General features: G+C 40.2%; 2 protein-coding genes across 4 annotated transcripts; one reads left to right on the forward strand and one right to left on the reverse strand.

Moving 5' to 3' along the window:
• The first annotated feature begins 5,123 nt into the window (after positions 1-5,123).
• Positions 5,124-49,297, forward strand: slc7a14a (solute carrier family 7 member 14a). Of its 2 annotated transcripts, none has more exons than XM_041812929.1 (10): positions 5,124-5,170; positions 30,607-31,136; positions 31,403-31,639; positions 37,635-37,852; positions 37,953-38,099; positions 41,838-42,046; positions 42,123-42,270; positions 44,312-44,807; positions 44,893-45,129; positions 47,196-49,297. In XM_041812929.1, the coding sequence occupies exons 2-10, from the start codon at positions 30,830-30,832 to the stop codon at positions 47,492-47,494; spliced, it is 2,298 nt and encodes a 765-aa protein (XP_041668863.1). In that variant the 5' UTR covers positions 5,124-5,170; positions 30,607-30,829; the 3' UTR covers positions 47,495-49,297. The 2 variants fall into 2 exon arrangements, with proteins under 2 accessions (XP_041668863.1, XP_041668865.1); XM_041812931.1 differs by lacking the exon at positions 5,124-5,170 and adding an exon at positions 5,514-5,595.
• Positions 49,298-60,561: 11,264 nt separating this feature from the next.
• cldn11a (claudin 11a) lies at positions 60,562-68,063 on the reverse strand. 2 transcript variants are annotated; one of them, XM_041811932.1, is made up of 5 exons: positions 67,863-68,063; positions 67,581-67,669; positions 64,609-64,708; positions 64,282-64,446; positions 60,562-61,840 (listed from the first exon to the last, which is right to left on the reverse strand). In XM_041811932.1, exons 3-5 carry the CDS (start codon positions 64,703-64,705, stop codon positions 61,575-61,577), a joined length of 528 nt encoding a protein of 175 aa, XP_041667866.1. In that variant the 5' UTR covers positions 64,706-64,708; positions 67,581-67,669; positions 67,863-68,063; the 3' UTR covers positions 60,562-61,574. The 2 variants fall into 2 exon arrangements, with proteins under 2 accessions (XP_041667866.1, XP_041667865.1); XM_041811931.1 differs by lacking the exons at positions 67,581-67,669; positions 67,863-68,063 and having other exon boundaries at positions 64,609-65,090.
• Between the last annotated feature and the right edge of the window lie 4,026 nt (positions 68,064-72,089).

Below are 72,089 nucleotides of genomic sequence, written 5' to 3' on the forward strand. Positions count from 1 at the left end.
TAAAATACCTCTGATTGCATATCAAATATATTACCCAACCATTGAGATGAACTTTATTCTGTTCTCCTGGATTTCTTCACCCTCTGCAACTGCAGTTGGATAATGGCACTCTATTTTTCAAATCAAATGAATAAAACAAGAATCCCTCAAGGTCTGTTTTTGAGCTACTCTTAGCTGCCTTTTAAGATGTGGTAGGAAAAGCTACTTTGTTTCAGGGTTAGATGGATGGCTGAGTTTATCTTCTGGCATTGTTTTATAAATCAGATACTGCAGAGAAGAAGAAGAAAGAAACAGGACTGCAGTTACCTTACAGCATCTTTTGCTCTCTTTAGATCTCTTTCCATTTTAGTCTTTCTAGTGTGCTGCTTCCTACTATTATCCCATCACTTATATGGCTTATAGGTTCTCTGTTTTAGGTCTCCTTTTCCCTCACTGTGGTGCAGGGAGTGGCAGAGAGAGGAAAGTTACATCTGGAGCTTGTATTGAATAATACATGGCTGTTAGAGCAGAGCCGCGGAGGCTGACATGGATGGAGGAGAGACTATTGAGCTGGATATAGAGTTTTGATAGCGTGCAAATGTGGAGCATTTATTATAGTGAGGTATGAGCAGGCAGGGTTAGTTACAGTGGAAATATGAGAGCCAATAAATCTATAACATTCAGACATGTAGGAGGGGGAAACTGAGCAGACTATATTTAATCTAAAATGCACATACACACATCCATCAACATGTAAGCAGCCAGTGCATTGTGTTAATGCTTGAACATCCTCTCCTTGTGTGTAGTCGAGGTTTGACCTTACTCTAATCTGACATGTGAGGATGCAGAGTGTGAGTATGTTTGTGTGTCTGCTCCTGCAGGTTTAAATCTGCCAGATATGAGGGGTCACTCCTGCCCTGTAGCCCAGTGACCTCATCAAACAGTGGTGAATTATGGGTAGTGGCACATAGGTCTAACAGCTGTCTCTCTGCTTAGGGCGCAGTGATAGTGACTCATCTTTACTCGCACACACACACAGAAACTCCCACACTCACAGCAGCTGGACTGCAGGATTGCTGACATTTAGTACAGCAGAGAGTGTGAGCGGGATAAAAACAAAAGCAGCAGCCACGATGGTATTAAACGTGTCAGACTGCAGCAGAGAAGGCAAAACATAAACTTGTAATCACGAAATTCAAAAGGCCTTTCGTGTTGGTCTAGCTGGCCTGTTCACTGTTCATAGTCTGCAAGTGAACAGTCATAGGGCAAGACCCCGAAAAGAGCAGCTTGTGTGTGCAGTAAACCAGTGTAAATGAAAAGATAGCGTCCAATCCATGGAGCATGCGCAAAAGAGAAATCAACACGGACTAAATGAAGCACAAACTGCTTTTCAAAACAGACATTTATGAAAATGTTATTCAGCCTGTTATATTTGTAATGCTGTGAAGCTATGGTAGCTATAATAGCATATGCTACATTTGCTAAAGCTAACATTGCTATATTAGCTAATAAGCTAACGTCTACATAGCTAACATTGCTAAATCAGCATGAGCTATGTTTGCTAAAGCTAATTTATATATTTCAACAATATAGCAATATTATCTTCATAGCTAATGTAGTTACATTAGCATTAAGTACATTTGCTAAAGCTCACATCGCTAAAGTTTAAGCTAACTGCTACATTTACATACATCTTTTCATAATAATGTTATTCATAAACAAAGTCTGGCAGACTTGTTGATGAAATTTAATCTTATTAAACAAACAAACAAACAAAACAAAACGAACAAAAACAAAACCAAAAAAAAATGGAAATAAGTTGTCCCAGCAAATAACATCACTTCTGTCCTGACTGGCGTTTTGTAGTCGTCCTGTAGGTACAGGAGATGGTAGATTGTTTGCCTTTTAGCCTCAAAGTAATGCTTTTTTCCCTCCCTGCTGTAACAAGTAAGCTAGTTAGCCCTGTGTTTTTGTGTTTCAGGTATTCCAAAAATTACAAAAAGGTAGGCAAACCAAAATGGCTTTTTCTACTGCTCTTTTCAGACTGTTTACTGTGTTAAAGAGTCCAAATATGAAGAGAGAAGTCAGGCTATGACTAGATAACTGCTGTTCGAGGACGGAAGCTAGCGAAGACGATTGGCTGCTGCTTCAGCATTTTCAATCAAGATTTCACCTACATTGTTTCATTTTGAGATTTTCAAAAGTAGCTAATATGGTTGGCAATAACAGGTTGGTAAACAATCTCATTTTTTCTTGTCCCCATTTCTCAAGAGCAACAAATCTAAAAACAAAGATGGCTGCCACAAGCAACTGAATTTGATTTGAGATTTGACTGATTGAGACTGAACTGTGGTTGAAACATCAATGATGTTTAAATGCTAATGTAACACTCTAACTACTTTGTCCCTGGTAATACTGACTGATGTTCCACATGTATCATTAACACACAGACACATAAATAAACACACATATGATGAAGCTGAAGTAAAAAGTCTATATATGTCAATAGCATGGCTGTCCACTGAATATTTGATCAGACACCATGCAGCACAGGCTTAATAATTCAGCAGCAGGCCTTTGGAAATGAATGGTGGCTGGTTGGTGATATGCATTTCCCCACAGGTCATAAAACACCAGCGCTGTGCTCTGAGAAGACCCCCGCAGGGCATCGCATCTTTGGAAATGTCAGGAACAGAAGAGGTCCTATAGATGTCTTAATGTGACATTACAGTATATGATGGACATGGACTCTGTGACTTCTGACATTCCACCTCACACAGTTAAGAGGGATTTGTGGCTGCAGCTTCATGTGACAGTTTTACTACCTATTGATCTGCTGCAGTACTGGGAAACATTTACCAGGGAGGTTATGAGGACAGCCACACTTCTAGTGAAAGCCAGTCGTTGTCAGTCGTACACTGGGAGTGCTTCATTTTCATCTTGGCTTTCCCACATCAAAGTAATAATTTCTGAAATTAGTATTTTTTAGGATATGTCTATTGAAGTTCAAGTAATTTGCTTGAAATGTTGGGGGAATTTGCTGTGAAATATTCAGGAATTTTCATGGAAATTTTAAAGAATTCTGATATTTTGGGGAATTTGCTTGGGAATTTTGATGGTAAATTTTGGGGATATATTTGTATCTTTTAGAAGGTTTTAGTACAGATCTGAGAGGAAATCTGCTTGACTTTTATTGGCATTTTCATGGGAATTTGGAAAATCTAGTTGGATATCTGGCGAATCATGTAAATCAGTTTATATGCATTTGCATTTTTTGAAAGTTTTATTTGAATTTTGGGAGAGATTTTCTTCTTATCTCTGATATCGTTCTTGGAAAGTTGGAAATAAAAAGGAATATTTTTTGGAGAATGTGATTCGGAATTGGAGGCAGGGAGTCCTTTAAAATATACAAGGATTTTTCATTGAATTTTTAGGGATGTTTTTGGAAGGTTTCAATACAAATTTGGGAGGAAATTTGCTTTGAATTCTGTTGGCATTTTAATGGAAACCTGGGAAATGTGTTTGTTTTTTGGGGGGATTTTTATTCGAAGTTTTGGGGGTATTTCCTTTGAAAATGTAAGGTATTTTCTTGGAAGTTTGGGCTTTTTTTATTTTGGGGGAATTTAATTGGGAATGGGAGATGTGCTTTGAAATTTTCTAGAAATTTCAGTGAATTTTATTTTGATAGTTTTTTCGACAGTTTGGATAGTTTTTCCCACAAGAATTTTGGAAGATATGTATGTAGCCTTTGGACAGTCCCATTGTAAGTTTTGGGATAAATTTATTTATATTGTCTAATTTTCATGGGAATTTGGGAATTTTCACTGTATTTTTTGGGAAATTTATTTAGAAATTGTAAGTGTATTGTATGTTTTTGTATTTCATTTTTAATTTGATTTTTTTTGGGGGGGGGGTTGTTTTGAAATTTCAATGTATTCATACTGGATATTTGAAAAAAATATTTTGGGGGGAATGTTTATGGAAATTTCAGGTAATTCTTGTGGTTTTCTAGGGAATGTATTATGTCTTTGGGTTTTTTTTTTTTTTTTTTTTTTAGAAATTTTATGGGTTATTTCCTCGAGATTTATTAGGAATTTACTTGGAATTTGGGGGATTTTTTAATTCAAATGTTTAGGCTCTATGATAAAGTTTCACTGAAACATTTAGGGAATATCTGAAATCATTTGGGGGTAAAATTTGTGTGGACATGGGAAAGGAAATTTTCTAAGAAATTCAGAACATTTTAGTGGAAATGTTATTGTTAGCCTTAGCAAGTCCTGGTCCATCATCCACACAACTCAAACTCAAACTCAAATAAGCCACACCTCCCTCCATGATTGACAACATTTCTGAGTGGCTGACCCCCAACAACTGACCAACTGGCTGGCACAGAGGCTTTTGTTGACCCTGTCCCTACTTTTTTGAGCTATGTTGCTGCTATCCAATTCAAAATGAGCTAATATTTTTCATAAACTTGTAAAATGTCTCTATTTCAACATCTGACATGTTGTTCATGTTCTACTGGGTTTAAGATATTGGTTTAAGAGATTTGACAATCATGTTCTATTTTATTTACATTTTACACACCACCCCAACTTTTCAGGAATTCTGGTTGCACAAGCTGCTTTAAAGAGGCTATCTCATGCACCTTGATGACAGCAGTGAGTGAATGTATGATGAAAACTGTGACAGAAGCAGATTTCTTAGTGTTTTTTAAACAAAAGGCATCTTTTATATGCCATTTGGTACGTACGTAAATATGCTTATTGATAAATGTAAAAATTGTAAGATATTTTTGATATTACATGGATTAAGATACTGATGACCAGCATTTAGATATCAGACTATAGGGATTTTTGCAGCATACTGTTGTGATAATCCTCGTGTCACGGTTGGATCACTGTAAATCACGCGAGAGGACAATGACGTCGGGTCAGCTCAGTGTCTCCTCACAGAAAACCAAAGAAGCCGGATGAATTTATGAAAAAAAAAAAAAAAAATACGGTGTCTCGTGGTCACATGTCGTGAAGCGGACTCCTGAATGATTTAAAGCGTTTTACATCATCAGCCTCACCCTCCCTCCCTCCCTCACGCTTGATGCACCGCGCGCGCAGCCCAGAGATGCTGCTGCTGCTGCTGGCGACCGACTGCAGCATCCGAGATGGGCATCCTATAATCCGGCCGAGCCACAGTGAGTGCTTTTACCTCCACTTTTACTACCCCTCTCATCCTCTCACTACCTTCAACTCCACCTCTCTCCTATTCTAACTCCCACCACCCTCACCTTTCCTTCCCCCCTTGTGTTGTTGTCTTCCTTTGTGCCGTATTTTTTTTTGCTCGAGCGATGGCGCATAACTCTCCGGAAACCGTGTGCTCTCGTAGAGGTGATGTCTGCTGAGGAAGGAAATAGTCCCTCCACCACACCTTTGCGTCTTTGCGTGAGAAAGAAAGGAAGGAGGAGAGAGTTTTAGGGCGGGTGTCTCTTCTCCCAGCGGACCACAGAGCTGCAGCAGCAGCAGGCTCCGTTTGGAGGGACAAGAGGAGTACAGGAAGAGACAGAGGGGCTGCTGGGACTCGACTCAGAGAGGGTGGGACGTTTGATGAAGTGTTTTTCAGGTGAGAGCTACCAGAGGTGTCGTTTTTGTGGGGTGTGTTTAGGTGTGTCAAAAGGAGAGAGGTAAACGACGACACAAAGGTGAAAGTTATGTCATTTTGCTCTAGAAAGAGAGGAGAAATAGAGTTTTTTTCTGCTCTGCTGCTGTTTTTTTTTCCTTTTCCAGTCCTGATGCACTGCAAAATATCCTGGCATGATAAAACAATCACATGTGGGGCAAAATAAGTCGTTTGCATTTGCTGCAAAGTGGAGAAATATTCATATCCATCTATCTATGGATGCATGTGTTTTTGTTTGTCTATGAGGGGAGAGAACCACTCAGACACTGAAAGCCTCAAGCTGTAGATCTGGGCTAATCCCTAATGACATGACCAGATCTCTTCCTCCCTCTCTCTTTTTCTCTTCCTCTCCCTCGGACATAAGGTCTCTCTCTCTCTCTCCCACTGTATTCTTTCCTCTCTCATACTCTGTTGTGATGACGTGCTGTCCATGGTGCTGAAAACAGCCGTCAGCAGAACGCCTGCTAATATGCTCAAGCTTGATGCTGCTGTCAGCGCTCAACAGGTGCACATTACTCTTCATAAAGGCATCGACAAAACAGCTGTAAGGGAATATAGACTATTGATCCCTGCTTTAATATGATGACTGACGGATGGGGGTAGAGGAAAGCAACTTAATGGTCTGCATGTAATTGTTAAGAGCATAAAATACAACAGGGGATGCTTGAGGGTATTAAAATGATTCATTTATAAACAGGGAATAAATCATCACTGCTAAGAAAAAACTAGCACACATTCCACAGAAAATTGTGTTTGTGAAGTGTCAGGGTGTAAACACTGGGGCTGGATTTTACCAAAACAGCCCTCCGGCAGAAGGGGCAAAGATGAAGCAATTTGGGTTGAAGTCAGGGGTTTCCACCACCTCCTTAAAGAGAACTGTGACCCAAATTTCCTAAAATCAACCACTTAAATTTATGGGACAACCTCGACTGTGGGACAGGAAGTGATCTACCAACCCATGTTGGGTTTTCCTTAGTGTGTCGTCAGGGTACACCGTGGACTGGTCGCCAGTCAATCGCAGGGCTGACATACAGAGACAAACAACCAGGCACTCTCACACTCACACCTACGGGTAATTTAGAGTCCCCAATTAACCTAACGAGCATGTCTTTTGTAGTGGGAGGAAGCTTGGAGAGAATCCACACATGCACAGGAAAGGCCTGACAAGGAAGCGAACCACGTAACCCTTTGCGCTGCCATGTTGCCCTAGTTTGTGGTTTCTTATTTCTAATTCAATCCCCCTTACCCTAACCATTAGGGTTTGGGTGCCTAAACCTTACCCTCCCCTGGTTTTCCTTACTTTGCAGTGTGTTAAATTGAATTGTATCCTCCTCAGTAGATTTTTATTTTTATTCATAAAATTCTGCTGTTGTGAAAAATAGCCACTTACAATAATGTCTGACAGTGAGCGGAAAATATCCGTCATTCAGTACGTCATTCTGGTTCCAGCTTGGGTAATGTACGTCACTTCCCACCCCACAGTCAAGGTCACCCCATTGTAGAGGTCTGCAGCCAGGTCCTCTTGAAAAATGGAAGAAAAACTACATGGAAGAAAACATATGAGGTGTGGCTATTAAATAATGAGACTGCTCCTATGAGGATTAAACCAGGTGGTTCACAGTCATACAAGTGTTAAGGTTGGGTACTCATACATAACTGCCATAAGTTTACACTTACTGATGTCTTTAGTTCACAGCTAGCTACTGATTGAAATGCACATTCTTTTTGCTAAGGTGTTAACTGAGATCAACTGCAGACTTGGACTCATGCATGGGGCGATGGGTTTGCTGGGCAAGGCAGTGTGGCATTCCCAGTGTCTGAGGATGTGGATAAAAGTCAGAGTCTTTCAGTCCTTGGTCCTCCTGGTCTTATTATTCTGTTGTCAGGCCCGGATGTTGACTGATGACAAGAAGCACCGGCAGGACTCTTATAGTTGTTATGGTTGTTAACTCTTATGTTGTTGGCAAGACCATGTGGGAGAGTGGGGCGATGAAGGGTCAGCTGCTTGATATGGGAGCAGCAGCTGTGCCTGCCTCACTGCATACTAGGTGACCGAGACCTGGTGGGCTGGTCAAGATGCCAGGACAGCCACGTGCGTTGTGGAAGGGTCAGCTGGGAAGTTACCTGGAGAGGTGGGGTATGAGCCTGTAATGGTGCATTTTAATCAGTACTGGCTCGACTACTTAGTTTTGGTACCAGTGATTTTGTCTATTACCATGTAAGGTTTTATGATAGTAGACCATGTCTTTTTAACAAGGCTGCATGAGTTTGGAAAGTTAAACAGCAGTATGGACCAACAGTGAGAGTTTTATTTCTGTGTCAGACATCCCACCCACAATGACCCTAGTGACAATAGTCTCTGAACTCTATGTGGTCAGAAGTGTGTTGACGTCACATTTTAGTATCGGCTCACCTTGCTTGTTACATCAACAAAAGAAAAAACCAGAGAACAGATATGATCCCTGATGGAAAATAAAAACAATTATGAGTAGAGAGGAGATGAGTCACTCTTGTACTACTCTGTGGAAAAGCACAAGGTGCTTTGAGCAGATAACTAATCATTAATCGCCAAATCAGAAGATAATGTACTTTGTGTTTAATAGAATGTTTCTTTCATTTCAAGGGCAGCTTAGGGTTCAGTCTGCCATGATGGTCTTTTAGCATTCATGGTATTGTAAATATATTTAAAAGCACTTTGAATTGCATGTTGTTTTTTTAATCTTTAAACATTATTTAGACACTGCATATGAATGAAAGCTCATCATGCAGTGAAATGGACTGAGGTATTTGCACCAAAACGGAATTATAGTAATTTAAAGGCAAAAATAGTTTCAGCAAAAACAATGGGTGACAAAGAGGACGAGTGATGTGGAGGCCGAAAACAACAAAAAGACTTCAAACCACATGATTACATAACCGACCAATTTAGCAACAGCCCTTTGTCTGCCTGAATATCCCTCAAACACAAACACACTCACATTAGGCCCAACACATGCAGGTCTCACTTCAGAGGAGCCAAAGGGACATGCAGGGCCACACCTGAGGAGTGGCCTCAGGTGCAGCGGTAGTCTTTACCCGAGAGCCTTTTTTATACAATAACTATCTTGTTGAAATTGCTTTTATTTAGCAGTCATTTTCTGTGTTTATTGGTATGCAAATGGGATTAAATTTAAAATCTAGCAAAATGTAATCTTTGTGATTAATGTTTGGTAGAGATTTGGAATTTAAAGCACTCTCTGTTATTGTAGTAAGCATAATTTAGGGTGTTTCTGCTTTAATTATCCACAAATAGTGGAGGTTTAATAGTGAGTTAAAGAGAAAGGTAAACACACGTCCAAGGCTGAGTCTAAAAGGTTTTTTAAAGCAGATGGGCATACGTTTTTGAGTGGAAACTCCAAATAGACATGCATGTATAGATTATATTTCACCTCACTTTCCTGCAGTACTGACTACATTTTGATTTGTCTTTCAAGATCTTTACTTATTTATCTTGTTATCACTAGTTTAATGTCTACAAATGCTTAACAAAATGATATTGTATGAGTAAGAATTATGAAAACATGAATAAAAAGTCATTAAAACACAGATCTAATGGTGTAGAAACTAGCTCTTAAAGCTAAACTACTAGCCCCTATAAGCAGGCTTCTGCTGAACAGGGGCTTTTTCAATTACAAATAATATTTACAGAATATGTAAAGTTGTGACTGCAGCATGTATATAGAAACATCCAGATTGTCCATGGTATCAAAAACAAATTGTGTTTGTCACAGCAGTTCAACCATAACAGCCACCATAACCTGACATGTCCTGTTACAATCATGAAAACTAAGATTCTCTCGTTAATTTCTCTGGTTTTGAAAAGCCAGAGAAGCGAATCATGTATGTACCCAATTAAAACACATACATTAAATTGACAAAAGTGTTTGGCCGTTCGAGTGTGATGACATATTTAGATTCTGTCCAGCATTTATGAAGTCAGGTGTTGATGCTGCACAGGATGGCCTGGCTCACAATCTCAATTCCAGTTCATCCCAAATGTGCTCGATAGGATGCAGGCCAGTCAAGTTCTTCCACACCAAACTCATCAAACCATGTCTTTATAATTCTTTGTGCACTGGGGCACAGTTATGTTGGAAAAGAAAAGGGCCTTTCCCAAACTGTGGCCACAAAGTTGGAAGCATAGCATTGTCCAAAATGTCTTGGTATGCTGAAGTCTAGATGAACCCTGAAAAACAGCCCCACACCATTATCCCTCCCCCTCCAAATTTCACAGTTGGCACAATGCAGTCAGGCAGGTAAAGTTCTCCTGGCATCTGCCAAATCCAGACTCATCAATCTGACTCCTTCACAATCCAGTGTCGGTGTGCTTTATACCACTCTATCTGATGCCTGGCATTGGACTTGGTGATGGGAAACCCCTTCCACAAAGCTCCAGCAGTACAGTTTTTTTGCTTAAGTTTTTGCCAGTGGAAGTTCAGAGATCTTCAGCTATGGAATCAAAGAGCAGTTGCAATGTCATTTTACATGGTCTTTCACTTCATGGCTGAGTTGCTGTTGCTCCTAAACTCTTCCGGTTTCTAATAGTATCACTTACAGTTGACTGTGAAATATCCACAGTACCATGCTTGAAGTCACTGAGCTCTTCTGAACGACCCATTTAGGATCACAAATGTTTGCTAATGGAGACGAAAGGGCGAGATTATTGATTATATACACCTGTGGTAACAGGTTTGATTGAAACCCCTGAATTTATAATCAACAGATGTGGCCAAATACTTCTGTCCATATAGTGTAGGTTTCAGTTAAGTGAAACTAAGCGACGACTCCCATGGTTTGAGAAGCACAAATATTTCCCATATTGCCCTGCTTTTCTCCCAGTTCTGTTTGACATCTCATCATGAAAATACTGACTGGAACTGCTTAATGTTATAAGCTATGATGCAGAAAAACACCATAAACAGGAGCAATATCTGCAAGGATTATGGGATGCCCCAGGTCTCCCATTCATCAGTATTAGATAAAAGATGCTGAGTGAATGACTGTGTGTGTGAGTGTGTGTGGTACAGGACAGGCACCAGACCAAATGGTTGTGCGCTTGAGAGAATGTGATGTTTATGCGCTTGTGTGGAGGAATAACATGAACTGCAATGACTGATAAATACTTAAGATTTGGAAATGAACTAGTAAAATCATATAGTAAAATATGGGTGTGACTCATGCAGTACTAACAGGCTTTTATTTTTATGAATGGCTGCCTGGCCTCCACCGCCCTTTCTTCATCTGATGCTGCTGAACACTGACGTCAGTGAAACCTGCCTGCGCATAAAGGCTAATATAATCAGAAGCTCCCACACGCACGCATGCATTGTCTCTTTGTTTGTGTGTGTCAGCAGCACAGACACACATAGACAGACTCAGACCTCTGGTTATTGGCTCAACAAGCACTCCAGGGAAAAAGAAGAGAGAGAGAGAGAGACAAAGAGATAGAAAGAGGCTGGAGGGCTTCTGTGGGGGAGATGGGCGGCCTTGATCATTATCATTACAATGTAATTGGATCTCTGTTATCAATTTGTGACAGTTAGTTCGTCCCTACAGGTAAAGCTGTTGTTTTTTTGTCATTTAGAGCAAACTCTAAAAATAGTTAGGCACAGAAAATGAACAAAGCAGACAATAGGATAGTAGACGCTTAAAAGTACCCATTGATTTTACCATCTTTACATCACTGTAGGTCTGCGTTTTCAGAAGCCATGAGCTCAAATCATGTAAAAACTATTAAAATAGCAGATCAAGGCATTTGTTACATTGATTAAAACAGTCAGTTTCTTAGAAGAGGTGCACACTAGCTCCAAACTCTTCATCTGGTTGAGAAAAAGTCATCATATTGGTCCCAATTATACCCATACTACGTCTCCTTCTCCTCTGTCAGTGCTGTCCTCATTTTAGACTGACCATCAAAAACAGCTAATGGTCACAGGGGAACAGATTTGCCATTTCACCCTCTTTTAAAAGAAGTGAAACAGGAAAGTTAAATGAGAACTAGCACTGTACAAACTTCCAGACATGTTTAAGGCCATTAGACACCTCATGCTTTTTTGGTTAGACAGCTAATAGGCGAAAAGGAAGTCTAGCATTTGCCGCTTCAACTCCAATGAAAGTAAAAATAGGAAGGTGATACTTGTAAATTAGCACCACACAGACTTCCTGGTATTTGTGTGAGGTGGTTCCAACCCTGACTTCTTCCCTGTTGATCCTGGAGTGAGGCAGGGGTGAGTCTTAGCTCCTACGCTCTTTAGTACCTGCATGACCTGGGTAATAGCGGTAACAGCGGTAGAACTGTGGAGTTTCATTTGGTGGTGACCAGATCACTGATGTGGACTTAGCTGTCATCCTTTGGAGACTGTAGATGTCCTTGTGGGGGCTCTTAACTGGCTGAAATGATGGGGATAGGCATCTTCTAGGTCTAAACAAAGATCCAGGGATTTTGGGATGCCTTGGATGCTGACATCAAATTTGCGAATGTTGAGAGTGTGGAAGTTGTTGAGCAGTTCCCCTGTCCTCACAGTGCATCTCATTGATCTGCTGACTGCAAGGCTGGAATCAACTTGGACTCACACATGGGGTTCACTGGGTTCACTCAGCAAGACAGTTTGGTGTTCAAGTTTCTGAGAATGCAGACAAAAGTCAGAGTGTTTTGGTCCTTCTGGTCTAAATATATTCTTTTGAGGCCTGGGTGTTGACTGATGGCTGAGACGCTAACTGGATTACTTTGTAACAACTTCTCTTTGGTGCATTTTTGGAGGTCCAGATGTGCAGGGCGAAATTCATGTCGGGGATCAACTGAGAGGATAAGTGGAGAGATGGGGCAGGCCCGGGGATGGCCATCAAGAGGCCAGAACAGTATATATGCTGCCAAACCTGACCTGATACTTTCATAATCATTCTTGCAAGCCCATGCTTAGGCCTCTAAGTAGTTTAGACATGACCTCTTGAAAGTTAAACATGTGCACTTCAATCAGAAGCTTGCAGTAAACTAAAGATGTTACTCATTGGAAATACTTACAGTATTTGTGCGTGAATGCCCAGCCTTTGTTATGTAACTCTCTGTATGACTGTGAACCACGTGGTTTTATCCTCACAGTCTTATTATTTAACAGCCATCTTACTGGCCAATTCTCCTTCTATAGAAAAATGCTTCTACAATAAAGTCATACTCCCAGCAAGAAAAAGAGACAAGCAAAAAAAGAGTCTGATATTGGAACTTCTGTGCACTTATATGGTTTCTTGAATTTCCAGCTGTTTTTTATGTTAGGCTGCAAAATGGTAGTATTGATCACCAGATAGAAATCTAATAAGATGACCACTGGTTCCTCACCGCTATCTTCTACACTGAGAGAAGAAGAAAGAAAAGAATCGCCTATTCTCAGTGTTATTGTTGGAAGGAAAAACTTGTTGGACAAATAATTCAATCCAGAGAGTTTTATCCATTTGGTTGCCATAGTAAAGCCCCTCACAGCCAGCCTCTGAGAAGACACAACAGAAACACAGAGAGAGAGAGAGAGAGAGAGAAGGGGTGGAAATACACTTGAGAGGGAAGAAGGGGCAAACAGGTTAAGGTGGAATCAATGAAATGAAAAGGACCATCAACTCTCAGTGGATTGTTTGAACAACTAGCAGACACCACCCTCGATTGTCAGACAGCAGGATAGCTTGATAAACAACTCAGTAGAAAAAAAGACAGAGAGGATACAGACCACACAAAAGAGGAAGTGGAATGATAATAGTCAAAGACATACGTCATATGTAAGCCTTTAACAGCCTATGACAGCTACATTTCTGTAAGTCCCAGGATAGGTGGACAGCCATCCCTCTATTGTAAAAGATCAGGAAAATACATCTTTAAACCCAGTGATACTATAAAGATAGGATAACACCATCCAAGGCACGACTGGGGATTAGCTCATCAGATCAATAAAGACAATAAAGAAATGTCTTCTGGCAACCACTGCCATTATTTCCTTTCTCCATTAACTTTAAGAGACGCCAATATTTCATGATATTAGAGTCCCCCTTGAAGGGCAGTCTGCAGGAAACAATCCCAGAATCAATTGGGCAGTTTGAGGGCAACATTTCAAGCTTTGTCTTAGATGAAATGCAATCAATACTTAATCAATTTGCTTTTTTTACATTAAGAACTGGTCTATCCCAACCTCTATGTTTTTTTTATTTAGACTGGCTGAACATTTATCCACCACCAATGAGTCAGCAATTGACAAAAGTGGCATGAAACTTCTTTAGAGAGGCAGAAAAGGGCTTTCATGATACCAGGATTTTAAACTTATATATGGTCCTGTAGTATATAGTACAAAGTAAAAGTAATGTGATATTAAAACATACCATAGCAACAATAATAGAAGTCCTAGGCATCAATTATTGTGTAACTTCTTGTTTATAATTACCAAAAAATGCAGCTCTTGTAATTTTTGAGGGATTCATTCATGTCCTGTGCATCCATCTTATGAAACAGATGTTGATTTTTAAGTTTTGGTACCTTTTGATACTACCAATTAACAAAATAGTAGTGTTATATCTTTTAAAACAAGATTTTGAAAGAGTATCAACATTTTGACAACCTTTGGCAGAAATGTTAAGCAGAGCTTGACTTGGTTGACAGCTGCCTGCCAGGAGAGGATGGGTGGAGAAAGATGACTAGAGACAGACAGGGAACCAGACAGTGTCAGACAGATGGACATGTCTACCCACGCACTGCCAAAAGAAAAAAAAAAAAAACACATATAGAACAAAAAAAATCAAGAACTTTCTGTGGTGAGGTTTGGGTTAAAATGTCTGGAAGGACATGAGATAGGTAAAGTGGTCAAGGGAGGTGAAGGGGAGGAAGATGGTTAGACACAAGAGAGGGGCAGGGTAAGTCCAAGGGGAGATCTAAGTCAGACAAATACCCTCCCCTGCCCCTCGGGGGTAGCAAAAGAAGAGGATGTCAGCCTCTGTCTTTATCTATACCTCCCTCTCCCTCCTCTGGAGAGCCCTATCAAAGGTATACAGGGACATTTCTAACATTTGGGGATCGAGAAGGGTTGTGGTTAACTTATTTAAGCTAATTCAGATTACTACGTTTTTTTGTATCAGGGACGATGCAAAAATGGCATTAGTCTCAAAAACAGAAAAGATGCTTTGTGCCAGATTTAGCTTACTTGCTGTAGTCCCTGTGCAGATAAATAGAAACAGGTGAAGTTTAGGGTTTGGAGGGTGGTTAGGTTTAGGTTTGGGACAGAGTGATGCAAAGCACAGACACATGTTTATTCTTTTTGTCTCTCTTTTGATTCTCCCTCATGTGTGTAAGCCTCTCGTTTGGGTTTTAAAGTACACAAAGTCATTTACAAAAAAGTCCCTGGTGAATAGTTGGAGGAGCATTACGGCGAGGTTTAGGATTTGGAGGCAGTTGTGATTAGGTTTAGGGTTTGGGGGGTTTAGGTTTAGGGATTTCAGAATGGTTTTGGTTAGATTTAGGGTTTGGAGGAGGTTAGGGATAAAAGTGGGGTTGCAGTTAGATTTAGGGTAAGGGGAGTGTTGGGGTCAGGTTATGAATTTTGAGATTTATATTAAGGGATTACTGGAGGTTTGTGGTAAGGTTTAGGTTTAGAGAAGAGTAAAAGTAAGGTTTAGGTTTTGGAAAACATATTTAGGTTTTGGAGGAGGATTGAAGTTAGGTGTAGTGTTTGGAGGATGGTTTTGGTTAGGTTTAGGGTTGGAGAATGGTCAGGATTTGAGGAAGGGTTAGGGTGTGGAAGATGGTTAGATTTAGGGTAGGGAGGAGGATATTTTTCAGGTTTATTGTTTAGAGTAGGATTGTACGTATGTTTAGGGTTTGGAGGAAGTTTAGATTCAGGGATTAGAGCTGGGTTGTGTGGTTAGGTTTAGGTTTTGGAGGAAGGTTAGGTTTAGCCACCATTTGAAAAATACCTTGAAGAATCTACAGTAATGCTGATCATACACATCATAATAAGTGCAGACGTATATTAGAGCATCATGTTCAATTTAATTCTCATATTTTGGTGTCAGGAATAACCCTGCTGTTACTTGAGGCCTTCAGTCCACATAGACAAGGCTGTCATCGATATGGCTGGTTAGCTATTGAGCCAGGGGCAGTGACACTGTTGTTTTTTATTTATTTGGAACCAGATCCAATGTGCCTTAAGCTCCCACTGTGCTACAAGATAGATGGGGATGACACAAGCCAAATTATGAGTGAACCTGGCAGGTGGGCAGATCAGTCATGCAGAGCTATTTGTCTGCAGACTGGCAGCAGTCCCATCAGTTTCTACCTTGAAAGGTTTTGACATGTAAAGTACTCTTAAGCTTTACTATGATTTTATTCTGTCACTGTGCTGGATTTTGAAGCTGGGACTCAGAATGTTTTTACAAAGCAAATACAAACCAGTTAGCCAGAAAATGAGTAAACTGGTCAGAAAGCCAAGTGAGTGAAGCAGAGGGATGCCCCTGTTTATATTTGTCTTAGCCAGCACCAAAAGTGTTCAACAAATTAGACTAAAAGGGCTGGACTGGCACTCTGCTGGATGCTGACAGACATTTATTTGGGTACAGCTAATGAGGACTTTGGACATGTTTCCCTGTGTTTTTACTGATTAAAAATGCTGATTGGTGTTGTCTTTTGGCATATTGATAATTAGAGTGTGGTGGCTGCTTAACATTTTTGGGGTGTTCCAAGGCCACATAGTCTGATATGATTTTTCTCAGTTTGGTCTTGCTTTCCATCTTTTCAGAAAACTAGTACTTTCACAAGTCCAGGAGGCAAAAAAATTGTAATCCTGCTAATGAAAATCTCACAGTATAACAAGGCAAAAAACGTATTTATTAAAGTTCAAACCTTTCTACATCTTAAAATTGCAAAGTTATTTTACAACTTGATATTCGGTTACAGTTTTAACAATTTGGAGGCCCCAGGTAAAAAGCTGGTAAATACTTTCAGGCATCTCTTTTGAGGTTACAGAGCCAGAGAAATACAAGACATACCTACATACCCAGCAGTGCTCCCACCTCTAAGAAGTGTAACTCCAAGTCAACACATCTAAAGATTTTAACATGTCTTAAGGCCTGTGGTAGCTTATAGAATAAGTGGTGAAGTCTATTCTTCTGCCAAAAATACATCATTTTTTTTATTGCATGCCGTGCCATGTCAATCCAACTTTAATTTGCTTGATATGCTGACATTTTGGGGCTTTCTGAGGGGCTTGGGTCAAGGATCAAGCTTTAGAGCAGTGATTCCTACCCTATTTTCCTTGGAAGCCCCCCCTTCTTATATCTGAGAAGACCTGACCCCCCTAAGACCCACAGGAAAAAAGTGACACATTATTAACAACAATTTTAATTGTTTGATTTATAAAACCTAAACAAAACAGGCCTATGTATGTTTTTCTTAACAAATAATTTAATATGTGATTAATCATAATTAAAGTAACTTTAGGAAAATCTAATTTTGACAGCCTCTAAGCAGAGATGGGAGGGAAGGGTTAGGTTTAGGGATTCAAGAGGGGTTGTGGTTTGGTTCAGGGTTAGGAGGAGGGTTAAGTTTAGTGATAAGAGGAGGGTTAGGTTTAAGGCCGGCTCAGACTACACAAATCCAGCCAGATTTAAGCCCGACTGCTACGTCACAGCTCATCGTCAAAACTCAGGCCCGATTTACAGAGTTGGGAACGGCTAACGGTCTTGTAGCGTGACATAATCAACGACGCGTCCAAGACGCTCCACGACTACGATTCACCAAGACTAGCATGTCAGAATTTTTCTCACATCGTCATCTAGTTTGACACCCTGACCCGTCAACGGCATGAGTCCTGACATCTACCAACAGAACATTTGCTCCTTATCTTTGCATCATCATTTACAAGATTTACCACTCTTGATCCCCTTTTATTCCCTAAAACTAATGTGTAAATTTTATTTTATTTCAATTTTGTTATTACATCTATCTGAAGGAGAGCCAGTTCATATTGTCTTCCTCTTGAGATATTCATAGCTGTTATCCATAATCCAATCCATAATTTTCTAATTTTTCTTTTTTACAAGCAAAAGACCGCTACAATTACTTAGCACTTCTGTTGTAGAGTGACTGACACTCACACTCAGTTGTGGAGACAGTGTTGACATCAGCATACAGTGAGTGGTCAGGATCACTGTTGTAGTGTGGCCAGGTTGTCAGCCAAGATGGGACAAGATTTTTGTTGCATAGTCTGACATGGTGCTGTCATGAACGACCAAAAAAAAATCGTGTAGTCTGAGCCGGCCTTTATTCACCGTCTGAAAATCAGAAATATATCCTAAAGAATCTTCAGTAATGCCAATAATACAAGTCATTATAAGTGTAGATGTGTATTAGAGATTCATGTTGGTCTTCAGATGGGTTCTTGTATTCTGGTGTCAGTAGTGGGCCTGTTCTTACTAGAGGGCTTCAGGCCACTTAGACAGACAGAGCTGTCATTGTTATGGCTGGGTAGCCACACATCCAGAGGCAGTGACTCTATTGTTTTTATTGATCTGGAGCTAGATCCTGTCTTCTGATCTTCACCTTCAATGCCTTTTAAAGCATACTTAAAAATTTAAATGGGCAATCAGGTTCTGAAAGCTGACTTTGTATTCTGTAAAATAAAGCTATTTATCTTCTTAAAGAATCTTCAGAAGCCATGGTTGAGCTTTATCCAATCACTCTTCTGCTTTTCCTTTGCATATGGAGAATGACAGTCTTTGAGGCGCACACTCCGCTGGTCTTCTAGGTCACACTGATAGTCTGGCATTCCTAAATCAAAGCAATCATCTGTCAGTGACTTACAGAGCCATTTTGAAGGATGCTTAGCAAAATGAGAAAAACACAGTTTTTATTTTCTCTGATCACTTCAGTCTGACACTGGGAGTTCAAGTGAATCTGATGAGTCAGACAACCAAATCAACCTGGCAGGTGGCAATTTCTCTTTTGTGTCAAATAAGGAACCAGATTCATTAGGACTGTCAGAGAGGGATACTGAGGTCAGTCAGCCAAGGCATCAAATCAGCCAGACAGTCACAGTCAGTCAGGCAGAGAAAGAAAGAATCCAGGACTCAAAGTCTGTAGTTTATATCCAGACAGCTACTGCTGACATTATGAGGTATCAGCAACTGGATTAGCAGGCTACTGTGTGCATTTTTGTGGCGAGACTGAATCCAAATATTTCAATCCATGATACTAACATTGTTTATCTTAACATGAAAATAATGATACTGTCAGGCATGAAACTACATGTTTGTTTTAGACTGAAACAAACCACATATCCATAAAGCTTACTCAAGTGCTAGCACCTCTGATTAAATGTGCATTGATACGCTATTAGAGATTTTGATCGATGGCAAAACATTATGTTGATGATATGAGACTGTAGACTGCATGATGCTGCAAACACAGCTGTGTATTCCTCCTTAGAGACGGCCTCATAAATCAAATAGCTAAAAGGCAAAGAAGCAGCACACAAGCATCAATAATGCACATTCATTCAGTACATGGACTACAGTCTGTCTGTCTGCCTGTAGCCAGCCGGGCATTATGAATGTGTATTGCTAATATGTTTGCTAAATGAGAATGTGTACAGAATATCGTCATTTTCTGATGCAGATTATTATGTTTCAGGGCATCTTCAAGCTTTGCACAGATGTCCATTCTGATTCAAGAATGAACTTATTGCATTTGGAGGTCGAGGTTCTCAAAGCCCAATTCAGATTGAAAGCATAAGAAACGCATCTTGTTTGCAACACCGCTTGATTTTTAGTTGTTTGCATGTAAACAAGTCAGGACTTACCTGAACAGCAAGTCTTACACACACATCAGGCATGGAGAATTTAGAGAATCAAGGTCTCGCCTAATTTTCCACATGCAGCGCATGATTATGGGCCAAAACAGACAGGAAAATGATAATTTACCTCATTATAGCAAATAGAGGTGAGATTAAAAATCAATACAGCAAAGTATCATGATGTTTTGTCTGGTGAAATATCATATTTTTGTTTGGACAATTGTTTGTCCAGTGAGGTTGGCAGAGGGGACGGTCATAAGGTGGGAGAAAGTTAGTACAACAAACATGGCAGCACCAGGGGAAGGACATTAGGAATGCAAGCAGGGCACGAACAACTTAAACATGACATATGGGGTTTGCAAGAAGCGCTTCATAAAAATAGAATACTGCGGAAATATGACAAACATGAGGGCAAGACTAAAGCTAAATCCGCTAAACAGTAGAAAAAAAATGGTATAGATCACAATATATGGTTTCACAATACTCTCTGTATCGCAAAATGTTTAAAATCGCAATAATATCGAATCGTGACCTGAGTATCGGGATAATGTCATATCGTGAGGCTGCTAGTGATTCCCACCCCTAGTAGCAAATATGTTTATCCACATCAACCATCAACCTCCTGTGCCACCGCCGCCAGCCCCAATCACCAAGCACCACCTGGGAAGACAACCAAAGATCCACACTCACAAGCACACAGGATGAGCAAAGCTGTATGGACAAACAGATGACTCACTCTCACACAAAAACAGAAGATGAATAAAGATCCACGCAACAACAGAGCACTCACTCAGACACAAAAGGAGAGCACAAAACACAATGCGACAGTGCAATATGGCCACAGCTGAAACACTGCCTTGGAGTACTTTTAGTTGTTTTGATGGTTAAAACCATCAAGGCTGTAGGTTACAGCCAAATGAGCAACTCATGGAGGCTGTTAGTTGATACCAACAAAAACATGCTATATGCTTGTATTTTCTCAGAATCATGGCTAACAAAAATATTTGGTTAAACTTTGCGTAGGCCATGTCAGTGAAATACGCTGACATTTGCAGAGTGGAAGTAAAGTTCATAGGGATGCTTTGTAACTTTTGGAAATCTTAAATCTGTCCTAGAAAGGTGAAAAGTCACCAAAATGAAGGGCATGACTGTGTTTGTTGAATTGCATAAAATCCTGTAGTTCTTGTGATGATAACCCTAAAAATGCTGTGACACCAGAATCTTGTTGTAATAATTTTTAGTGCTTATTCATCACAAATACCGTGCCCTGGACTAAGGAGTGGATCTGAAATGCTAACAGACTTGTGCGGATGCACCTTAGAGTAGCTTGACCTGAAAAGTAGCTTGCCAAAGTTTTAGTCATTGATAGATGCATGGTTTGACTGCAAGAGAAATACCCTGAAAAGTTCACAAAGTAAGACAGATTTTCCTGACTCAGGTGTTCTACCAATGATGATGAGTTAGCTCCATCCTGTTTTGTCTGTGGGCCTTCAGAATGGGGCCAGGGCTGCTTGCCAGGTTTAGTCTTTATTGGGCTTTGGGCCATGCAACACAAGCCAGGCTGGTTGCCAGGCTGGTTTGAGTGAATCAGAAGGGCTCTTAGCCTTATTAAGCCAATGCAGCTCTTACTGTAAAGGAAATGAGAACTCAATCAGGTTATTCACTCAGTAATTCAGACACAGGCCGGGGTGGACTCAGAGACCGGCTTAGTCATGGCTGATTAGGCAGGAGGATGGATGTTCTGACAGCTCTCTCATCTGGAGGGGAAAACACGCTAATGCTAAGATGCTAGAGGTGCTGGAGATGATAGTGATGACAGGGATTTAAGTATTGATCTTAAAAGGGTAGCACTCCAGCAGTGCAGATAATGGCTATTTGTTTGAGCTGTAATATTGAAAGCAGATCTCGTTAGGGGTAATATTACACCACTTGCTTGTCTCTGTGAAACAAACTGCTGTAAACATAACAGCAGTGTATCGCTCACATGCTGGGAGATGACAGTCATTTTTCAAATCTTTCTGCAACCCAGTGCTTTGCTTTACAGTGCTGGATGGTTTTCTCTCTTAATGCTATTTTGTTCAAGCCTGGAGGCGAGACATTTCTACAGGATCATATTTTATTGGCTCTGGAAGAAGTGCCCTACGTCCCTGAGTCCCTGATTCAGGTCAGCAACCTTTGATCCAGCGAGGGGCTGGTTTCATAAGATGACCCTACATCACTATGGTATATTTCTAAACAACCAAGATTGGTCAAATCAAAACTCATAATCTCAATTACAAACTGTGATTTGTTCCGTTTAGAGACAGCAAAATTCACAAGAAGCTTTTGTTGTGCCACTATAGTTTTGCTGACAGTTTATAGCAATACTTATTTTGCAGCTTAGCTTGGTGCATTCCAGTGTTAAATATTCACCCAGAGGTGCTAAAACAGGCTGCATGCATGGCCTCAGATTACACTAAAATGACAGAATTTCCTATTTTCCTTTTTCTCGCCAACATCTGAGCTCAGCGATTAAATCAAATTCAGCAGGTTGGACACCCCACAGCAACAACAGCAGTCACGAACTTTGGACAAGGCCAAGCTAAGCTGTAAAGCTAAACTAATTGCCTAATTGGCTTCAGCTTCAGTCTGATATGGATCTTCCGACTGGCAAGAGAGTAAAGCATACTTTCTAAAATATCTGTTTAATTTAAAGCCAGTGTCCGCCGGCCAGTTCATTTGTATTGCATACACGAACTCTGCAAGTCACAGGTCAAACTCCTAAAATTCTCTAACAGAAATCTACAAAATGTAATCTGCAAAGTGGATCTAAGTCTGAGTTTAAAGACAACAGTAATAAAACATTGTATGATTCAGTTGCATGTCCCTGTGCATGGGCAGAGCCAGACATATTTGGCAAAGGCGGCCTAAATAAGGATTACACCAACAGGGACTGTAAATGACATTATATTCAAATATATATGTACTTTACTGTGGGGTTGCCCCCTTTTGCAGCTACAACAGCCCCCACTGTTCTTGGGAAGCTTTCCACAACATTTTGGAGTGTTTCTGTGGGAATTTGAGCCCATTCATTCTGTAGAGCATTTATGAAGTAGGGCACTGAAGTTGGACGAGAAGACCTGGCTCACAATCTCTGTTACAGTTCATCCCAAAGGTGCTGATGGGGTTGAGGTAAGGGCCAGTCAAGCTCTTCTACACCAAACTCTTTAAACCATGTCCTTGCTTTGTGCACTGGGGCACAGTCATGTTAGGCCTTCCCTAAACTGTTGCCACAAATTTGGGAGCATAGCATTGTCCAAAATGTCCAAACGCTCCTCCACCAAACCTCACAACTTGCATAATGCAGTCATGCACTGAAATGTTCTCCCAGCATCTGCCAAACTCAGACTCAGCCATCTGACAACCAAACAGAACCACTTTCCACTGCTCCACAGTCCAGTGTCAGTGTGCTTTACACCACTCCATCCAAACCTTGGCATTGGGCCTGGTGATGTGAGGCTGCCATGCAGCTGCTGGGCTATGGAAACCCCTTCCATGAAGCTCCTGCCAAAAAGTTTCGTGTTCATACTAATGCCAGTGGAAGGTCAGAACTCTTCAGCTATGGAATTGACCCTGCTCTATGATTTAACGTGGTCCTCCAATTCATGGCTGTGTGGCTGTTTTTCCTAAACCCTTCCACCTTCTAAAATATCACGTACAGTTGACTGTGGAACAGCGCTGCCCAAAGAATCAACGGGGCCCCTGAAAAACCGAGAGAATGGGCCCTCCCAAGTTGTGATTTATTGATGATATCAATATAATGGATGCCACTTTGCAACTTTTCGCCAGTCTTTGCTCCTGATTTGTCACCTTTTTGCCACTTTAAACCCATTTTGACCACTTTTGCCCTTTAATGTCACGTTTTTACCAATTTACGACCATCTTTGCAAATTTTCGCCCATTTTTGCCCTTGTCTTGCCACTTAATGACAATATTTTCTTTTTTTTTACCACTTCTAACCAATTTTCCTGCTTTATACCATTCTTGCCAGTTTCAACCCCTTTTTAGGCCATCTTTCCACTATTTGCCAGTTTTATCCCATTTTCATCATTCTTAACCTATTATTGCATTCTTGCCACTTGACAATTCTTTTTTGCTAGTTTATGCCCATTTTTGCTGCTTTTAGGCAATCTTTGCCACCTCCTTTGCTGGTTTTAATCAATTTCTCATCATATGTTTCACCATTTTATTACAAAATAGATATACAGTTTTACTTGGCAGAGAAGGCTCTGCTCAAAAGATGCTCCAGGGAGCGCATAGCTAGTAATCCCCACATGGATAGATACATTAATGACAAGGTGTACTGAGTATAATGAAATGGGTTCAAAAGCAATTAATACATAGTAGCATTAATCTCAATATGAGGGTGCAACAAGCTTTATGCTATAAAGGAGGAGGCTGGGGTGGAGGAGGCTAAGCTTGACAACAGCATGGTGCATCAGCATTTATGCAAGCAGAGATTAGTGAGAAGTATGTCATATTTAAATTAGCCGCTGAGTTGAGAGAAAGAACTGTGATTGGCTGTGGGAGCTGGGAGGCGATAATTGATCACAGCTGGGCGTGTGACTACAGTGTCCTGTAAGAACGAACGCTGAGCTTCATTTTTGCCACCTTTTACCTGTTATTTTTGCCACTTTTCACAATTATGTAATTATTTTCCATTATAGTTTCCTCTTGTTTTTTCTGCTTTTTTCTTTAACAGCCTGATATTTAAAGTCTGACATTACTTCCAAATGGTTTAGTTCATGTGCACTTCCACATTATTAACACCACCAAGAAAAGGTTATTATGTTTTAAGAACCTGGTTTACATTTCAAAAAAGGCTATAATGTAATGCAGCTCAGACAGATAGAATTAATTTTTTGTTACTTTGATAAGAACTGTTGTTATTCACATGAAAAAAAACTAATAAAAAAGGGTTAAATCAGCATAACTTTTAACTGAATTTGGCTGGGCCCTAGAAAGCACTCCCCTTTTACCCCTTATGGGTGGCCTACAATATATAGCAGGGATGGAATTTCACAAACTTATTGCAAAGGTGGCATCCATCACAGCACCAGGGTTGAAGTCACTTAGCTCTTCAGAACGGCCCATTTTGGATCACAAATGTTTGCAAACGGAGACTGCATGGCTGTGTGTTTAATTTTATACACTGAATTCAATAATTAACAGGTGTGGTCAAATACTTTTGTCCATTTAGTGTATATTTAACCACCAGGTGGTGGTTTACTTGTTAGTTAAGACTGCTGACAACAGTTACTGTAAGTGTTAAATAATATTAGTCATAAGAAAAGGTCCTGAACATAAAAACAGACTTGAAAACAAGGAAGGATGATGCCTATTTTTGGTTGCATAAGTCTGTGCATCTCTCAAGTTTATTCGCTGAAGTGTCAGAAAAGTTTAAGCTGGTTCCCAGCACAAAACAGATTGAACACCTGCTGCTCATTGTTCTCTGCGGCTCTGTTCTGTTGATCAAGGACTGTTTAAATATCTGAACCTCAACACAGGGCAGGCGGTCCCTGAATGATCCAACACTCCAATAAACACAGCAGACTCAGACTGAGCCTATGTAGTCCAAAGCTGCTCCTCTGTGATGTTTTGAGTTTGTCAGTGTTTGATTGGATGTGTGCACCGGTCTCAGTCCATCATATTAGGGCTGTTAAGGTCGGTCTCGTCATTCCACACACACCCTCTTACACACACTCACACATCTATTGACAGAGTCTGGCCTGTAGATCAAAGATCGTTGCGCCAATAAGAAACAGATTTGCTGTTTTTGGTCTGCTCATCCTTTCCTCCTAATCTCTTCATCATCTCTACTCACTCTTATCAACTCTGCACACAAAATGTCCTTGTGGGTATTCTTTGTCTTACTGTTTGTTTGTATGGAGGCAGCTTTGTAGGCCAGGGGATGAGAAACTACCTACATAGCCGCAAGATAGTTGAATAATTGATGATCATTTGAAATGAATTCTTAATATGATAATGGCTACAATGATACAGCTCCACCGAAACAGAGACACATGGATACAAGATGGAAATGTTTGGGAATATGAAGGCTGGATTCAATTTTATGTCACAATCTTTGAATCAGTTACAAAATGGGCCAATATTTTTACATAACTGATTTCAAACCACAATTTTTTGCTTAGATATTCCTCAGACTGCAGTGATTTAAGTGTGCTCTGTACATTTTGCAGTGTTACAGTAAGACTTTCAGAGTTAAATTCAACACTGTATTCGAGTAGATTACTGGAGGTGATAATTTGCTGCATTTACAGTAATAGTATTTATATAGTTCATGCACCTGTAACATTCTGAAATAATACCTAACAGATGAATTTACCATGGAATATTTAAATGTACATATAAAAGAATGATGCAAATAGTCAGTCTCATTTTCAGGAAGTACTTCTTCAGGCAGAAGTCAGTAACTTGGTGGATAACTTCACTCATGGTGCAAAAATGACAACAATCCACTAGAGACATGAATAAAGGAATCCTGACAGGGATCCCTCTACCACGGGAAGCATCTGAACACATCGAAACCTCTGAGACCAACATTGTAGTATATGACGAGAAAAGACATGTTATTTAAGGTTAAATAACTTTTAAATCATAAATCCTAGCTACTTCTTTCCTTCTTCAAAGCCCTCTACTGTGCCATTCTAATGATGCTATCCATCCCTTTGTAGCCCTTACAGAATGTTTTCTCCTTACCTTTCCTGACTTTCTGGGGTCTTTACAGATTAAATCCACACCAGGATCTCTGACACTGAACATCTTTTTTTATCAACATTTTTCATTTGTTTCTGCTACTAGCCTTAGCCTTAGCCATCAACTCATTTTCCTTCAATGCAGCCCATGTGTGTGCTCTTAGAAACTGGAGGAGACAGTCTGCATATTTCATAATGAGGAGAAAGATACACAGAGAGGCTGTGATGTGTCCCTCTGTGTCACTGCAGACCAAGGTTATTATATTAGTTAACTAAAACGGCTCAATAACTTAAACTAAAATTTGAAAATCATTTTACTTAACTGAAACTAAATAGAAACTTAGCCTACCCAAAAAAGCAAAAACTAACTAAAACTGTACAGTGTGCTTAGAAAACGAACTTAAAAAAAATAGAGACAAATATCCTTAGTTTTAATCTTTGTTACAACCTTACTGACTGGCACCTACCTCCAAGTCTGGGGAGTGTAAAATTGCATGAATTTAATGGTTAAGACTTCAAATAGTGGTAGTTTTATGTCTGGAGTTGTATTTAAACGTCATCTTTAAATAAAATGATAAGTGGAGAGTAGCCTGTTTGAATATGTGTTGGAAAATTTATGATGTTCACTCAACCCTGACATGTAGCAAAAAAAAAAAAAACTAAAACTAACACTACAACTAATAAAAATTAAAACAAAGCATTTTTGCAAAATAAAAACTAAACTAACAAAATAGCTGTAAAAACTACAAGAAACTTGGACTTTGATTTACAAAAAACATCTGACAAATCTTGTCTTCGACATGACTGCAAAGTACAGAATTGTATTTACTGAGAAATTTGTGTGTATTGAATTTCCCCACAAGGTAAAAAAGATGTCTGTCATCTATAACATGGCCATTTAGGTGGACCCTTGACCCTTGACCTGACCATGAATACGAGCCAACTCGCCTCATTGGTAAGGGTTATCTTGTCACTGTCTTCCACTGCTGACCAATTAAAATAGCTGGAAGCGCCCAGATGGTTCATAACTCTCTGATATTATTTGACCTTAAACTGCCCTTCACTACCCAATTTTCTGCCACCAGCTGACCTCTGATACAAAGACCTTTACACAGGAATGACATCAAACAGTGAATATGTAATGTCCAGACCTAAGGCATTTGCATTCACCAGTTTGCCAATGCTTATAAAAAACAATCAAAGCGATTTTGCAGCTTGCTTAAGGATAAGGAAGCATGAAACTGGAAGGACTTTCACCAAAGATGGTGAGGATTGAGGGAGAAATACTTAACATTTCCACATTGCCAAAGGCTGCAGCTGCTAAAAGACTCAGGAGTTTGTACAGAGCATGACAAAGAAGGTAGACAAAGAAGTTACTTGATGTTCCCCTGCAGCTGAGTGCAGTCCACATCCTCTGTCACACTCTTAAATCAGTGTTTGTTTGGTTCCGTTTCATCACTACCTTCTCACCTTTCTCTCTGAAGGTAAAGTGCTACATTCCCTTTCGTACTCTTTAATCATGTTGCCTGGGAGTCAAGCCTTGATGCCGTTTTACTGCTCTTACCTTGTTTCACATATACCTTCACATGCAAATCAAATCACCTTTGGAGCTTATTCCTCCTCTCTGCATGCTCCTACTCACTCTAAGTGCAGCTACAATAGCCGCCCTACGTCGTCTGCTTTAACAGGCGGGTAATTGCAGCCATCATTTGTGTGAGTGGTTCATATTATAGTTGAGAGCGCTGTGTGTCAGTGCCGTTTGTTTAGTAACTTGAGCTCGTTGTTGAAAGTGGATGAATGAGGAGTGTTAGTTGACCGCTGAGAGGTAAACTGTGCTACAATAGATTACTTTAATAGCGTTCCTTAAAAAACTTCTCTTTACACAATATTGTTACTCATATGATATCATAGACGCTGAAAAACTGAAGAGAATCTCTCCGCACCCTAATTGCTCCTCTGCTCATATCCCCAACTCCCTCAGCATTTAAAATTTGCTGATTCCCTGAAATATCTTCATTAATTTCAACCCCATTTCCAAAAAAGTTGGGACACTGTGTAACATGTGGACAAAAAAACAGAATGCAATGGTGACATATCTGATTTTGAAACTGAGGAATTTTACCATTTCATTAAATTTTAGGAGTTTTGGGAGTGGAATGTTGTCCCATTCACAGTCCTTTGTCTTCTTCTTCTTTATAATGCCTAAAATGTGGTTCTACATACTTTGCTGCGTACATGGAAAAGCTTAACCTTTCGTTCTTGTATTCCGCAACCCCTCCCCCCCAGCCCTTTTCTCTATTTCTCTCTTTTTCTCTATCCGTAGGGCCCTACATGGGGTTCATCCTACCCGAGAGCTACGGCAGATCTCCTAAGCTCCCCCAAATCGATGCCAGCAAACCTTTTACCTCAATCTCTCAAAAGAATCATTCCAAAATCAGTGTAAAATAGTTGTTGATAACAAGCTGGATGCTCTTTAGTCCACAGGAAATGGCGTCTGTGGTTTCCAAAAAGAATTTTTAAAATTTCAATCAATCTGACCACAGAACAGTTTTCCATTTTACCTTGGTTCATTTTAAATGAGTGTTGGCCCTGAGAAGATGGCTATATTTCTGGATTGACTAACATATGACTTTTCCTTTGCATGATACAGTTTTAGCTTGTATTTTTGGATGGCATGACTAACTGTGTTGACAGACAATGATTTCTGGAAGCCCATGCAGTGAATTCCAGCACAGAATCATGTCTGTTTTTAATGTGGTGCCTCATAAGGGCCCAAATATCACCATGTATCCAATGTTAACCTTCAGAGATTTCTCCAGATTCTTGGAATCTTATGATGATATTATTGACTGGAGATTGTAGGATATTCAAAGTCTTTGCAATTTTTACATTGAGGAACATTTTTCTGATATTTTTCCACAAGTTTTAGACACACATTTTTTTTCACAGATTTGTGAACTTCTGCCTATCTTTACTTCTGTGAGACTCTGCCTCTCTTAAATGCTCATTTTATACCCTGTCATTAGACTGACTTGTCCATCTAATTAGTGAAATGCTCCTCCAGCTGTTTCCTCTTACTTCTAAAGCCTTTTGTTGCCCTGTCCCTACTTTTCTGAGTTGTGTTACTGCCATCAAATTCAAAAGGAGGCCATTTTTTCATGATATGGTAAAATGTCTGAGTTTCAACATCTGATATGTTATGTTCTATTGTAAATCAAATTTTGACTAAAGCAAATTGCATTCTGCCTTTATTTACATTTTACACAGCACCCCAACTTTTTTGGAAGTGTGGTTGTATTTATCTGTGTTGTATTTGTTTGAATTTTTCCAAGTTTGGTATATTTACTATGACAACTACCTGCAAAGAAAAAGAAGCTCCAGTGGATATTGCAGTAAAAAGGATTGCTACAGGGTGTCCAAACTTTTTCCACTAAGGGCCACATGTTGAAATGTATAAGAACGGTGGGGCCACTTTCATAAACTTCAGGATATGAGGATATTAAAGTTATAAACCAGTCTAATGTAGATTAAGATATTCTTAGTGATTGAGTGTGCTCACATGGCTACTTAATGGTTGGCCAGGCAAATAGCCAGTCAATTGAAGGATTTTAGGGAGGCTAGTCAGACCTGGTTGACCCTGGCTACACACCTGAAACACTATTGGTGCTGCTATTTAGTGGGGTAATTAATTAGGGCATTATAAATCAAGATAACGTTGGTACTTTGGTTGCCAATATGTTTGCCATTTACAGTGTTGTCTCAGTGTAGTCACAAATGAATTAAAACATCAATAAATTCTTCTTGATATTCAAAATGTTTGTTTACAGAATTAGCATGGTAGCACTGCCTTGGGCTGAAACTAAGAAGTACAATACAGTCAAGCAAAAGCTTCAGGTTCTAATGTGGGCCATATTTAATTTGCTGCAGACCAATCAAAAGTGGACCACGGGCTGCATTTGGTCCCGGGGCCATAGTTTGGACAGCCCTGACTTAAATAGTTAAGATACCATTTCAACATCTGTGCAATTTTGCTGTGAGAGTATACTCTATTCATCTTTACTTGAGTTATTTGCGAATTCACATTCATTTTATTCCTCTTTATCATCTGTACAAATATAAAAGAGATCTGACAGTGCTATCATTTATGAGGTGGCTACTACAGCAACATTGAGTTTAGCAAATTAGCCGCTTCCTCAGTCAGGTTCAGTGTATCGTGTAATGTTTTTATTGTTGGGCTTCTTTGTTCTGGCATTTGTCCCTGACAGAATTAGCATTCTGTCAGGATAATTGAGGGCAGTGAGCTGTTAAATGCAGCACAATTAAATCATCCCATTTTTGTTTTTCAGATTACTGTCTCTCTCATCATGTGGGGAAAAAGTAAGGAGGCATTCTACTAAACCAGGACTAGGAAGGCGCAAAACATCGAATCCACATCTGAAAACTTCCTGGATAAGGAATACGTTTTCATCTCCTGTGTTTTCTCAAGAAAAAGTTAAAGTATAACACCAGAGAACACTTTCACAAGCAATCCTTCCCTCTGACTTTGACTCCTGACATTTAGCCCTCAGTATGAGTGGTCTGGTGGGGAAACTGGACCCTCGGAGGGTACAATGGGGCTCGGCGTGGAACACCTTTACGTCCCGCATCCTGAGGACCAAACCTGTGGAGTCCATGCTGGATACGGCCATGTCTGGCACCAGCTCCCACGGGACCAGGCTGGCCCGGGTGTTATCTACTGTGGACCTTGTTTCTCTGGGTGTGGGCAGCTGTGTCGGGACTGGGATGTATGTGGTGTCTGGGCTGGTTGCCAAAGAGATGGCCGGTCCAGGGGTCATTGTGTCCTTTATAATCGCCGCTGTGGCCTCGATTCTATCAGGTGAGACTTATTCTCTTTCTCTGATACACTGCAGGCCTCAGTAGAAGGGTTACCATTCTTAGAAGCATTACACTGATATGATTCATATGAAGAGCCTTTTAATAACACTGCAATTATAACAAGGGCAAAGGCATTATAAAGGGAGAGCTATAATATGAAAAGCACTCGGGGGATATCTCCTCTCCGCCTTAAAGCTGCTATCAATACCTGCACTTCAGCCTTCCTCTGCATGATAGCACATATGTGTATGTTAATGTGTGTTACAGGAGTGTGTTACGCAGAGTTCGGCGTGCGTGTGCCTAAAACCACAGGCTCGGCCTACACGTACAGCTATGTGACGGTGGGAGAGTGCGTGGCGTTTTTCATCGGCTGGAATTTAATCCTGGAGTATCTGATCGGCACAGCGGCGGGGGCGTCGGCTCTCAGCAGTATGGCAGACTCACTGGCCAATCACAGCATCAGCAACTTTATGATTTCACACATCGGGACGCTCAACGGCCTGGGTGAGTGGCGACAGATGTGTGCCATTATTTTCTCAGGTTGGCTGCCATATGACACTGATAAATATTAGCTTTAAGAAGGATTTGACATTACTAGATTACAGTCAAACAGTAGGCTTATCAGGCAAGACAGGAAGAGCTACTGGTAGATAAAAAGATACCAATGTTTGGGTCAGATCTAGGAACAACATCCAACAGAAACAAACCCTGAGAACTGGAGATTGAAGGAAAGTTTAACACCTTAGATGTGGCATGTCTTTTATTATATGTACCTTTATAACAAGATTTAAATTTTAAAGATAAAGTAAAGAAAACTTGGCAAACATACAGTACCTCTTTCTGGTTCCTGTCTGGAATAGAAACAGCAACAGCAGTCATTCTAGATAAGCAATCAAATCTCTAACATTTCACATTTTTTATGAATATAGAAAGTATAATTGCACATATTTCACACCAGAGGACTCTTAAAAGACTCGAAAAGACTGACACCTGAGACCCTGACACATCTACAGAAAATTTGTCAGCAAGCCAGTGAGTTTTTAGTCGCAGACTGAGATTATGCATATGCAAGATTAAGGTCACTAACTACAAGACTAGAATATGATCCCTGTTAAGATTATTTCTCATCATGCATCTGTTGGAAATTCTCAATTTTTCAGCAGAGAACAAGAAGTAGAAGGAGATCAACTTTCAACTTCAACTTTCAACTTTCAGCTTTATGGATATTGCATTTGAATTAATATATCTTATAATCCAATGTTTTTAAATCATTTACATTGAGTAGAAACAAAAAGAAAGTTTAACACCGAAGCAACTTTGCATGTTACAGAGAAACTATCCCAGAAACACTTAAGAATAAAAGTACCGCATGAAAACGTGAGTCGTCTCACCATGGACAAAGGTTGTGTCACTGAGAAACAGTATTTGCATACAGCAAGACTTAAGACTTATGACAACATCAAACATGTTTGATTTTAACGTAACGCCAAGACTGAAGAACGACTGCCTTAAAACTGCTAAACTTGAGTCTTCTGACCAACTTACACCGAACGACTGAGACAACGGGAGCGAGCTGTGACTTCAGAAAGACTCCCATGACTTTACTTCTACTTTGGAATTTTGGAAAAGTCGTAAGGTGTAAGGCCGCCTTAAGTTGAATTTCTGAAATCTACAAAATATTAACCTGGCACGCCAGATGGATTGTTTCACACATCCATCTGGAAAATCTCCCATAGATGGCATTTGAGAAAGGGCAGAGCCTTGAAAAAAAAAAAAAACGAGGGTGATTGGATGAACATTCTGTCACATCTTTACAGGCCAATCAGATCAACAAAGCATGTGACATCGTAGCCCCAAACCGAGGTGCCACTACCGACGAATAAACTCCATAGAGAGATGCATAATACAAACCATGGCAACTGTAGACGTGACAGTACACGACTTTTGTCATTTTTGAAAAGAAAACAACTCACTGCTGTTCTTTGTTCTTCATTTAATGAAGAAATGTCTTCTGATAAAACTGGCGCTTTAGCAGCATCCACGCTAATGTCTTCCGCCATAATTGTACCAGCCTCTTGTCGCTGCTTGCTTACATCACAACTCCGCCGCGCCCAAAAGTACTGCCCTTCAACGCTGATTGGTCCTGTCACTTTCTTTGACCAGACCCAAACAGTTCAGACGGGAACTTTGCAAGATGGATTCGCCAGTGAGAAACATGGAAACAGGCGAATCTATCTGCTGTGCAAGGTTAACAAAAGATGGTTTGGGTCTACTTGTATACACTACAGGCAGCTCCACATTGGCCTATTTACCTTCATTTCCTCCACTAATCTTAAGATTGGCCTCCACTTGAGAAAGGGGCCTTGCTCAAACCTTAAAAAACAGCCCAGTACCACCAACCCTCCTCAACCAACCTTTACAGTAAATTAAAGCCAGTGGAAGTTCAAAACTCTTCCTCTATGAAATCAGCAGAGCATTGAAAACTTGTGCACACCATACGTTTTGTATCACAAATGTTTGCAAATAAGGACTACATGGCTAGGAGCTTGTTTTTTTAATTTACTACACCTGTGATGGCTATGCCACTCCATCTACCCTTAGCATAGGCATACTGTCTTTGCTAATATTCAGTATTCTTGCAGCAGTGTGAGTAATTCTTGCCCACAGTGTCATAAATTGTCTTCCTGAGAGAAGCAAATGTCATCTGTATTCTTAAAATGACAAACTGACAGCAGCTCAGTGGGTGGCTGTACTCAAGTGACATACAATGTCTGAAATTTAGACAAAAGGAAAGTCACACTGTCTGGAAAATCATCCAGCTCATATCTGATAGTTTTCCAGGGAGCCTCTATGTGATGTTTAGCTGTTTATCTTGGACTTTATATCAGTACTGAAAGTACCAGCCTCCCAAACATCTTGGATTTCTAATGAAATCACGTCACACACTTTTCCAGGACACAAACAGTGAACTGAGGGGAATTCCTGATAATCTGCTGTAATGCTATATCTGCTGCGAGTGCCAGCTGTGTCTATCTGGATGACACCGCCCTGACAGTCTCTTCCTGTTAGACGGGGCGGCAGTGGTCACATGATCGGCCACATGGCCAGATGTTCCACAACATAACAGAAAGTTCATGTTTCCCGTTTCCTGCTAGGGAAAGAAACACTATGTCTGTACGGCAATGGAAAAACGGGAGTCAAGGTGTGGTGACCTGATTCTGTCTGCAATGACTAAAGTCATGTTTGCCAAAATTCTTAGAAAGTCTCTTTGAGTTTCAAGAAAAAGTCAAAGTGGAAGACAAGATACTTAGAAGTGGAGCCAAATAGCTGCTTTTGATTGGCTTTTTGATTTCACGATAGAACATATGTTTAATTATTCCATGCTTTTGGTGATTATTTAATTAATTCTGCTGGTTGAAGTAGATGAGTGGTACATATTAACACAGTTCACTTATCAAGAGAGCTGACAATGTACGCAGCTCTGCAGTTTCAGACTGCTGCTGAGGCATCAAAAAAGTTGATTTAGTCTGATCATAAACCAGCTTCTTCACCTACTCTGATAAGATAAATCCTTTGTTTGATGTGTAGATCTTAGAAAATAAAGTTATTTAAAAGACAGCTGGGCCTAATTGGTCACATGGCTGGGATAAAAACACATATATTCTGCAAAGGGAAGACAACAGATTGATCCTCTACAGCTCTTCTTGTCGAGTGTAGATATGCCGTTACATAAACATCACCAAAGCAAAGTTTGAAGTTATATCTCTGGTATTAGTTCAACCTTTGAAATATGACTGAAGATATAGATATTCACTCAGTTTAGATGGTAAATGTAGCAATTTGAAATAATTAATTCTGCACTACTTTCTACTCTAAGTGAGCAAGCAGAGTTCTCTAATCACAGAGCTCTGCAGGCAGTCCATCCATATACTTTTCTTTGCTTTAAACATGAGCAGCTGCTGTTTCTTCAATGCTCTACTGCAGTTCTCCAAATGTACATTTCAATCATTTCAATCAAATTAACAGCATCCCCTGTAGTCCTATTTTGAAAGAAGGAGCTTAGAAATCACTTGAAGTAGTCTGGGCCATGAATGATGGCTAATACAGGGGGCTGAAGGCTGGAAGAGTGACAGAAACTTTGTCAGACATGCCCCCCAGCAAAGAGCAGCAACTTCTGTGGACATTTTTCACTATATTTACATATCTTGTGCCAATCTGCATTCAAAACTGTCCCCTAAAATCTGCCTAGAATTTCTTTTATTGTATTGTGCAAGGGCCATCTTCCTCAGTGTGATAATTTGCTGCTTTTTTCAGTGATGCTTTATTTTAATGGGCCCTAAATACCTAGTAATTTTAGAGTAATCACATAGTAATTGTATTGTAATAAGTATAACAAGCAAGTGCAAGTGCGGGATGTTAGCTGCAGCACAGCCAAGATCATGGACATCCTCCCGGACTGTCATTAAATTAAAACTAATGAGCATGGTGCACTTTGTATATGAGGTAGCACTGGCCTTCAACAGTAGGTGCCAGTATGACAAAGCAAGATAGTAATATGTAGAACTAAACAGGCCAGGACGGATATTTTTATCATGTTAAATTCAAAGACGACTGGACATTTAATGTCAGAAGTGTTACTAATGTAGCAAAACCATGACATTAATGTCTGAATGGTAGAGGGGCAGACGCTGATCATGCATGTGAAATTTGAAGCAAATCAGGTGTTTCATATGAGAGTCACATCAACTTCCTGTAAAATTGGTGAGATATTGAAATAGAAGCCACCAGCAGTGAAGTGCCCTTCAATGAAACATGTCTGTGTTGTGGAGGAATAGTCAGTTCAAACTCTGAGCGTGATAGTTTCAGCACAGTAAGAGGACTAAACAAATGGCCCATTTGTCTCACTTTCTGTTGCCAGTAGGGGGCGCTTTGATGAGATGTTTGCATGTATGCATGTTGAGTGTTGTTTAGCCAGAAAATTTTAAAGAACACAGAATAATCCATCCAAAATTTATTATAGATTAAAGTCATTTAGCAGCATAAAAAAAGACTTTATTTTGAAACTAAGGTGAAGCTGGTAGACTTCCTGTTGGAATTTAGGCATGGGCCAAAGAGGCTTTTTTGTAGGTCTGAGGATGACCCATATGCAGACCCAAAAGCATAAGCCTAGGGTGAATGGTATGCAGGGCCTGATTGTTTTAAGTGATGTAGGAGGAAAAAAATGTAATTCAAACATTGGGGCCCTGCACTATGGTGAAAACTCAAGTTTTTGATAACTTTAGATGTCCAACTTGTCTAGAATCAGCAAAAAAAAAAAAAAAAGTGCAACCTGTAGAATTTAATTTAAATATATAAATAAACAATATAAACATATATATACAGCATCATTTTACTTTTGCCCTCTAAATCACTTCCCATAAAAATTTTCAAAAGACAGTGCATTAGTTTTTTGTTTTTCTGAACATGATGAATATACCAGTTTTCATACATGGAGCTTGAACTATGTTGAGGGACCCTGAAAAAATGGACATTAAGATTAAGTACACTTTAACAGAGTTGAAGCACCAATTTATTTTCAGGAATAAAAAATTCGAGGACCAAAATTCATTCAGTTTCAATAAGTTCCTCGCTCCTAAAATGACATGGGAATTATGGAGGAAGGACTCGCTTTAGTTTAATAGGATGATATGCAGAAATCACCACAAAATTACTTAAGAATTATTAAGGAGGTTTTTAAGAAATTATGAATCAAGGTGTTCAGAAATTAAATAAGAGTTACAATAAAATTGTTCAGGAAGGACTCTCTTTAATGTAGGGCCAAAAACAAAGAAGTTATCTGGGAATTATTAAGCAACTTATATAAAAATGAACTTAATTTAAATAAATGACTTGGTAAATTACCAACTAGTTACAGAGAGCCACAAAATTATGATGAATTATTGACAATTAATGTATTATTACAAGGTAAATAACATACTTATGAGTTTTTACTTATGACATTTTAAGTTATTCCTAGGTAATTACCACCCTATTCTTGAGACATTACTAGATAATATACCTAGTACTATAAAATTACTTTATAATTATGCTAAAATTACTAGGTAATTACTAACTAATTAGGGGCCACTAAAATAAAGTGCTCCCCTCCAGGAAGTTTCAATGTCACAATTGCAGCTATTATTGCCAATCACCCAATCCCCCTGAGTTCTGCAGCCTTAAAATTTAGTCCACTTGCCACACATTTAACCTGCAGCTAAAATAAAACCCTAAAACAGTTTAACCTTCAACTGTTAAAATCCTGTGTGAACTGTTATTTGGATCATTTCATATTTTGAATAGATGCTTGTGTATTTATTCAAAACTAGAAAAATAAAGCTATAACAGCTCTATTACTTTAGTTCTGCTTGCTCTACATCACACAGTAAAATATTTGGATATTGCCGCTTCATTTTGGTAACTCTGATATCTGTGTGCATGCATGTATGGTCTGATCTTCCAGGTAAAGGGGAGCAGTCGTACCCAGACCTCCTGGCTCTGCTGATAGCTCTGCTGGTGACGGTGATAGTTGCTCTGGGAGTGAAGAACTCAGTGGGCTTCAACAATGTACTGAACGTCATCAACCTCATCGTGTGGGTGTTCATGATGATCGCTGGGCTGTTCTTTGTCAACGGAGAGAACTGGGACGAGGGGAGATTCCTGCCCTTTGGTTGGGGAGGGGTATGTTCACACAAATATTGTCCTACGAGTAAATCCCCTGAAACAGTAGGGATGGAGGAGGTGTTGCTTATGCTCTGCATTCTTCTTTCTTCTATTCCAGGTGATGCAGGGAGCAGCCACTTGTTTCTATGCCTTCATTGGGTTTGACATCATTGCAACCACAGGAGAAGAGGCCAAAAGTCCCAACACCTCCATACCCTACGCCATCACTGCCTCACTTATCACCTGCCTCACTGCCTACGTCTCTGTGAGTACCCTCCAACACCACACAAACACAACCACTGAGAATTAACCCTTCAGGTTTTGGTAATAAGAGGATACTGCTGTGTCAGAAAAATATAGATAAGTCAAATCTAATGATGATGTAATTCAATGTTATGTCAAATGTGGTTTTCTCAGCCACCACAATACGATGACTAAACTCCAGCTTGTTTCTAGAATGATCTTTGAGCCCTACTATGACTACTCCTGAGAGTGTTTCCCTAAACTTTGAGAAGTGTCTGATAGAAGGATAGACAGATCAAGTATAAAGATGCTTCCCTCACACTCTGACTGCGTGGGTGCTCTCTGTATCTCATCTCTGATCTTTATGTATTCAGCCTCGCACAGCCTACCAGATGCCTTTAACAAGTTTGTTCAGGATGGCTGTTGCCATGGATACCATGTAACCTCGGCCTATCAGGGAGGAGAATTTTTGGGCATCGCCTGAGGCCCAAAGATTGCATCAACTTCAAATCTCAGCAACTTGTCTCAGAATAACTGGTCTTTCTCTCACAAAGTCCCATCTATTCCCTCTCTCTTGTGTTACTAAATCTACTTTCTAAGCTTCTCTTAACATCTAACTTTCTTTGATCCATCTCACTGGAAGCTTTTCAAGATACTTTGTTTTTCTCCCATCTGGATCCTCTGGAAGCTAGAGTTAAAGATCCAGGGATTGGTCTGATCATTGAAGGCATAACATGTCAAATCCTCTAGTTGAGCACTTTTAACAGGAGAGTTACTAAAGAGAAGGGTTTCCCTTCATTGAACACTTCTTAGTGTAATGGGGAAAAAAGCACCAAAATGAGGCAGTGAGGGAGAGAATGGTGTTGATATAAGTTCTTAGGAAACCCCTCATTCTCAGTGGGGGACTTCCACTGCTTAATTTAAGTCGACTGCTGTCCTTGTGCAACTATATATGCTCATCAAGCTTTGCACACTTAAGGATTGGGGGATTTTCTGCTATTCCTCTTTACAAATCCTCTCCAGCTCAGTCAGGTTGGATGGGGACCATGGTTGGACAGCCACTTTCAGGTCTTTCAGAGATTTTAGATAGGGTTCAAGTCAGGGCTCAGGCCGAGAACACTCTAGGACATTCTTCAAAGTTGTCCCTAAGCCACTCCTGTCTAGTCTATGGAGCAGGTTTTCATTAAGGATATCTCTATACTTTGCTCTATTCAGCCTTCCCTACCAGTCCCTGCTGCTGAGAAAACACCCCCACAGCATGATGATGCCACCACCATGCTTCACTGTTGGGGTAGTATTGAGGAGGTGATGAGTCTTGGTTGTGGCAAACTTCTTCCATTTGAGAATTATGGAGGCCACCGTGCTTTTGGGATCCAGCAGAATTATGTTGGTAGCCTTCCCCAGATCTGTGCCTTGCAACCATCCTGTCTCTGAGCTCTGCATGCAATTCCTTTGAACTCATGGTTTGGTTTTTGCTCTGATATGCATTGTCAGCTGTGAGGCCTTCAAAAGAGAGATGTTTGCCTTTCGTTTGTCTAATCAACTTAATTTTCCACATGTGGACTCTAATTAAGGCGTAGAAACATCTCAGCAATGATCAAGAGAAAGAGGAGAAACCAGAGCTACATTTCAAGTGTTGCTATAAAGGGTCTGAATAATTATGTCACTGTGATATTTCAGTTTTTTGAGTGTAGATCAGTAAGAATACAAAGGATTTTTTGACTGTAGCATCAGGCTGCAACATAACAAAATTGAAAAGTGAAGGGGGTCTGAATACTTTCTAAATGCACTGTATAAACCCACTGAATACAGGATGCAGTTTGTGATGGCTCAAATTCTTTCTACCATGATTAATTGTAGGATATCAGTAGACTCCAGTGACTGATCCACTGACTCTGGGAACCATCCTTTGCCCTGATTGGTTAAAGGGTTTAAGGTCAGGAGGTAAACTGATCCCTCCATCTCCTTCTCTGTTCCAGTTAGTCTTTTTTTATCATTTCTGACTTTGCAATCTGTTCATGCAATCCCTCTCTTTCTGCTGCACAGCCTCTGTGACAGATGGCCCTGCATGATTTCACGCGTCAGACAAGAGGATCAGAACAGTGCACGAGCTAGCACGTGCTCATGCACACAAATACGCAGCGAAGGAAAAGCGTGACTAATGAACATTTTGCATGTGATGTGTTATGCAGGGGACTAAAGGGTCCCTATGTAATACCATGCTGAGTGAATGTAGTTCATCACTTTATAAATGGTTATAGCATTAGTCAAATTACCCTGATGAGGCTGAAAAAACAAAATTAAGTAGCTGTTGTGGAGTTTCTTCCTGAGGGCTTTCTGTCCATAATGTGGTCAATGTTAAAATCCAGTCAGATTTTCTTCTAAAGTAAGGAAAGGCCATTATGTGTAGGAGCTTACTTTTTTTGCATTTTCCTTTGATTTTTTAAAATAAATATAGACCATGTGCCTCAACTCCAGTTGTACAAAAAATAAGCCAAAAATAGCTCCATGTCAGGCATTGCTCATTGAGAGCCAGGGTCTACGGAGTAGGGATCAGCTGACAGAGCAGCAGGATTGACATGATGCTGTTACCAAAAAACACAGGTTTAGCTTAATAAAATGGCAGATACACTATATGGACAGAAGTATTTGGCTACACCTGTTCATTTTTGAATTCAGGGGTTTCAATCAGACTTGTTGTTGGTGTATGAAATCAAGCACCTAGCAATGCAGTCTCCATTTGCAAACATTTGTGATACAAAATGCTTTGTTCTGAAGAGATCAGTGTGACATCAAGCGTGGTACTGTGATAGATGCCACCTTTGCAACAAGATAATTTGTGATATTTCATCCCTGCTGGATATTCCAAAGTCAACTGTAAGTGATATTATTAGAAAGCGGAGGCAGTTAGGAACAACTCATCAAAATCAACATGAAGCTGAAGACCACATAAAATCACACAGAGGGATCAACGATCATTAAGATGCCAGGTGCATAAAAGTCACGTTACATAGCTTGAAGATTTCCAAACTTCAACTGGCATTTATCTTAGCACAAAAACTGTGCAGCAGGAGCCTCGTGGAATGGGTTTCCATGGCCGAACAGCTAGATGGTGGAGTAGTGGAAACGCGTTCAATGGAGTGACTGATTACGCTTCTCTGTTTGGCATTTAAGAACGACCGGTCTGGGTTCGGCAGATGCCATGAGAACGTTACCTGCCTGACTGCATTGTGCCAACTGTGAAGTTTGGTAGAGGAGGGATAATGGTATGGAGTTGGTTTTCAGGGTTTTGTCTAGGCTTCTTATCTCCAGTGAAGGCCAATCTTAAAGCTTCAGCATACCAAGACATTTTGGTCAATGCTATGCTTCCAACTTTGTGGCAACAGTTTGGGAAAGGCCCACTTCTATTTCAACTTTACTGCCCCAATGCACAAAGCAAGGACTACAAAGACACGGGTTGATGAGTTTGGTGTGGAAGAACTTGACTGGCCTGCACAGAGCCCTGACCTCAACCACATCAAGCACATTTTGGGATGAACTGGAATTGTGGGTGGAGTGCAGTGGAAACCAACATTATGCCAAAGACACACTGATATATGACTGCTGGAGCTGGGGATTGAACCCACATTGCGAGACAACTGCCTACCTACTGAACCACAGTTGCAGTATTGCAGCTACGATGCTGAACAGCTGGTGCTTTTATTTGATATTGCAGCTCATTATTTGTTACTAATTACCTGTTCAATCCTCTTTCTTCCAGGTTTCTGTGATCCTGACCCTGATGGTACCATACAATGAGATCGATGCAGACGCCCCGCTCATGGAGATGTTTGCCATGCATGGCTGTATGTTTGCAAAGTACATTGTGGCAGTGGGCTCCATAGCCGGACTCACTGTGTCCCTCCTGGGATCCCTATTCCCCATGCCCAGGGTCATCTATGCCATGGCAGGAGACGGCCTGCTGTTTAAGTAAGTCAACACCTCTATTTTTATGAGGTTATCTCAGTAACATACTGATGGGTGGCGTTTGTTTTTGCATCTTTAGGTTCCTGGCCAATGTTTCTACCTACACAGAGACGCCTGCTGTTGCCTGTGTGGTGTCAGGCTTTCTGGCTGCCCTGCTCTCCCTCCTGGTCAGCCTTAGAGATCTCATAGAGATGATGTCCATAGGAACTCTGCTGGCTTATACCCTGGTGAGTGGGGATGATGATGCTGTACAGCCATATGGACCATATGGGCATTAGCAAAGTAGAGCTGATTCAGTACAGTATATTCAGCAACTTCTATTGCAGAGAATCACTTAGTACTTTATCAGCACTGCCATTCAGGGCAGCCAGTGGTCACACAATGCAATTTTTCTTGACAGAAACAAACTCTATATGAGTATTTTGTGATTAGCGCTGATTTCTTCTCTATTCTGAGAGACGCACAGTTTGTCAAGGACTTTAATTCGTTTGGAAAAGTTAAATTAATGAAAGATTTTGTGCTTTAAAAGAGTCAAAGGAGCTTTCCATTGCTGCAGAGGGATTTTGTCTGGAAAACTAATCCCTCAAACATCATAGAATTATTCTACAACTACATAAACAGAAGTTCTTAGCAAAGTCAGCTCAACCAAAAGGTCTAACATATACAGTAAAGGCAGTGATGGTGGAGGGATCAGTAGCATCAGTCGTTGTTGGACCCTTTGTCAGTTTTACAGACCGGGAATTAGCTAGCTGAGATAGTTATAAGCCATTTGTGCTGCACAGGAATTGATTGCTAATAATCAAGCTGATTGCACAGCTTTACAAACAGTGACAGCAGCAGATATCAAGTAGTCTGCAGCAAACACGAGTTACATGTAGTCAGTTAGCTGACTGCTAAAGTAAAACCTTTCACGTTTGTAAAGTAGCCTATTTGTTTGTTTAACTTTGTCTCTGAAATGACTTTTTTGATCCTCAAACTTTATTAGTTTCCTGAAAAGCTAAAAAATAGCTTGCTAGCAGTTAGCCAAAAGAAAATGTTGCTAGCTGGTGTTTACAAGTCGTGCTCAAGTGTGTCCATTACCGTAATTTACAATGGCAGTGCTAGCTTAAAAGGGAATCAAATAAATCTGAGTTTCTCTATTGGGTAACTTAACATTTCACTAAAAGTATTAGCTTATTTTGAATCTGATGGCAGCATCACATCTCAAAAAAGAGGGGACAGGGCCATGTTTACCATTGTGTAGCATCCCCTCTTTTTTCAACAACAGCCTTCAATTGTCTGGGAAGTGTGGAGACCAGTTGCCGGAGTTTTGGGAGAGGAATGTTGTCCCGTTCTTGTCTGATGTAGGATTGTAGCTGCTCCATAGTCCTTGGTCCTCTTTGCCAGATTTTTTGATGCTCCAAATGTTTTCTATTAGTGACAGATCTGGACTGCAGGCAGGTCAGTTCAGCACCCAGGCACTCTTCTACTGTGAAGCCCTGCTGCTGTGATGGATGTATATGTGGGTTAGCTGAAATAGTCAAGGCCTTCCTGAAAGAGACATTGTCTGGACGGAAGCATATAGTGCTCTAAAACCTCTATCTACCTTTCAGCATTAATTGTGCCTTTCCAGATGAGTAAGCTGCCCACATCATCAGAGATTCAGACTTTTGAACTGTGCGCTGATAACAAGCTGGATGGTCCCTCTCCTCTTTAGCGCCAGTACCTGGTGTCCGTGTTTTCCAAAAAAAAACCCAAAACATTTTGATTCATCTGACCACAGAACAGTTTTCCATGTTGTCTCAGTCCATTGTAAATGAGCTTTGGCCCAGAGAAGACAGCAGCGTTTTTTGCAGCATGTTGACATATGGCTTCTTCTTTGCGTGATATGGCTTTAGCTTGCATTTGTGGATCGCACAGCCAACAGTGTTGACAGACAAGGATTTCTGGAAGTGTTCCTGAGCCCATGCAGAGATATCCTGTACATAATCATGCCTGTTTTTAATGCAGTTGCACCCAAGGGGATGGAGACCATGTGCACCTTGACTTGTCCAGTCATTTGTTGCCCTGTCCCTACTTTTTTGAGATGTGTTGCTGCCACCAAATTCAAATGAGCTAATATTTTTCATGAAATGGTAAAATGTCTCATTTTCAACATCTGATATGTTACACAGCACCCCAACTTTTTTTGGAATTGGGGTTGTAGATTATGAGCATTAGAATAAAAACCCTTTTTTGTGCTTATGATAGAAGCTAATCTAATAGAAGCTTTCCCTTCCTGATTTTCAGGTCAGCCTCTGTGTTCTCCTTCTGCGTTACCAACCTGAGGGCGACATCCACGGCTTTGTTAACTTCCTTTCTGAGGAGCAAAACAACAAGAGAAAAGAGGGCGTTCTGGCTGAGTGCGAGAAGGACGCCTGCTCCCCAACCAGTGAAGTGGACGAGTACGGAGGACCGGCCACCAACACCTGTGGAGCCAAAAACCTCCCTTCACTAGGTGACAACGAGATGTTAATAGGTAAACCAGATAAAAATGCCTACACTGCCAGCCATCCAAACTATGGCACAGTGGATATGACCACTGGTATAGAAGCAGAAGAAACAGAAGGCGGGGTGTCCCGACGGCTGAAAAAGCTCATTGGACCACGCTACTACACCCTAAGGATTCGACTGGGCCTCCCAGGAAAGATGGACAGGCCAACTCCAACCACAGGGAAAACTGTCACTGTGTGTGTGCTGCTTCTCTTCATTTCCTTCTTCGCTTTCTGCTCCTTCATCATTTTTGGTGAGAACTAATAATTTAAGACATTAAGTCACAGTGCACAGTAAAAGAGAACTAATCAGTTTGTTCTTGATCATTGTTCTTCCAGGATTGGACAGCATTGGCGAAGGACGCTGGTGGGCTTTGCTGCTCTTAATCTTCCAAATCATCTTCATTTCCCTGCTTATCATCATCATCCTCCAGCAGCCAGAGAACCCAAAGCGGCTGCCCTACATGGCGCCTTGTGTCCCCTTTGTACCCGCGTCAGCCATGCTGGTCAACATCTACCTCATGCTCAAACTGTCTGCGATCACCTGGATACGCTTTTCACTCTGGTGCCTCGTGGGTAAGCCACTGCTTTCAGTCTGTGTGTTTTATTAAATTTTTTAGACTGTTATGATCTCTCTCAGCCTGGACAGGAAGTGGCCTTGTTTTGCTCTTAAACTATGACTCAGCTCAGTCGATCTGAAACAGCAGGAAGACATGTTTCATAACTCTTTAGATTAGTCATTCTTATTGACCCTGTACTCAGTGATGTCTACTGAGTGTCCCATTTACCTGCTTTATTTGTTTCCTTATGGAAGAACATGTAAGTCTTGTGTCCCTTTTTTCCTTCCACAGTTATATATGGTCAGATATCAGATATATAAGTGTCTGATTTTTTTGTCTTCAGTCCAGTCAATACATGCATGGGCTTTCCCTTATAAGGTGGATAGAAAGTGGACTTTATTTGCCTTTAAGTGGGATTGTTTGAGCCCACATTGGTGTTAACATGGGGTAAAAATGGGCACAAAATTGATCAAACTAGCATGGCTGCTGGTTTGGTCTTAATTTGGTTACATTTGACTAGTATGAGCACTACAGTGCTTTTAAAAGTATTCACCCCCTTGGATGGTTTACCCTTTCATGATTTTATAAATAATCATGGTCAATACATGTTGGCTTTTTTGGCTTTTTAAAGTGAAAACAGATTTCTACAAAGTAAGTCAATTAAATTAAAAAATATGTAAGGTAAAATAAGTGACTGCATAAATATTCATAAAGATACCCATCTCTGGAAGGTCCAGTATCTAGTTTATCAGTAGTCCTGACTAACATCACACCATGAAGGCAGAAGAACACAGAGTCATGCAGAGAAAATACTATTGAAAAGTAGAAGTTGGGGTGGATGCAAAAACAGAATCCAAGGCACTGAACTTCCCCCTGATATCACTTAAATCCATCACCAAGAAATGGAAGGAACATGGTACATGTGTAAATCTCCCTAGATCAGGCCGTCCTCTCAAACTGAGTGACAGTGCAAGAAAGAGACTAGTGAGAGAGGCCACAAAGACACCTTTGACTACTCTGAAGGAGTTACAAGCTTCAGCAGCTGAGATGGGAGAGACTCTGCAGACAACTGTTGCCTGGGTTCTTCACCAGACAAAGCTTTATGGGAGAGTGGCAAAGAGAAAGACATTGTTGAAGAAAACTCATTAAATCTGGACTACAGTTCACCAAGAGGCATGTGGGAGACTCACTGGTCAAGCGGAAGAAAGTTTTTTGGTCTGATGAGACCAAAATGGCTCTTTTCGGCTAATAGACAAGACGTCGTCTTTGGCACATCACCACAAACACACCATCCCCACTGTAAAGCATGGTGGTGGTAGCATCATGCTGTGGGGATGCTTCTTGGGAGTTGGCCCTGGAAGGCTTGTCAAGGCAGAGGTAAAAATGAATGTGACACAATAAAGGACAATCTTATTCAGACTGCAATAGAACTACATCTTGGGCGAAGATTTATTTTCCAGCAAGCCAATGAGCCAAAGCATACAGTGAAACCTATAAATGGTTTAAAGACAACAAGGTGAATGTTCTGGAGTGACCGAGTCAAAGAACCAGACCTCAATCCAACAGAGAATTTGTGGCTGGGCTTGAAAAGAGCTGTTCACACTCAATCTCCATGCAACCTAACAGAGCTCTTCCTAGAGTCTGCAAAAATCCACAGGGTCCTCTTCAAATTGAAGAAAAGCATCTGTTTTGAGCAGAGCAGTGACAGCAGGTTGTCTTGTTGCTGTTTGATCAGAGAAATCACTGTTTCATGCTGCATATCCAAACAAATCAATGAGTGAAAAAACAAATCAGTGAATGTTATAGAGCTGTTCAAGTCAAAGGGTATATCTGTGTTGTTGTTTATCTATGTGTGTCGCAGCTTTGTCCATGTAAGTCCAGTAACATCTCTCTAGTGAGTTGAAAGATTGGGAAAGCACATCCTGGTATTAAACAGACCTGTTTTTGTTGCTACACAAACACTGGTGTTTTTTTTCCCTTCCTATCGTGGGAGTAGGATTGCTGTATCCTTGTGACTCACTCTGATGCTGTAAAGCTCTCTCACACTACTTTGTATTGATATCCGTCTCCATCTTTTATCAGGTGTGCTTATCTACTTTGGCTATGGCATGTGGAACAGCACACTAGAGATCACAGCCAGAGAGAACGAGGTGCATGCCTCCACCTATCAGCGCTACGATCAAGGTGTGGACGAAGGCTTCTGCGGCTTCGATGACGATTTCTACCCGCCGACTACTGACAACTGGGGCGCACCAGAGGGGGGATTGGGGCTCACGCCACCCCCCGAGGCGAAACCTGACAGTGACGGGACGCCATCTAAAGGTGGAGGCAGGACCATTGCCAAACACGGCCTCGCCGAGGAGGATCCGATGGATTTCTGAAGGGACTGACTCCGTGTTAACCCTGAATGTACTGCCTTGTCTGCTGCCTGGGGGAAGGGAGGGGACCAGAGTGAGTGATTGCGTGGGTGCGTGCGTGTGTGCATGCCTGCATGTGTGGTTGTGTATTTGTTAATGTGGCCAACCCTTGGGCTAGATAGTTTTTCTTTGACCTCACTCTACCACGCTTCAGCTCACACAGCTAAGGTGGGCGTCAAGGCCATGAGTGTTTTGTCATTCGCCACATCCCACATAAGAACGGACTGATAGAAAAATGCGGACATAGCAAAAATAAAATGTGTCACACTGCACTGTGAACCTTGAACATTGTGAATCAGTCAGCTGTTGATATCAAAGGGTTTACGGGATACAGGAGGGGTGAAAATGAGGAACAAGAAACCGATGATTCAGCAATTCTCTTCCTGTTTCAGCAGGAAAGTTAGATGATGGCTATTTCCTAACTGCAGGTCTGACATTCTCTGCTCGATATATGGAAATTAGCTGCACCTATGCTGATTTTCTTAATCACTCTTTAAAAAAATCAGCTTTCTGCCTGCTTTTGTCCATCCCTCATCCCCTTACATCTAGCCCAAGGGATTCTGGGACTGGTTTTGGAGGAGGGTGTCGATGTTTTCTCTCACAAATAGTACTTGGACTTTGCTTGCAATAGTGCCTTCATCTACTGTGTGAGTCTGATCGTGTCTGTTTTCTACTTTCATTTGTGTGAGGGTGTATGTGCAATCACCTTTTACATGGATTCTCATGTCGCTGTGTGTAGATATACACTGTGTTTTCTCCAGCTTGTTTTACCGTGTTTGTGTCGATATTTGTTTCATTTTGTTCTTCCCACTCCTTTTTCCCAGCATGAAGCTCAAAATCAATCCACTTGCGACAAAGCAGCTCCTGGTGCAATATAACAAACGCTTCTCAGCTCACTGGTGTGCAAAGAGGAGGGGGGAATGGAGGGTGTAACAGAGAGGTTGAATCCCAAATCGACAACCAGCGTGTGTTATGTGATGGATGCATATTTTTTCACTCTTGTTTACATGCACTGGGAAGGAATGCATTTTCAGCTCATACAATAGAGGAAATTGATTTTTCTTACAGCCATACAGAAGGGACTGTGTGAAAATTATTATAGCGCAACAGCTGAGGTGAAATGATGCAGCATTTTTAATTTCCTAGGGGGAAAATGAGTCCTTTTTGGTTAGGATCTTCAATTAGTTTCTGACTTTTAATTGAAATGACATCATTCTTTTCAGATAATATTAAAAAAGGAGAACTAATTATGAAAATGCATTTCACCAAAAATTTAAAAAAGACATATTTTTTGTTTAGTTTTTGATTGGTGGTGCTTCTTTTCAGTGCTGCCTCCCCAACTAATAATTTTCATACAGTCCCTGACTCAAAAAGACAGTTGCAAATTACCTGGTATTTTGCTACCCTGAGGCCACATTTACATGAAAACGATCCATTGAATATCATAATTTTTTTTATTTTGTTCCACACTCTGAGAGCAATGGGCCTCATTCACCAATCTCTTCCTAACATTTTCATAAATGTGTTCTTAAGAAATTTTCAAAGAGAAACCTGTGTGAGATTCATGACATACTAATACTGCTGAATCGGTCCCACCTGTGTTCTTAAGCTGATGACTGCCAGGTGCTCTCAGCTTCTACTAGGCATAGGAAGACACCCTTTTAATGCCCATATAAGGACATATAGGCCATGTGCAAAGAGAGAAGGCACACAAGAAGCAAGATAAATGTAACAACACTTTTGTAGTTCTAAAGTGGACGTAGTCCTTCTTAACATGACAACAAAAGAGGAGTAGTTATATTTATACATAAATATATGCTACAAACACATCAATTGGATGAAATCTCTGGTTTAGATGGTGCTTTCATCAGAAATTGCATGCATCATGCTGTAGTAGGAAAATTATGCATTCCAGTTAAGCTAACAAGAAAAAAGTTTTTTTTAGAATGATTTGATTAAAATCTGCATTTGTTCTAATACCAAACACTTTAACATATTTAAATGCCTATGTGTGAAGTTTTTATTGTTTTAAATAAGTGTCTAATTATTCAGATAAAACTCTTAATATATGCTAAATTTATATTCAATATGAAAAATTTTGCAGCTAAAATCAAATGCTGTATGATTAAATCAATACTTACCTATATTTAGGTCATTTTTTTGTGAATATACTTTAATTATACAACAGTGTTAGATTGACAAAAATGTAGTCAAATTGAATTTAAAAAACATTAAATTGTGTAAATTATTAAGTAATTCCTTTTTATATTCTGGCATTTTTTTTGGAAATTATGTGGTATTTTACCCTAACCGTCTAACCTAGGGCTATGCAATTACAAATTGACTTGCCAGACATGTTCGGCACCAAGTAAGCAACCGGTAATGTCAAATTTCGAACCAATGCAGACCAATTTGATGAAAATATGCACTTTTTATTCAAGGTCTTCCTTTTAAACTTGGAAACGCAGTCAGAGTTCCCTGCAGTTTTTTTTTTTTTTTGGGGGGGGGGTTTTTTAAAGCCAAGAACAAGTCACAGTTAAGGAAGTTAAGAACCTCCATAAGAGGGTTTTAAGAACAAAGAACAAAGTTCTCCTTAAGAATGGTTGGTGAATGAGGTCCACTGTTTGATATAATGTATAATGTAATACAGATGAACAGACAGCCAAAATGCAGCACAAAGATACTGCTTTCAGATTAAACCATTGTGTAAATGTGGGCTGTGAAACTGAAATGAATTCCTCCTCAACCATCTGTTGCTCTCTTCTCCTCCTGCACCTTCTGCTGAACTACCATCTTTCATTCTCTACTTCCACCCCACCTTCCCACCACTCTTCCTGTCCATCTCTTCCATATTCCATCTGCCAACTTTACCTGCTCTCTAAATTCATCAAACCATGTCAGCAGGGAGCTGCCACTCAGAGTCAGGAGTGATAGAGCTTGGATTGGTTTTCAGTCAGGATATGAAACAGCAATCTGTTCATGGCCTGACAACCCATTAGTTCCCATATCACCTCAGGGTGTCTGCGACCGCTCCTCTGATTTGTTACCCTTTTCCTTGTAGTTCTGCTCCAAACTATCCCAACAGAACCTCCTTAAGTTTATATGCATGTAGCTATTAGAGTCCCACTCTTTACTATACATGTTACCTACACTGCTGCAATCCAGAAGATATATTGTGAAAATCAATCAGATCTAATCGTGGTCCTGAAGAGGCCAATCTGACATGAAAGCTAATGCTGCCAAGTTTAGAGATTTGTTTCCATATGAAGAATGAATGCACTCAAGGCACTGTAGAGAGATTCCGGCATACACCAAATAGCATACCGTCGTGTTGTTACATTAAGGGTGGGGGCACGTCTACAAGAGCTGCTGCTGTGTGCCCAGTTTGTCCTCTTTGTACCCTTTCCTCTTGCCCCCTTGTTGCTGCATCTGTCCCTTCAGGGGAAGCCTTATTTGTCTAATGCACTAAATCTAAGGATGCCACGCTAAACCCCCACCCTACCTCTGCTTCTCCTACATTGTAATACACTCTAAAAAATCCCTCATATTAGAGGCCCTTATCTGAAAGGACAGGGAGACCCAATCAAAAAACAGCACAGTATCCTGAGGAATTTACACCTATTGGACGATTCTGCAGCTTGTCAATGCAAGAGGCCCTTTGCCCTGAAATGTAGGTTGGGAAAGTAGACGGGTGTTGCCCGTCTGACCTGCAGCAGAAATGTTATTAAGCCCATCACAGACAAGCTACTGAGGTCATGTTCTCAGGACTTTCAAATCTGAGGTTTATGCAGAAACGTCCATTGTTAAAGTTCTTGTCGGTGACAAGGTAAAAAAAGCTAATTCTGAAATATTTGAAAGGATATTTTTGTATTTCTGAAGTTAGGTTGTATGAGGCACTTTACAATAGTAGAGACATTAGCCTCTAGAGATTTCAGTGTACATCGCACTTGGGGAAGCTAGGCTAAACAGCGCTAAAAACGGGTACAGATTCTCCACATAATTTTGCTCTTTTTTTTTTTTGTTTTTTTGTGGGATAAAAAGGCCCCCTGAATTTTGCCTTTATAAGGCAGATAAGACAGCTGAATAGAGACAGGAAATATGGGGAGAAAGAATGGGGGAAGACATGAACCAAACATACATGAAGTCCAGGACCAAAGAAAAAGGCAAACCAACATGTGAGGGAGAGACTAGGACGTGTTGCTATGACTACACGGATGTCAAGCGAGGTACAGACATGTATTTGAGTGTATTAAATCACATGTATAAATCCATAAATCATTACTCTTTCTGCCACTTTCTGCTTTCGGTTCACAAGTTGGTTCACACCTCAAATGAACCGCAACAGGATTCAATTGGAAGCAAACCAAGACCCCCCATTTTTAAGCAGACCAGAGTCTGCTTGTTTGGCCCACACCAGAGTTCGCGTGAGCATTCACACCACTCCAAACAAACCGGACTATCCGGGAAAACGGACCAGAGTACAGCCACAGCCATAATCTTACTTGGATGACAAATTTCCATTCAGCTCTTCTGGTTGGTGTCAGTTTCTCCAAAACATCTCCAGAAAGTTGAAGAACATCTGTAAAACAGTGGTTTTCATTAAGGCAGGGACCTCTGGATGGGGAGTGATGCAGGCTGCAGATGTCTGTGAGCCTGTATCTACTGAGTAGAAATGTCCTGAAGAAGTGTTGACAACAGTAGCGTGTTGTGCGTTTCTGTGTACATTACCCGCTAACTCTGGACCTCTCCTGCCTACCATCAGATACACTGAGGCGGAAGAACACATAGCCGGAGCTTGTGTTGCAAAATAGTGCCAAACACAGAGGCTTTCTGGGTGAAAAACAACACTACAAAAATTTACGATATGGTGTACAATTGGGCAAACGTATTTTGGCCCTTTTTTTCTTACCTAAAACTCACTAGATTATGCGGAGAAACTGTACCTTCTGCTAGCTTACCTGCAAGAATGGCCAGCATGTTTTCTTACATTGGCAATGCACTGAAGTGTCTAGAGGCTAATGCCACAACTATTGCCAAGTACCTTCTACAACCCAACTTCAAAAATGCAGAACTAGCCCTTTAAGCACTATATCTCACCACATAAATCAAAACATTCATAACTTTTCAGCCTATTTATCTTCCCCTCTCAGATCACCTCCAAACTCGGCCAATCCAAAAAGCTTTGCATTCATAGCTCAGCAAAAACACATAACGCAGACTTCAGGCATGTCCATGCCTCTGACACTGGACTGTACAGTCTACTTTCTATCTGCTCTGTGTATGTGTGCATACGAGTGTGTGAATGCATGAACAGTGTGTGCAGTGTGTATGTATGTGCCTCAATGTGACCGTCTGGTGAATGTGTAGCATGCCGTCATGCACGAGGCCCAGACTGTAAATGTTGTACTTGCATGTGGTGATGGATCGCAACGAGACATTAATAGAACACTAAACCAAACTAAATGCAGGCTTAGTTCTCATACCTGTGGATCATGAGGTGTATTACAACCACTAGAAATAACCTTTAGGGTGTTGTATTCACAGTGAAATCTTTAATTTCCACTCACTTTTAAATCAAACCTTCCTTGTTCTTTACAAGTCAGAACTATGCTGAATTAGAATCTATTCAAAAGAGGATTATTTGCTGGATTTACAGGCACACCTCTATTTCTAAGCTAATCTCCTCACCCAGGTTTGGGAACCATGCCTTCATTTGAAAAGGGAGTAGAACATGTAGCAAATACACGGGTGTGTGGGAACGACTCGTCTCACATCCTCCCTCAACCACTTACAGTAAATCTACTCCTGCATTTTCCCTCTGTCTTCTTTACCACAACCTCTGCAAGCCAAAGTCCACAAAGTTTGTTTACTTTTCACAAAAACGGGACTGAAGTTTCTTCAGAATGAACACTTACATTACAAAAGAGCTTTGGGGGTCTGCGTGTGAGGTAGAAACGACAAGACGACAGAGATTTTCTTCCACAGTGGCTTTAGTGAGAGGCATCTGGCTGAAGACCTCTATGGTGGGGCCTTTTGGGATCCTCCGTCGCAGATCTCTGCAATGGAGCAATCCAAACCGTGGGGCGGGAAGTGACGTACTAACCATTGTTTGGGGTTTTCCGTAGTTTGTGGTGTTTTTTTAATTGTAGTCCTTCCTTTTCTCCCTTCCCCTAACCCTAACCTTTAGGGTTCAGGGCCTAACCCTTTGTGTCTCCTTTGACCCAGATTGTAAATGTTGTGGTGTGTTAGTTTCAATCACAATTACCCCAGGGGTGTCAGACTCAGTCACAGCAGGGGCCAGATTATGACTTTTGGTCTAACCTGAGAGCCTAATAGTGCCAACATCTCACCATAAATGCTTACCTCATTTCACCAGTAATAAAATGTAGGGGGGAAATTTAGCACTAATGAATGCTAAATGATTTTGAGATGTAAAGAGTCAAAACTATAAGACTAAAGACTGAAAATCTGGGATTGAAAGTCAAACAAATTAGTTCAAAAGTTCAAAACACAAAATTAAAAGTCAAGATTTAGTTTTAAAAGGCATGAGCTAAAAAGTTGAAACCATGAAGTCTAAAAGGTAAAAATGTGGGATTAAAAGTCAAAGTTAAACAGTCAAAACATGAGATAAAATTCAAAATCATTAGTAAAAAAGGTGAAAATATGACTTAAAATTTCTAGATCAATAGTCAAAATTATTGGTTAAAAGGGTGAAAATATGAATTAAAATTTCAAATTGTGGGTTTAAAAGGTCAAAATAGGAGATCAGTAGTCAAAATTATTACTTAAAAAGGTGAATCTAAAATGTCAAATGTGAATTAAAATTTTTTGGTGTGTTATTAAAATGTATCCCCCTGAGTAAATTTTCAATTTTTGCCTCCATCAAGGAGGTTACGTGATTGGCAGGGTTCGTTAGTTTGTTAGTAAGTTTGTTAGCAACATCACGCAAAAAGTCATGGACGGATTATGATGAAAATTTTAGGAAATGTCAGAAATGGCATAAGGAAGAACCGATTAGATTTTGGAAGTGATCTGGATCACTGTCTGGATACAGGAATGTCTTAAAGGATTCTTTACAGTTGGGAGATAGGGCTAATGGCGGAGGTCTGCGCTCTCTGAGTGCTTTTCTAGTTGTTCATAAAATTCTGCTGTTGTGAAAAATAGCCCTTTACCAACCTCTCACAGCATCATAGAAGTCATTTAGTAAAGGGATTATGGTTTCGGTTTGGGTAATGTACGCCACTTCCCGTCCCATGGTCGAGGTCGCCCCATTGTAGACGTCTGCAACAGATGAGCCCAAAACGTCCCACCATAGAGCTCTGCAGCCACATCCTCTTGTGGCTTTAGTTAACAGTGAAACAATCATGCCTGAAATTATAGTTGCTAAGTATTCCTTTAAATCTTAGAAGTATTAGTCTAGACTCTGTTGACTACAGATTTGTTTGTCCTGCATCAACCAGCAGAGTGAAAAAGTACAACGCTGATGGAGAGGTCATTATTAAAAGAAGTATTTTTCTACAGCTGTCTCCCAATCACAGGTCCTCCTGGGGCAGGTGTGCACAACAGAGCTGGGTGGAGTTCCAGCCTTTACATTCAGTTTCGTTTTTTAATCACAAGGAGGCCTGGGAGAAACAGCTAAAAAATCTATTTTTACCAACTGTAGTCTCTCTAGAAGAATAAAATTAATTTATAAGCTTTAATCCTTTCCTTTGAAGGATTATGAAATGGTTCCTCTAGGTGTTAGTAGGACTGTAGAAGGTTTAGGAGTACAAATACTACTAAAACACGCAGAAACTATTTTAATACAGTTCTATTAAGGGTAAGCATAATCAGATATTGCCACTATTACTTTTGAAGTCAGCTACTGTTTGTTTATTTTGTCTCGGAGAAGGCGTGCCATGTTCTTCCTGTGCTCTGTGTTCGCTGTGGCCAAGTGTTCAGTCAGTGTGTCGGACTTGTTGAGGTCGGCTTCTCTTGCAACAACTAAATATTCCTTTTCTTTTCTGTATATTTTGGCACAAAGCTGTACAATGTAGTTGTTTAATATGTTGATTTTTTTTTTTAATGGTTTCTTCCATATGTGTGGTTATTTTGCTCCTGGGTGCACTGTTTTTTGCTGAGTTGTTGATATTGCTTCCATGCAACAATGAAAGTTATTTATTGCAAATACAAGAGTGAGGCCTGGTCTTTTTTTCTAAAGCTTTAACTGTTATTATAGTTCCTATTATTCAGGTTAAACAGACACAGTATGCTCCATTGTGCCACAGTGTGTTCCATGTTCAACGGATATGAGAGAACCTTACAGGAGCAACATGGTTTCATTTATTTCCTGCATATTATAAATGGCCACACCTGCTATTTATTGAAGCCAGGGGTTTCAGTCAGACCTGTTGCCACAGATGTATTAAATCAAGTGGTACTGTGCTGGATGCTACCTTTGCAAAAATACAGTTTGTGAAATTTCATCTCTGCTGCATATTCCACAGTCAACTGAAAGTGATATTATGAAGAAGTGGAAGCATTTAGGAACAACAGCAACTCAACCAAGAAGCAGAAGGCCACAAAAACATCACAGAGTGGGGTCATCGACTGCTAAAGCGCATGGTGTCATCAACGCTCTGCTGATTCCATAGCTGAAGACTTCTGAACTTCCACTGACATCAATGTAAGCTCAAAAGTTGTGCGATAGGAGCTTCATTGAATCGGTTTTCATGGCTGAGCAGCTGCATGCAAGCCTTTGTGTCGGATGGAGTGATGTAAAGCACGCCAACACTGGACTGTGCAGCAGTGGAAACTTGTTCTGTTGAGTGATCGTGCTTCTCTGTTTGGCTGTCAGATGGGAGTCTGGGTTTGGCGGATGCCAACGTTAGAAGAACGTTACCCGACTGACTGCATTGTGTCAACTGTGAAGTTTGGTGGAAAAGGGATAATGGTATGGGGGTGGTTTTCAGAGTTTGGGCCTTATCTCCAGTGAAAGCCAATCTTAATGCTTCAGCAAACCAAGACATTTAGGGAAATGCTCTGCTTCCAACATTATGGCAACAGTTTGGGGAAGGCCCACTTCTATTCCAAAATGACTGTGCACCAGTGCACAAACCAAGGACTATAAAGACAAGGTTTCTTTAGCTCGGACTGGAAGAACTTGACTGGCCCTGACCGCAACCCCGCTGAGCCCCTTTTGGATGAGCTGGACCTGAGATTGTGATCCAGGCCTTCTGGTCTGACATCGATGCCTGACCTCATAAATACTCTACAGAATGAATGGGCACAAATTCCCCCAGAAACACTGTAAATCTTCAAAGAGGAGTGGAGGCTGTAATAGCTGCAAAAGGGGCAAGGCAACTTCATATTAAAGTATACTTTTGTCCATATAGTGTATTCTGCAGTAGCATCCAGGTACTTTTTAGATAGTAGTTAGACAGCAATTCTTTACTATGACCATCTTGATTTGTGTTAGTTTGCAAAGCAAGACAAGACAAGGCAAACAAGTTCCACAGTTTCATCCAGTTAGAAGAGGAAGTAAAAAGAAATCTGAACATTTGTTAGAGTTCGAACATAAAGGCAAGGTTCAAGGACTTGGACATGGGTCTTTGTATCACTTATTGTTGTGCTATTCCTTGGCTCCGCCTAGTCTTTGAAAGAAAAGCTATAGAACAAAAGTCACATATTGTCACCATCATCTTTTATTTTGTTTTTAACTGGTCTAGTCATGGCTTTTACACCAATACTAGTAGAAAAAATCAATTCACTTAGCTCCATGTAGCACTGTTACAATTCAATCCAGCCATATCCACGCATCAATGGTTGACTTCAATTAACCAGGCAAATGTAATTAGATGCTTAGTGTATTTCTCTAATTCACCTGCCATGTTATTGTGTTTTTATGTAAACCACTAACCAATGGCAGAAGTGAAAAAATCTTTTATGAGTGATGTTGATAGTATTCTGAGGAAATTTACATTTTAACTGAAAAGGAAAAAGACATTCAGAAGGATGGAAATTTGATACATAAAACAGGTAAAACAAAACATTAAAAAAAATGCCTAAAAAGAGAGAATAACAGTCATATTGGTGTGTATAATATTACTCTCTGTTCTAACTCCCTCTCAGTCAACAATAAAGTGTTTCTAATAGATAAAAACTCTAAATAGCAACATTTTAGTCCAGCATATCATAACACTACCAGCCTCTGTTACCAATCCAGGACAGCCTGCTAGCCCACCACCGTCCTTCTGTTCTCCTGTGGACTGAGTGGATCTGTGCCTGGAACAGCATCACATTACAGGGAGTACACACACTGACATTGTCACACACCCCATGCTTACACAGGCATGCCAGGAAATACACACACATAGTGTGAAGTAACGGAAAGATGTGTAGAAATACAGGAACTGAGACGATGAGTATACAAAGAGGACAGCTGTCTGTATGAGTCTGTCTGAAGATAAGATGCAAAAGAGCTGGCTCTATGTGAAAAAGTAATTGCCCCTCCTGTTAAATCGTGAATTAACTGTGATTAACCACATTGTTTGGAAAGATAACTTCAGTTTTACTGGCCACACCCAGGCCTGATTACTGACAGGCCTGCTGAATCCAGAAATCCCTTAAACAAAGCTGTCTGACAAAGTAAAGTTGGCTTAAAGATCTCAGAAAGCAAGACATCATGGCGCCATGCAGAGAAATTTAAGAACAGATGAGAACCAAAGTTATTGGTATCTATCAGTCTGAAAGACATTTTTTAAGCTTTGGGACACCAGCCAAACATGGAGAGTGCCATTATCCACAAATGGAGAAAACTTCAAACAGTGGTGAAACTTTCCAGGAGCAGCCGGCCTACCAAAATGACTCAAAAAAAGAACCAAGAACAACATCTAAAGACCTGCAGGCCTCACTTGACTCAGTTGAGGTCAATGTTCATGATTAACAATAAGAGAGAGACTGGGCAAATATGGCATCCATGGCAGAGTTTAAAGGCCAAAACCACTGCTGACCAAAAAGAACACAAAGGCTCATCTCACAGATGGCTTTTTTTCCCCTTAATAAATGGAATCATAATTTAGAAACTGTATATTGTATTTACTCTGGTTATCTTTGTCTAATATAAAGAGTGACAAATATGAAAAAAAAAGAGAAATCAGGAAGCACTGTAGCACAAGTATCATGTTATAGCATCAGTGAGACTCAGTGACCTTGGCATGGACAGAGGAGAAAACTATCAGCCACAAGCTCAATAAAATCAGATTTCTGTGCTACATAGAAAATGTCTGTGTGGTCAGGAGGTGAGTGATGATACAGTGTGGCTTTGGGTGTTTCAAGCAGGCTAATCTGTCCTGACTTTACTCAAGGTCGCTCAGTCACGTTACAGATAATGATGCATAGAAAACAATTCATGTTTTCACAGCTGATATTCACACACTGGGCACCCACAGACTCATAGAATAACACAGTCTGTGTAGGGTAGACCAGGGCTGCTGTAGGTGTTACATTTTTTACTCTTTTGTGAATTACTAAATCAATACATCTGACTGGTCGGACAGACATCTTTGCAGTGAAATGGGTATCCCTTTCGTTCTTGTAAATGATTTTTCCAGGTTATTACTGACCATCGCAGACACTCTGGCCCATTATGAAGGAGTTGGTTAGCCCTGCAGTTATTAGAGGGGTTTTAGGAAAATGGTTGATTAAAAAAAATGTCCAACTTTGTCATTTCAAAGCTACAGACAGCAAGAAAGTTTCAAAAATTAGAAACAGTTTTTAATAAAATCATCAGTGCCATTTGCAATGTCCACTGGTTTAAATGACCCTTTTTATTCACAGTGAAGGTTGGGTATTCACCCACATTTAGCTCACTGCTAGCTAGGTATATTACCTGAGCTGTATGGGGAACACTGCATGTGGTTCTCAACTGACATGGAGTCAGGACCAACCACTACCCTCTTAATGACAAATTGCAACCAAATTTCTGAAAATGTTCAATCATAACCAAAACTTTTTAATAAAAAGAGAGGTCGTTTGGACTCTAAATGGAATAAAGACAAAGATAGACACACATCCTTCGAAATAAAAGCATATCCTACACATTTTTGCCCCAGGCAGACATTTGTGACACATTGAAATGGTATTGAAACCCACTTTTCTGTCCTGACCTACCAGTGAGAATCAAGGATTTAGTGAAGGCTGAGAGGATGTCCAAGACCGTGAACTTTCTAGGTGTCCATGCACATCAAAAACTTCTGAAAACATTCGTCGACGTACAAGAATGGGAGCAGAAATGGTCTCCGCTGATTAAGAGACAGCTGGCAAATTTTGCTTGAAAAATTCAACACGACGAAATTGTGTGCCAAAGTTGTCCCTAAACTTCTAAAAGAAAAACCCTCCACCCTCCATATTCACCTGATCAAGCACTGTGTGACTTTTTCCTGGGATCAGATCTGTGCTGAAAGGGACACATCTAGAGTCTGTGTCGGAAGTTAACCCTCTGGGGTCACCCCAGAAAAACTCACACTAGGGACCCAAATGGGTCCTTTTAGAAAAAGTGCTTTAAAAATCATATAAATTCATATTTTTTCCACTTTAAAACATCAAATCTTATCATTAGCATCAGCCCTAATCTGATCAATAAAGTTTTTATTAATTTTTGAAACTTTTTTTATATTTTTGCCATAAGAACACCTATTTTAACAAGAAAAACACAAATTCTAAAAAATAATGAATTGCAGAGTTGAATGCTTGGGGTTTAGTTATTAGGAGCTCATATTTGTCTATAAAGTATAACCACATTGATTTTGTTTTATTATAATATTTTGATCAGTACAGGTTCATATCAAAAACTCACACTTAAGACTCTTGGGACCAAAATGGTTCCCTGCAGAAAAAGTGCTATAAAAAATTTAAAAATAAATTTTCATTTAGATAACAGTGGACTGGGATAAAAGGTGAAAAAGCGGTATGATACATCACCTTTAAACTTTACAACTTGATAAAGAAAGATTACAGTACAGGTGAGATAAAATTTGTGCAAACAACAACAGCAGCTTTAAATCATTTGTCTTTATTGTAGAAAATCAAACAATGGCACATCAGTGAAACAATAAATAATCAGCTAATACTGCTTCAGCACAGAGTCGAACACATCAGGCTCCACTCGTGTTCAGAGCATTTTGGTGATTCAAGTCATTACAACTCCTTCAAGAAAAGCTACTCTACATATTACTAATTTTGTGCATTTTAGTGACATATACTTTTAGCTACACACCTTTTGAAGACTAATATTTCACTGAACTTTTAAAATTGTAAAGTTAGAGAGTAGGCTGTTTTTGGTTATTTAGTAGTAATACTCAAAATTAAGAAGAAGCAAGTTAGTCGTGTAAATGTGATTGGATTAGGATATTTTTGTCATTACTGTGATACTACTGTAAGCACCAATAAGACAATACTTTACACTGTAGCACCGCTGTCCCAAACATTTATGCTCCCATTATTTTACAGTCAACCTGCAGTTGCTATAAAATGCATCACTGTTTCTTGATTGAGAGGCAGATTCCCCATGGTGTTGTTCAAACTGCAATGTACATAAAAACAATGCCAAAAACACATTTGATTCAAAGCACAGCTCATTCATACCCTGCTCTCATCCAAGCAACAGATCTTAATAGTGTATGATTAGAAAAACACATTTATACTCCAAGATTTCATCTCTAGTAGCATCAAAGTAGAAAAATAGAAGAAATATAAAAGATTGATATCTGAGTCCATGAGGCCTCTGGTGATAAAGACCTCAGGCTCTTGTGTAGGAAGTTCATCACGATGCTGTAAATTATGTAACAGTGGGTAGCGTCCACACCGCACCTAACATGAGGAGGCTGGAAGATGAGCTCTGATTCAAAAATCCTTCAAGGAAAAAAAAAAAAAGAGCTCCAACAAAACAGCCTTTGTGTGTGTGCCTCTCTCCTCTGTTTGTTTGTATGTGCTGCTAATCTAAATGTCTCTATATACAAATTCAAGTTCTCTTCATATCCAATCAGAGTAAAGAAACTCTTCCACCTCAGACGTGGGCGCTCTTGGCGTGATTGGTGGAAGCAGCTGTTGGAGGGTTGCCGCCACCCTGTTTGGAGTAATAGAACCGGTTGTTGTCCTGGTATGAGCGAGATGAGGAGGAGTCTGAGGAGCAACAGGTGAGAATGGACCCGCCCAGGAGGGAGAAGATAGTGCCTATCCATCCAGTGTAGAGGGAGAAGCCGAATGACATGAGGCCGTGCTCATGGTGGGCACCGATAGGGAACCAGATGGTGGACACGATACCGCATAGTCCTGTGGAGAAAAAGACAAAAAAGAGTTCATCCCAGATACATAAACATTGGGCCTTATAGAGACAGACTTTACAATTTAAATGAAGATACAATGTTTATTGAATGGGGATGCAATTTTTTTTTTTTTTTTTTCAAGATTTATTTTTGTGCCTTTATTAGATAGAGGACGATGATGGCTAGAGTCGGAAACAGGGTCAAGAGTAGGGGAGAGACATGTGGTGAGGGGCGTTAGGCCAGATTCGAACCCGGGCCGCCCGCGCACATGGGGAGCACATTTAACCACTAGGCCACCTGCTTCCCGGATGCAAACATTTTTACATCAAATTAACTAAGCACAGGCTGTTCATCCTAAGGAGTAAACAACTGTCACATGAAGTTAGAACAGCATATTTGCAAAGTAAATTGGGGATACAAAAGAACAGCATGAAAAAGGTAGAACTGTATATAGGAGAATTCAACTTGGGATGCAAAAAAAAAGTCAGTCTGAAAGCAAAGCTAAGATATTATCACATAATATGAAATCAAACTGGGGATGCAAAACAGCCAATCATAGAAGCTTAGCTAAGATAGAATTAGGCCTACATATATGAAGGTTAAACAGGGATGCAAAATAATCAGTCTGAAAGCATAGTAAAGATAGGACTAGATCTTAGAAAATTCAGCTAGGATACAAAAAATTCAATCATGTAAGCATAACTTAGAAGAACAGAATGTCAGGAGATTAAATTTAGGTATACAAAATAGTCTATGTGAAAGTATAACTAGGATAGGACTTCATATTTGAATTTTCAACTGGGGATGCAAAAAATCAGTCTGAAAATATAGTAAAGAAAGAAACACATATTTGAAAATGAAACTGTGAAGCATCATTGATAATCCAAAAGTAAGCTAAATTAGAACCAAAACTTAGAAATTGAACTTGAATGCAAAATAATGCATGTAAAACATGCAGTAGCTCATTCTGATTGTTAAAATACATAAAAAGGCTGGGGATGCAAGTAAAAGTTGAAAGTGTAAAGTTATTTATTAAATGGTTACTCGATGTACTGAGTAGCCCTTGTGGTATCCAAGAGGGTTGTGCAGTAAGTAAGATCTTTTCTTGATGTGTTATTACAACAAGAGGATATAAAATCTCCAAAATACAGTTTGCAAAGACACACCTTTATTATGAGGTGAAATGCAAGAGCTGCTTTTGTATGTAATGTGGAGCCATTCTCTCTCTTTGTGCAACAAACCACTGTGTAATATGAGTAAATGTAATTAGTTACTTTCCACCCCTGAGCATCAGTGTTAACTAACTCAAAGTAGCACGCCACTGATGCAGCAGTTGAGCATCTTGGGGAAAGGAGCTTGGAATTGAACCCCTGACCTTACAGTCAAAGATAACCAACTCTACACTGATCCATAGATGCTCCAAAGTGTTCAAAGTAGAGCAAAAATAACAGAAGCTTTCCAAATGAAGACTTTCTTTATAGTTTTGTTTTCTTTTATTCCTCAAACTAAACACAGTGGGATGACTGGAAGAAAGAATGTTAACAATAATATTAGTTAGCAGCAAGACTAAATGGTGTTACATAAGCTCTGCTTTGAACTACAGACGAGAGGCATGGTCTTAGACAAACACCAGTGTCCTCACGCAGCCTATCTAGTATGTTTGATTTTTGTCTATAAGCACCAGAGGGTGGCATAGACCTCATTAATCACACCCTATTAGAATGGATAAACATAAATGTACAACGCAAGAGTGAGTGATAATCAAATTTGCAAATAATGTGTGAACTGATAGTTCTCCACATGCTGTTTCAGAGGAAACAGTTGGCAAAAAAATTTAATTTGTACATTTAAACTCAAAGTAATAGCTGCTGGCATGGTTTTGCTGCCAGACAGAGGCATAATAGGCAATATGGCACTTTGAAACAAGCACATAAACACCCAAAAAAATCCCCTGCAGAGGTCTCAGAGACTGATGAAAATCTGATAACAGAAGCTTTGACTTTTTTTGTGCAAATAATGGAAAAAACAGCCAGTGGAAAAGCGGACGCAGGTGCAGAGATTTCATGTGAGGGACACAGACGTTGGAAAATGCTGCAGCCCCTGTCAAATATTTATAAGCACAGTAAAGCGGGCAGAAGAGGGAGTGTGTTTCCATGTGGTTCAGGAGAACGGCAGGGTGTGGAGGAGAGTAGGTGGAGGAGAGGAATGTGATTGGATCGAGTGGGATGGATTCAGTGGAACAGGAATGTTTAACTGTGGAAATGTGTTTACTCTAGGGAGGAAGACAGTCCTATTGAACATCCTCCGCCCTCTGCAGCCTGTAAGCATTTGAGGTGGGGGGTGAAAAGAGGTCACAGAGGGGAGGATTGTAAGGAGCCTAAATGGCTGCATATGAGCATGAAACTTTTTAACCAACTCTTTGTATTTTAGTGAGTGAAAGCTTCTTACCGACTATGAGTATAAGCACTCCTCCCAGGATGGTGCGTTTGTTCTTGGAGCTCTGGGCTTCATTGCCAAGGCTGATGCAAGGCATGGACATGAGGCAAATGATCACTGCAGGAAGACCCAGTATTGAGCCTGTGATCATCAGGGCACGAGTTGTCTGGATGTAGGCTATAAAAAGCACATAAAACCTGAATTATTATTTTGTGAAAGATGAAAAAACTGCAAAAAAAAGGTTAAAAAACTGTGCACATAACATATCTTACACAAGTTGCATTAAACAAGTTATAAAGGTTCAAACAAATTAAAAACAGGTAACAGAGCTGTGTCTACCTGGCAGTTCCAGTATCTGAGTTAAGAAGTAGCAGTGATAGATTCCCGTGGAGATGACGCAGTCCGCCCAGGGTCCCTTGGCTTCTAGCTCATCCATCTTCTTGCATGTGTTCAGACCATATTTACACATCATCACCCAGTCATTAGTGGATATTGCTATCACGATGCCCAGCCAGCCAAGGCAGCTGATCAGAAAGCCGCTCAGTTGAAGACATGAATTCGCCATGGTGCAAAAAGGTGTGTAAAAATACTTGTTCCAAGTTTAGAAACAGCAAAAAAAACTTTGGAAGTAAAGTTAGAGCCTTGGTTCTAATTTACGGACTGATATCCCACCACAAAGTTAATCCAAAGTTTAAGTTTCCTGTTCAGTAATCCCATCGATCAAACTCTGCTGCACGCTTCCACAGAATGAAACTTTGACTTTATCAAAGGTTTTTATAAGCAGATGTTCAGTGAGGCAGGACGGCACTCAAAAACTGGCAGCCAATCAGATTCTAAAATGCAGACAAAAAACTAAAAAGGGACGGAAAACAATACACCCAGGTTTTACCTTCTCTCTAAAAGGCTGGAGTGGACAGCCCCTTAAATGTCCAATGATGAGTACAACCGGTGCAGGCTGGCTGACCATGCAGTGGAAGCTGGGAGATTTAAGAAGAAAATCTGCTGCCATCTACTGGCCATGGCATTAAAATTTAAGAGGATTTGCAGCTTACCTGCACTATACTTCTGATCTCATGGTCCTGGAATAAGCACTTTTCAATGATTAGATTACTCTGATGTATGAGGCAGAAACCTTCAGTAGTTTCATGAAACACCTCATCAGTAAACATATCATTGATTTTTCTTAAGACAAGATTCTCATAAGTTAAGATCTACTAACTCCCTAATCATTTACACCGTGTATACCCTGAATATAAACTGCAAACTTAAAGCAGGCGAGTCTTTAATTCCACATCTTTAAAAGTGCCTTTTGAGATTTTTATTTTATTTACAGTTTATATATTTCTATGCTTAACCGTTGTGTTTGTTGTTGCCTGTACTTCTGATATGACCGTAACAAATAAGCTGCACAGAACTGTATGTGTCCTTGGCAATTTTGCCTGAGGAATTTTCCCTTTAGGAATGAAATATATCTTTTCATATGCAGAAATCACATGAAATTGTACTCTCTTTAAGCCTCAAGGCAGAACATATCCTCATGTGTGCCTGCAGGGACTTTGGAGGTTATTACATCTTGGCTTTACTGCAACACATAATAATTTCAGGTGTTAAAACTTTTAAGATATTGTCTGGAATGTGGATTTAAGTTTTTAAGGTATTGCATGAAATGCTGGAAATAAGTTGCTATTGAATCTTCAGGAATTTTCAGGGAAATTTTAGTAAATTTGTTTGGATATTGTGGAGATTTTGCTTGAATGATTTTGAGTTTTGTCACAGTAAATCTGGGGGATATGTTTGTATCTTTGGGAGAGTTTCAGTGAAAGTTTTGTGGGGAAATCTGCTTTAATTTTGTGGCATTTTCATGGAAATTTGAGTAATTTGTTTGGATGTTTGGTGGGATTTACTTGCACATTTTCAGGCACTTTCATGGAATTTGGGGAAATGTATTTGGAACATTTGCTTAAGAGTCATACGTTTTTTTTTTTTCATTTTAGATTTAAATTTTTTTTTGGGTGTGGGGTGGGGGTTTTTAATTGTGAATGGAGGGCTCTTATATTTTCCAGACTGTTCCTGGAAATTTCAAGGAACTTGTCTGTTTTTTTTCTTTAATGTGTGTGTGTGTGTGTGTGTGTGTGTGTGTGGGGTTAGCATTTTTAAAGGAATTTAGAGAAATGTATTTGTAATTTGGGAATTTCTGTATTTGATTTTTGGAGGGAATATGCTTTAAAGTTTTATGGAATTTTCTTGGCAAATTTGGGAAAATATTTTTTATTTTATGAGAGAATTTGATTGTGAATTTTTACAGAATTTTCAGGGAACTGTCTGGATGTTTGGGAAATTTTTCATCATTTTGATTTAATTTTGGGGAATGTTTTTGTAAATTTTGGGGAATTTGATAAGAAATTTCAGGAATTTACCTGGAAACTTTGATTGGAATTTTTAGGCTTTGTAACTAAGTTTCACAGAAAGATTTGGGGAAAATTTTAAGAAATCTAGGGATACCTTTTATGGGATACTTTAGAAATATGTTAAAGATTTTTCACAGAAATTTCAGGTAAATTTATTTGATGCTGAAAAACATGGCAAAAAAAACATCTGATCTAAAACTGAGAGATCAGGAGATTTTCTGATATAATTATTGGTCAAAAATACTTCCTGTTCAAAGAAAAGGCTGAGCTTTTACCCTTATCAGGACCTGCTGATCCCAAATAAGTGGGAGAAACTAAAAATGCATTCAAAACAAAAGCTCAAGTCTCAGGAGGTCAGAGTAGGTAGTTGATTACGCCCTGGGCACCAAAGGTTCATTGTTGGGGGGGGGTCTCTTCTCTGAGTTTGTCAAAATTCATTTTACATACATCATTACTGAAATGATGTAAACATATGTAAACACTGAAATTTAGTAAACATATATGAAAAAGCAATGTCAGGGTCCTGAGAGGATGCAGATTTGTCTCTCTAAGCTGGGAGCCACAGCAGTAGATAATGATGACCACATACAAACATTATTGAATAAGACAAATAAAAACACTAAAAAAAATGTTAAAACACTTTAACTCCTCTTAAAGGACAAAGAGAAAAGGTACATGTTGAGCTCTGCTCAAATCAGACAGGAGAGGCAGCTGGCTGCAGAAATGGGAAACTGCTGAAGAGAGGCCTGAGTTTCCTCTGAGCCCCAGGGACGACCAGGGGAGACTGTGAATATGTCTGATAAAGGAAAAACTTACTTTTCTGTTTCAAGTGTTACTGCACAGGGTATTCTGAGCATGCTATTAGTCAACCTAGTTACACTGTGAACAACAGCTGAGACTGACCTTGAATGTGTTGCAGAAATCTGTTTTGTTGCTTTTTTGCCATATTGCAGTCGTTCTCAGTCTTTGGGTCAGGAGGTTCACACGAGGGGCTGTAAAGAAAGAACACGTACGTAGTGAATTCCTGAGGGGACTTTGTTTTTTCACTTCATTATTGAACATGCTATGCTACACACTCACAGGCCATTACAAACACAAGAAAACACAGAATTCATTAGACAGACGGAAGAGTGATGGGCTGGTTGCTCATCACTTAAAACAGTCAACAATGATATGCCTGCTCACCTATTCAAAGACATAGAACACTAACACAGTTTGGCCAGAGGTGATCTTCGTGAGATCATTTTTTTTTAAATGGGGGCCACAGTACTCAGGTGAGGTGGTGAACTGCTTTTCCTCGCGGGACTTCTGCTAACGCTAATCCAACATGACTCGCTCCTGCCGTCCTGACCAATCAACATCCACGCTTCTTCCAGAGAGACCTACGTCCATATCCGGGTAGCTGAGACCGCCACGCAGCTTCTACTGAACTTTATTCCTGGCACAGCTTCATCTGCAGCCATGACTACCTGAACGTTCCATCAGACGACGCAGGCGCACAGGATGCTGGGAACTGCAGTCCTTGAGGTGCCACTTCCTTCGCCTACAGCTGACTGTTTCTGCCAGCTCAGGAATAAAAAAAGCCTACAGCTATGTAAAGACAGAGTTGCTAATAGTGGGTTATTCACTATAAGTTATGATGTAAAAAAGGAACATTTTAGAAAAACAAAAATTACAACATATTTATGAGCTACAAAAAAATCCTGCTGCATCAGGAGGAAGTCAGCAAGCTGCTGTGAACACAGAAATTATAGCTCACATAACTGTAGAATGTGTTTGCATCCATGCATCTTGATAATTAAGAAGTCAGCAGCGAGTTGCTGCTACACATCATTTTATTGAAGACATGCCACTTAATTGTAGAATGTCTCTTTTAAGATATAAGCTGTATCATAGGTCAAACTTGGAGGTGACCTCCATAGGATGCATGTTGCATCATAGAAGTAAGTCATGAGGCCACAGAAAGCTGCTGCTACACATCATATTTTAGTGAAGACATGCAACTTAACCGTAGCATACCTCCATTAGGATACAAGCTGTATAATAGGCCAAGCTTGGAGGTTTGCAGTACGCTACAACATTTATCACTAAAATGGCCTTAAGATGCATGCTGCATTGATATGGTTTGACTGGGATCTGCACCATGCTGGTGAATCACTTAAAATTTATTCATAAAACTTTTTGAATAACTGTGAATGCTAAATAACTGTGAATACTAAATAACTAAGGATTAATGCTGCTTTATATTATATAAATCTGACTGATACTTGGCATGGGAGGTTTTTCAAGCTGGTGCTAGGGCTCTCTTGTTTTGATGGTTTCCATGCACTCCCCTGGAAAGCCAAAGCATGCTAACACAGGGAGCATCTTTTAAGCAGAGCCTTCTCCAACAAGTAAACTGACGAGGGTGTTCCTGCTGCTTCTAGCAAAGTTTAACCTCCTCCATCCCAGCCTCCTCTTTTGTAGCATAAATCAGATTCGTGCTGCTATGGATTTATTGCTTTTGAACTAATGTTATTGTAGTTAATGCACATTTTCATAAATGTACCTATCCAAAGTGGGGTCTCTAGGCATGCACTCCCTGAAAAGTCAAAGCATGCTGCTTGAATAACCCAGATTTCACCGATAAACATAAAAGAATGTATGCTTACTTTGGTGAAAATACATTTTCATTTCTGTTGCCATTTTATCATACATTAATATGTCTATAGGGTTTTGACTGACTATAATTTGCTTGATATAAAGAAATTTTTGGGGTTTTTACTATGCTTAGATCTTGCCAGAGATTCTCACCAGCGACTGTAAGACAATAAAAATCTATTTTGATGCTATTTCATTAAATCTTGGTCTCTCATTTACATTTAGGATAATCACCAAAGCAATCCAGACATGTAACCTCTTTGCTGCACACCTGTAAAGACTACATCCTGAAGCCTTTGGAACATGAGGCGACAGGTAATTGTGCACCTTTTCTTGATGGTAAAAGTGTGTACACCTATAGAATGAGCTTCCTCTGCTTAAACCTGATGGGCTGTGAGATGATTAACAGAAGCAGAAAGACAAAACACACACTATAAATTTATTATAGCTTTCATTTTAAGATCTATTTTTTTTAATTTCCAACATTTTTTTGTGTGCAGGGAATTATTGGATTGTTTTGTATCCTTAGGCTCTAAAAAAAATCAAGAGAATTATTTCTTTGTGGATGAATTGGCCACAAAAATACACATAAGAATCCCTACAGTTAAGTAATTTGTTAGCACAGAAATGCAAAGGAAAGCAGTGATGCAGCAGCAACATATGACAAGCTATTATCGAGCATTAATGCATAGTAGAAGAAGCCAGAAAGAAGCCCAAGGAAAAAGGACACATATCACATAATTTATAATTACAGCGTTCACTTTGATGCTCCCAAAATCAATAATTTGTTCTCCAAATGGTCAACAGAGGGCGACATTGCACAGCACTGGGTACTGCTGATCCTCAGGTATTACAGGACGCAGTGTTTCCTTCCCCTTGCCCTTGCTCAATGAAGTTAAGTCTTCCATCACTCACATCAGCGTGGTGACGTTGCAGCAGCATAGCAATCAGTCTGAGAGGAAGACAGAGACACACAGAGACGCTTCAGGTAGTTTCACAAGGTCACTCTCTGTAATGGCATGTTCGGCCCACTTCTTCCTCTCATGCTTGCCCCACTGCTCCCAGTCCTCTTGTTTGTCCGGTCACGGTTAAGGCCATGTTTATGATGCCTGGTGGAAGAGACAATTTTGCAGGGATTCAGATCAGGTATATGATTATCAAAGCATGCAATCTGCTATTTTCAGGTCTGTTTTGTTTTGGATAAAAGCAAATCTGTATCAGAATTGGAAATCTGAAACAGCAATAATCATCTAAACGTATGCATCTGACTCTAAGGTCATTGCAATTTGCTTGGAGCGCCTGCAATTTCTCACTTCAGTGGTGTATCCCAACAGTGCTGCCTTACCTTACCTTTCAAAATCTAACGTGTGCTGCATATTTTTTTAATTCAACCAGCTGCACTAGGTGGAAAAAATCATATGGAAGGAAAACTCTGCAAGGTATCAGCAGAACAAAAAGTTGCAGTTAAACAAAAAGTTACCGACATAAATTTCATCTTAATGCTGCATTTTTTTAACGCCAAGTTATTATTTCTGCAGCTGCTTCACAGTAAAAACCTCTTAAGATAATCAATCATGGCTTTAAATGTGGGATCTTTGCAGGAGAAATTTAATGGAGTTTCCAGTGTGAGAAAGGGAGCTCCGAATCAGTATGCATGCTTTGTATTTTCTCTGCTTCTTGGCAGCTGACAAATTTTACTCAAGTCAGATACTTAGATGGAGAGCTGCAGGCTTTTAGTGAAGTACAGGCAATTAGAAAGCAGCTCTCACACGCCATCTACAAGCCCCTGACACTGCTCTGGTCAGCCCTCCAGGCCGCGAACCAGCCCCAGTTGACACTGCGGCATGTCTTTTTGTGGTCATTACAGATGGCTGTGCTTCTACTGAGGGTAAGGCTTATGTCAACTGTTTTTTTCAAGCAGGCATGTGGGGTGTGCAAAGTGCCAAAAAGCAAGAGAAGCACAACAACAAAAATGAAAATATGTGGAAAAAACCATCATGTAGCGGCGAAACTTTTGCCCTGAATTGGGATGATCTGTGCTTTTTATACCAAGCCCCTTTTCAAACCAAGGTCTTCAAACTCAGCTGCCTGCTCAGAGGCCAAATTCTTAAAATGATGCAGCTTTAAGGTAACCAAACAGTACCAGTTCTTTATGTTGTCCTCTGTCTAAGGGTGCACTCACACCAGGCAATCTGTACCATGCCTCAGCATGTTTGAGCTTCAAGTCCAGTTTGTTTGACTAGTGTGAGTTCACCATTCTGTGCTTGGGTGCAGGAGACTTCTCTGGCCCAAGCATGAAAGAAAAAGGTGGGCCAGAGCATGGCCCAAATGCAAATGAAAGAATAGGATGTGACATGGACCTGACACATAGTAGATGCACCATTCCTCTCAACAATCATTCTAAATAATGGCGGCAAAGGGTTCATGTTGGTCTGATGCAGATATTGAATGCTAGAGATTTAGGCAGCCAGCATTCAAGCTGGAGAAGATGCACAAAAACTCAGAGGTGTTTGATAAAATCCATCCCCATCTTCTCATTCACAGATTTCATTGTGCCAATAAGCAGTGCAAGGACAAATTACAGACACACTATATTTGACATGCACTGCATAAATCTGGCTCTTCCATTGACTAAAAGGACCAATTCCAATGGTACGACGATGTCGACCACATCATCAGCCTCAAGCTCAGCAGTCAGCTGACTGTTATGGAGTTGTCTTTGGTGGACAAGGAACTGGAAACCCCATTGAGTGGTGAGTAACTCCATTATAC

This window comes from Cheilinus undulatus, linkage group 18 (genome assembly GCF_018320785.1).
Source record: "Cheilinus undulatus linkage group 18, ASM1832078v1, whole genome shotgun sequence".
In the NCBI taxonomy this organism is placed as follows: Eukaryota; Metazoa; Chordata; class Actinopteri; order Labriformes; family Labridae; genus Cheilinus; species Cheilinus undulatus.

What these genes read in the sequence shown, in the direction of transcription:
- cldn11a (XM_041811931.1), bottom strand. Translation starts at nt 64,834, where the DNA reads ATGGCGAATTCATGTCTTCAACTGAGCGGCTTTCTGATCAGCTGCCTT. An exon ending in TCAGATACTGGAACTGCCAG is followed by an intron (nt 64,447 to 64,608) that starts GTAGACACAGCT and finishes TGCTTTTTATAG; the next exon opens with CCTACATCCAGACAACTCGT. An exon ending in AGTGCTTATACTCATAGTCG is followed by an intron (nt 61,841 to 64,281) that starts GTAAGAAGCTTT and finishes TTTTCTCCACAG; the next exon opens with GACTATGCGGTATCGTGTCC.
- slc7a14a (XM_041812929.1), top strand. Translation starts at nt 30,830, where the DNA reads ATGAGTGGTCTGGTGGGGAAACTGGACCCTCGGAGGGTACAATGGGGC. An exon ending in CGGGACGCTCAACGGCCTGG is followed by an intron (nt 31,640 to 37,634) that starts GTGAGTGGCGAC and finishes CTGATCTTCCAG; the next exon opens with GTAAAGGGGAGCAGTCGTAC. An exon ending in TGCCCTTTGGTTGGGGAGGG is followed by an intron (nt 37,853 to 37,952) that starts GTATGTTCACAC and finishes CTTCTATTCCAG; the next exon opens with GTGATGCAGGGAGCAGCCAC.